The sequence below is a fragment of the Sminthopsis crassicaudata genome, chromosome 1 (assembly GCF_048593235.1).
Source record: "Sminthopsis crassicaudata isolate SCR6 chromosome 1, ASM4859323v1, whole genome shotgun sequence".
Taxonomy (NCBI): Eukaryota; Metazoa; Chordata; class Mammalia; order Dasyuromorphia; family Dasyuridae; genus Sminthopsis; species Sminthopsis crassicaudata.
The window spans coordinates 150,427,431-150,499,519 of NC_133617.1; the positions used below are offsets into that span (position 1 = coordinate 150,427,431).

The following is a 72,089-nucleotide window of genomic DNA, read 5'->3' on the forward strand; positions in this document are numbered from 1 at the left end:
TTCTCAGCAAGATATGTAAAAATGTGAAATTTTGTTGTATCTACTTTTTATACACATAATATAATTGGTATAACATAGAATAGTATAATGTAATGTGTAAATATGTAAAACATAGAATAAAGCCCAGTTCTAAAAAGCTCTCTTCTAATAAGTTATCTCCTACACATATGGTAACATCATACAAGTTCTGTGATGAATGTGACTAGAGAAAGATTTGTATAATATTATACTAAATATAGACATACAACAAGATCTAAAACTATAAGACATAGTTTTCCCTATAGGTGTAATGTTCAAATCATAGTACCACCAAATTGTGTATTATCACCACATATTGAGTCCAACTCCTTTTGTTCTATATGTTTCTAATACTTTTGTGAGGAAAAACATCACTATTCATCATTAGTTATGTCATTCATCTTTTAGTTGCCCATTGGATCAGATGGAGTTTTGAGACTATTGTTTTCATGCAATTAGACTAAAATTTATTTTTTAGTCCTAGATGTAACTATAGAGCATTGAAAATAAATTATAATAAGTCAGATAAATCCACAGAGTTGATTAGCTATTCTCATTTAAAAAGCAAAGTAGATGAAAAAATATGCTTTGCCCATATATATTCAGCTCATCCAGATAATATATTGTCAGATGTGTGACCTATTAAACTAATTTGCTACTAGTTGTGTTGTTTGTTCTTCCTCCTAATCAGGGAGTTGATACCATGACATGCAAGTGAATTTAAGTGAGGGAGAGCTGTGCAAGACCATTTGCCTCACTTTCTCCTCCAGAGCCATCTGGGTCCAGTAGTCAGATATAGATCATGATGACTGGAGATGGCCTTGGATGCAGTGGAAGATTGCTAAGTTCTTCAATAGTTTTCATTTTGACAGAGGTTATATCTATTAAGTGATTAAGGCTAGATAGCAATTAAAGCAAAAAGTTCTTCTTCTCTCCAAAGATAGCTATAGTTAGTTTTATCTTGGATAGTCTCCACAAGTGTACAATGAACTAAGTCTAGAATGTAGTTCTAGAAGGATTAGACTAATGAATTTGAAAAATTAGTCTTTTAACAATCCCAAACTACCCTCTGTTTCAAAAACAACAAAAGCTTTCTTTTATTTTTGATGTTATTCTATTTATATACAGAACTTGAAACAACATTCTCAGCAAGCTCAAGATTTCACATAATGCAAATGGGCAACTGAAATATATATGACACACTTCAGTATGCAAAAACATTTTAGTAAAAATTATTTAGCTCACAGAAATAGCATAATATACTCTCTCTATGACTAATGTATAAAAATTATATATAACTAATAGTTATAAAGGATAGTAAAAGTTGGACTGATTATATATGAGACACAATAGCTCATGTATCACATTCATACTCCCAACATATTAAAAAAAAATTAGAGGAAACTATGGCAATCATAATAACTAGCACTTGTGTGATGTTTTAAAGAAAGCACTTTATCTCTTTTTATTCTTGCAATAATTCAGGATGTAGGTGTTATTATTCTCATTATATGACAGATGAGGAAACTGAAGCTGAGTTTAAGAAATTTGTTGAGGGTTGTTACTAGCTAGTAAGCATCTGAAGAGGTCTTAACTCCAGGTTCAGAGTTCTATCCATTTTGCTACCTAGCTGTCTCATGTGAATGACTTGCTAACTTAAAGAGATAAGAACTGCACAAAGACATGGAAGATTACAGTCTGTAGTGGTGGAAAGAATACTTTTTATATTAATGAAATTAAAGTTCCATTGAATTGAACTAGAACTTATTTTTTAGTCCTGGATAAGAAAATTGGGGTCCTGAAAATAAGTGAGTTGAGTTACTAAGTATGATCTTAAGAGGAAAAAAAAGTACCTGCTCATAGGCTAAAACAGACAGTGGAAGTTGAACCTCCACACATATGAAAATAGAATCTTAGAGAGGTTAAGTGATTGGGCCACTGGTAGAAAGTGGCAAAGCCAGAATTCCAAACCAGACTACTAAATCTAGTAGTCTATGTAATTTTGGTTCCGTCACTTTTCTGTAGATTTTTTTTAACCTTTCATATGTATATCTAGTGTTTGTGTAAAAACATGTATGTATTTTCAATATGGTACCTATAATCTTACTAATTGTAACTTTGGTAAGTTATGAAATATTTTTTGTCTCTGAGTTTAGCAGTAGAAAGTATGATGTTAACACTATTAATTCAATAAACTATGTAGCTATGGGAATAAAGCATAACACTCTAAAGATGATATTCAAGGAATATATACTAAGCACAGACTAGAATTATATGATTTAAAGCAGAAAAGAATATTAAAGATCATACGGTCCAAGCTCCTCCTGTTATACAAACAAGGAAATTGAGGGACCACTTGGTTAATTGAGTTATCCATGGTCATAAGACCAGAAAGCTGCAAAGTCAGATTATAAATTGATATACTCAAATGAAAGAACATTTATACACAGAAGGATCTGTGCTAGTTTCTAGAAAAATAAAGATTGTGGGAAAAGATACAGCCACTATTATATCAAGATTGCATTAATGGTAGGATATGTCATAGACAAGGCTAATTTGTGACCAAATAATGCCATTTGGAGCCATCCATGACTATATTTGCCTTTGAAATATTGCTATTTGAAAAGGATTAAATAAAGGCAAGATAGAAGCCTGGATTCATTGCCAATAACCTCCTCACCTTATCCCGCTCCAGCTCCCCTTTAGGAGGCAAAAAAAAAAAAAAAAAATAGTTATTTCATCTTTACTACATTTATAATCATGGGGGAAAGATAGACAGGAGGTCTCAAGTACATCTCTCTCTCTCTCTCTCTCTCTCTCTCTCTCCTGTTTTCTGTTTTTGTCTGTCTCTGTCTCTGACATGTTAAATACACACACTGTACACTGTACTTTTATCTCATCCTGCAAATTCTCAGTATGTGACATTCAAACATTTAAAACATGGATATTTCAGGAGGAGGACTATTCATATTAATTGCATTCTTTATTGCTGGTTTTTTCCCTGGGGTTAAAGCTGGGAAAAAGAAAAAGGAACATTCATAATTCCAGGAGTCTGAACTGTGCAACATATTTTGACTAAGGTAGATACTTTCCTAGGGATTCAGGGTGGAGTGGGGTGGGGAGGATAAGTCCATTTGAATAAACATCTTTCAGAACTACATCTGGGCTAATCTGGTTATCTTCACAATGTTCATAATTGTCATTGCCTTGGCTTAGAGGCAAAGGAATTATTCACAAATAACAGTAAAACAAGTTGGAATATTTTTGTGTTCACAAGAGGTCAAATAGATTCTCACGAGAGAGATTCAGTGCCTTGTATATACTAAGTATAAAAGTGCTTCTCACAGATACTGTGTGTGCATGCTCTTGCTGCATTTTAAAGAGGGAATAGAATCTTGGGGTGAGTGACAGTTTAACTGTCAGCTGGAGCCTGTTAATTGCCATGGCTGAAGAGAGACTAGGTGAGGTACAGAGAGAAAGGATTAAGAGAACTTCTTTCCTGGGGGACTAAAGGAGTTAATGATCATCTTTAAGAAAGGCTGAAAAAATATTTCCTGAGAGGTGATTTTAACTCTTAAAGTGTGGTGAAGGTGTCCTGAGGAGAATTGTTAGGAGTCATCTTGAGAGAACTGAATGACTGGACTCCAGTAGCAGAGCTGAGGAGAAGTTGCAATTAATGATTAGAGATGACTTGGCTTATGATCTTACTATAATACATTGTTGAAATATTTAAATATGCCCTTGTAGCATTTATTACACTTAATAATCATATAGCTAGTAATATTGTCTATTTTCATCTATGAGATTAGGGAATTGGGGATAGAGACAAATACAATTTATGGGGAAATTTTTTTTTTTTTAATTTTTGCCAGTTTATTGTATAAACTAAGTTAATGAGTCAGAGCTAATCAATTAAATGTTAAGAAAGATCACACATATCTATTAATTATGAGGTTAGATGAGAGAGTATGCTTCTTGATTGCCTTGTAATCCATGATGAAAATTAATAATAAAATGAGCCAGTTGCAGTTAAAAAAAAAAAAAAAAAAAAAAAAGGTGATTACCCCAGCTACATGTGAGTAGTCTACTCTAAAAATCTGCTACAATTGGTTCCAAAATGGTTGTTGAATTGAAATTAATTAAGAGTGGGAGGAATGTCAATCATTTCCAGATGGAAGAATAAAAGGAAGCTTCACAAATGAAGGACCTAAGCTAGGCCTTGAAAAAAAAAAAAAAATAGAAATATTTTATTCGACAGAGCTGTATAGTAAAAATTCTACAAAAATTGTTTTTATATGGATTACTTGTGCCAGAACACCTTTCAGAAGGTAGGCGATAATAAATAATTTTTGAGTACTTAATCCATCTGCTATTATATGGAAAAGGGGTCTTTCCCCTCCCATTAGTATTCTTTCTAGCAAATCGAAATTGATCTCATCAAGCAACAATTAAAAGAAATATAGAAACATACATACATACATACATACATATATGTATGTATGTATGCATTTATAGATATATGTGTGCATAATATACACATATACATATATATATACATCTATATAAAACCATTTGAGATGAAAACTTAAAATTATATTCTGATCTGATTATTTATTATGGGCATATGGTCACATAATGAACATTATTATACTGTACTTTAGAACAGTGATTCTCTAAAGGCTATTATAATGTTCCCAGCAGTACAGTCCCTTTACTAAATGGCCACTAACTGATATCCTTTTAGTACTTTCTTCTGCATCTGCTTTTAATAAGTTTTCTTGTCTCCTCCATTACTGTAATTTCTTTCTTCTCTGAGTGCCTATCTTTATTAGTATGGCTTTGCCCCATTATACATATATAAGTATATGGACACACATGTTATATACATGTGACTATGTTATAATTACTTCTATTTTGTTTTATACTGGAAAATACTGTTAAGTGAGCTTGTTAGAATCCCATCTTTCAGAAGAACAAAGGCTCCAATTGAAAGTCTTAGAGATTCTACTATAACATGGATTTGAATTATGAAATTTGTGTTATTTGTCATGATTGCTCAAGGACTTCTTTTGTTCAATTCCTCAAACCTTGACAAATTCAAGGTGTTTGAAAATGTAAATGACTTTTGATAATTGAAGTGCTATTGGATGTGGGGGGTGGGGGTGCGGGAGAAGTTAAAAAAGCATTTATATGGCCCCTACTATGTGCCTACACTGTGCTAAATGCTTTAAAAATATTACTACATTTGATCTCAAATTATTGAACCCTTTTTTGTGATTAAAGAAACTGAGGCAAATAGAGGTTACATGATTTGTTCATAACAATACAGCTTGTAAATATTGGAGACCAGATTTGAATTTGAATTCAAGTCTTCGTGACTCCAAATCCAACCCAGGCCTCTATACATTGTGTCACTCACCTGGCTAATTCTATTATTGCATATATTACTCTCCCATCTCTCTCTTCCCTCTGTCTCTCCCTCTGTCTCCTCTCCCCTCATCCCTTTCTCCCCCTCTCTCTCTTTCTCTCCTTCTGTATCTCCTTTTCTTTCTTTCCCTCTCAATATTCTTCTCTAACTCTCTCCCTTTCTTTCTCTTTCTGTCTGTCTTTCTCATGCTCTCCTCTCTTCCCCTCTCCATCTCTGTATCTCTGTTGTCATCTCTGTCTCTGCTGTCTATATCTGTCTCCGTCTCTAACTTTCTCTCTCCCAATCTATTGACCTGCCACCTGATAGCACAACTGTCTTTCTGTCTTTAAAATCACCCTAACTAGAACCTACCATCCTCACGATTTGTTGTCCCACAATAGTATGTACTTTTCCCTTAATTAGCCAACTCTTTAAAAAAGCTTTTTCATTGACTTTACATGTCTTCTTGTAATTTTCCACTAAATATTTTGCAATCCAATTGCCATTCTCATAGAACTATATTTTTTTTCTGTTCTTAATTTTTCCCCCCCTGAGGCTGGGGTTAAGTGACTTGCCCAGGTCACACAGCTGGGAAGTATTAAGTGTCTGAGATCAGATTTGAACTTGGGTCCTCCTGAGTTCAAGGCTGGTGCTCTATCCACTGCGCCACCTAGCTGCCCCTCTGTTCTTAATTTGATCAGATGGGACTTATAGATGTATGGCAACTGCTTAGATTGTTATGAAAATGACAGATTTATCAGTGAATAATAACTTGTGTGTGTATAGATGTGTACTTACAGAGTCACACACACACACACACACACACACACACACACACACACACACCCCATGACTACTAGCTATCAAGTTGCACAAAATGAGAAATGGCCAAACAATCCAAGAACTTTTTTCTACATACAGGAGCTTTCATTGAAGGGCCTTGGGGTAAATTATTCAAGAATTTGCCTTAAAAATTGCAAAAGGGATCAGTATTTGTGTGTACCCTCTCTGGAGATTTTTTTTAGGACTCTCTTAGGGTGTTTCACATTTAGTCTTTGTCATGTTAAACCTTATTTCCTACTTATCTGTATACATATCATAGGCTCCTTTAAGGTCAAAGACTATGTCATTTTTTTATTTTCAATTAGCAAAAATTTGTCTCTTTTATACTTTCCAACTCTCTCTACCTTTAAACAATGAGATAGAAAGAAAAAAAAAAAACTTTATGATATAGAGTTGTATAGTCAAAAAAACAAACAAAAAAAATGTGCCCCCTCCCTCCCCAATGTGGCAATCTGAGTTCCTTCACCTCTGTATAGCATGAAATGATTTCTGTTTCATTAGGAATCTTCTGGAATTATGAGTGGTCATTGCATTGATCCATCTTAAATTCTTTCAAAGTAGTTTTTTTTTTTTTAAACTATTACCATTGTGTGAATCACTTTCTTCACTGTTCATTTTACTCTATTAGTTCACTAAAGTTTCTTCAAGATTTCTCTGAAATCATTTCCATCATTTCTTACAGTACAATTGTATCTTTTCACATTTATATAATAAAACTTTTAGCCAATCACCAATTTATAGACACACCCATTTTTCCCCTAAAAGAAAGCTGCTACTGCTACTACAACACTACAAAATTAAGTAATAATTTAGGACAAATCCATTCCTTAAACTACACTCCCTCTAATTTCCCCTGCTTCTTTTCTTTTTTACCTTCCTGTTTCCCAAAAAAATAGTGAAACATATATCTTGACTCAACCATGCATCTTTTCTTTTTCCCTTTTTAATCAGTTCCAAATAGAATGATGTTCAAGTATCAGCTGCTCTTTCTACCCTTTACTCTTTTGCTCTTCTTTCTTTCCTTTTTTTACCCCAATTCTCTGAAATAATTTTCCCCATTCTTCCTTTTTCTTTTCGCATCCAATATTCTTCTAAGATCACCAACACATAACAGAACTACTCACATGCTCTCTAAGGCCCTTGAAGATGACAAGGTTCTTAGGGAATATGTATCTTCTTCCTGTTTTAGTCCTACATGATTGTTAGTTCAATTTTACCTTTTTTCTCTTCTCTGCACTTCAAAGCTTCTCTGCAGCTCTAGTCTTTTCATCAACAATGCTTTCAAATGATCTAGTTCATTAAAGGTTTTTTTCCTCTCATAAGATTATAGTTTTTTTTTTTTAGTTATATCCATATATTTGTGTATTCAAAATATATAAATATACACATATATGTTTATATATACATATATATGTATATATATGTTTATATATACATATATATACATATATATGTATATATATGTTTATATATATATACATATACATATATATATATATATACATATATATATATATATATATATATATATATATATATATATATATATATATATATATATATATATATATATATATATATATATATATATATATATACATATATATACCTGGAATGTCATATTCCAAACTTTTAGATCTTTATAGTGATAGTTGCACTATATATTGTGTGTGATTCTAACTGTGAGTCTTTGGTAGTAGCACTGTTTTTCTGACTGTTTGCAGAATTTTTTTTCTTTAACTTGAAAGCTCTGGATTTTGTCTAATATGCCTGGGAGTTTATTTTTGCAAAATGACTGGTAGGTTCTTTCTTTCCCCTTAAGAGACTTGAGCAGATAAGATGAGTTTTCTTTTTTTTTTTTTAATTTTATAAATTTTTTGACAATATATATGCATGAGTAATTTTTTTTATAACATTATCCCTTGTATTCATTTTTCCAAATTATCCCCTCCCTCCCTCTACTCCCTCCCCTTGATGACAGGCAATCCCATACATTTTACATGTGTTACAATATAACCTAGATACAATATATGTGTGTAAATCTCATTTTCTTGTTGCACATTATTAGATTCCGAAGGTATAAGTAACCTAGGTAGATAGATAGCAGTGCTAACAATTTACATTCACTTCCCAGTGTTCCTTCTCTGGGTGTAGTTGTTTCTGTCCATCATTGATCAACTGGAAGTAAGTTGGATAAGATGAGTTTTCTTTTATCTTCATCTTTTTTAGGAAACTAAGTTAAACTTATGTCCAAGCTTTGTTTTTCCTTGAGGCTCTGCTTGTAGATATATTGGAGTCATCTTGAGTATCCCTATCACCAGAATAGTTTTTATGGAGAGAATATTTACTTATTCTGATTTTGAACTTTGTTAGGACCAAGCTTCGCTACCAACTTTTGGAGGGCAAGTCTCGGTTTGTCTTGTTATTTTCTTGGATCATTGAGTCTTTTCTTATTCTAGAATCTCAGAGACAGTTCATGGTGGGGATTTGCAAACATTCAGTACTTATTCTAGGAAAAAAGCATTCTTATTCTAGGAAAATCAGATTTCTGCTCTCCTTGTTTGAGTTAAGTTCCTGCCCTGGGTTTGGATCTGAACAAAAGGCTTATGGGCTAACCCTGGTTGGAGTTATAATATAATGCTATTAGATTTAGCCAGTAATAGTTGAAATACCTAGAGAGTATTCAGAGTATGAAAACTGCAGGATTGCCTTTGATCTAGGATTCCTGATTGGTATTTCCACTTCAGGTTTCAGACTAAGATAGAAACTGGAGATTGATTTAGTACCCAGTTTGAGCCTTATTGCTGCTACTTCCTTCTGAATTAGATAAGGGGCCTAAGAAATAGAGCAATAAACCCATAGTTTATTCAAAATTTTCCTTAAATTCTTAATAACTGTATGATTTTGGGCAAATCACAAAACTGATGTCTGCTTCAGTTTCTTCATCTGTAAAGTAGTAACAATACTAGAACCTAACTCCCAAGATTGTAATGAGAACAAAATGAGAAAAATGTACAGAGTATTTTGTAAGCCTATGAATACTAGATAAATGCAAATTATTCCTGCTGTTATTACTATCACTACTATTACTACCTTTTTTTTTTTTTTTTTTTTTTGGATAATCATCCACAACATCCCCACCCTGCTCCCTCAATAGGGCTTGCCCTCATTCCTGGAATATTCTTTTTCTTCCCCAGCTTAGTCTTTGGGAATCCTCTAGATATTTTTAAGGCTGCACTTTCTTCAAGGGGCCTTTACTGATTTCCTCAATGGAGAGTTTTCTTAATAGCAAACAAAACACTGAGTATTTTTGTGTATATTCTGTATTTATTTATCTGTTGTTGTATCACCCTAATAAAATGTAAGTTTCTTGAATGTGGTGACTATTTCCTTATTTTCTTTTATCACCTAAATCTGATACATAGTTGGTATTCAATAAATCATTATTGATTAGCTAATTACATGGGCAATAAAATAAAACAAAATATATGATTCCCCCAAAACAAATGTATAAACCACTGAAACAGTCTTTAAAATGATCTGAACAAAGAATGACTTCCTGACAACTACACTCAGATTATTTGTAATGCATAAACAATTCTAATCGGAAAAGTTTGTACTAATAGGAGCTGATTCCTTTGATTTTCTACCTTTGATCACAAGAGGGAGTATTTGCAAGTCATCTATCTTTTTAAAAACAAAATAGCTGCTCAACAGTACTTACTGTAGACTTGATGAATCCCCTGACTCAGTCATGTTGGCAGCATCCTTCCTGGAAAATAATGCAAAGTTTTGTTTGATTTTTAAGTTTCCGTTCTTTCTGGAATTCAATGGAAATCAATCTCCTGAGGTGCCCTGCATCCCCTTGTTAAATCAGTAGCAGCAAAAACTTGCTTTTGAAATAAGACGAGATGGAGGGATTCACAGGGCAATCTGTTCTGTTATAATCTTCTTATGGACATGGTTCTGTTGGCTTTACTTGTCAAAGACAGGGAGAGGGAGAGTTAAGTGATATTTGAGTTGTTAAAAATGTTCACTGCCAACAAGATCAGGGGAAAAAATGAGTTATTTACAAAATTTTTTAAAAACTTGATGTCAAAAAATGTAGAAAAAATACTCTTTCCCTAATCAAAATATCTCTGCCAATTTTACACAAACTAAATTAAATTCTTCAAACATTAATTTATCATCTTCTAAATAGAAGGCACTGAAATACAAAGCTAAACAAGACAAGGGTCAATACACTTAAGGAGCTTAGAATTAGTAGCCATTCAAAGTCAGTGTTGAACTTAACTTCTGTGCCCTATCTCATACTATTTCCCCTCCCATCCTTTGGATTCCAGTCAACCTGGATTAGGAAACCTCTCTCCTTGACCTGCCTTTCCAGTCTTCATGCCTGTGCTCTGGCTGAATACGTGGCCCGAATTCCTTATTCTTGACTCCCTCCAGCCCTACTTCTATCATTTAAAGCTAAACTCAAGGGCTGCCTCTTCCATGAAACTTTAGGATCACAGGCTTACAGATTTAGAGCTGAAAGGCCATGTAACCCAAGCTTTATTTTACAGATAAAGAAATGGAACCTAATAGAAATGAAGTTGTTCGTTCAAGGTCACATAAGTACTAAGTGGCAGAGCCAGTGTTTGAGCCCAGGACCTCTAACCCAGATCCAGGGCTTTCTGGGCTGTCTTATGCCACTTTGAAATATCTGTTCCATATTCACATTTTTTGCTTTTGTTAAATTTCTCCTATCACTCTTTTGGACTCTCCTTTCAATTTTTTACATGTCTTCATAGAATCACAACTTTAGTGTTATTAGGGCCTCAGATACAACTCTGTTTCATTTTATAAATTGGGAGGCTGATATCTAGAAAGATTAAGTGATTTGACTAAAGTTATACAAGTTGTAGAACTGGGATTTGAACCAAACCAATATTCTTTTGTATTATATAATGACAGAGCACATTTGCTTTCTCTACCAATCTTTTGATTATAGTATTGTTGAAGATGGAGATTATGTTGTATCATATTTTTTCCTCCCAAAACAATGTTTCATATATAGTACCATAGAAACAAAAGTCAAGAAGTGGAGCCAATAATTATTTATAATATCTACTGTATGTTAGGTACTATCTAATTACTGGGGTTACAAAGAAAAAGATAATCTCCTGACTTCAAGTAGCTAACAACCTAATGGGGAAAAACAAATTAATAGCCATGCACAAATATGATACAGGTAAGACAAATTGGAATTATTCTTATAGGGAAGGCATTAGACTTTAACTGAGAATTTAAGGAAAAAAATCAGAGATGAGGAGGGATAGAGCTTTCAGGTATGCTGGGCAGACAGCCATCAAACATGTCCAGAGTTAGTAAATTCTGTGTATCATCTGAAGAACATCAAGAAAGCCAGTATCACCTAAAAAAAAAAATATATATATATATATACACACATATATATATATATACATATATATATGTATATATATATATACATATATATATGTATATCTGAATCTCATTTTCTCATCTGAAAAATAGTAGTAATAATTGTAATACCCTTTTACAGTATTGTTGTGAGAAGCAAATAAGGTTATATACAAAAGTATTTATTGTACAACTCTTAAAATAGTATTGGCATATAAGTTATATCAGCTTGATAAAGGTTTGTTCAATTGATTTACATTTAATTAGTTGAGAAATAGCAAATAACTATAACAGCTGTGTATTGTAGTGAGTAGAGATATGACCTCAAAATTAGGAAGACTTGACTTTCTGGTCTGCCTCTGACATACATTGATCATGTGATTCTAAGCAAGTTACTTAACTTCTCAAAACTCCATTGAAATCTTCAGGACTATGCATTGCAGAAAAAGTGTTCAGTTGGGTTGCCAGCAGGCATTCCTCTCTAAGCATTCCCTAAACTGATAAAATCATTGTTCTAGTCCTTTTACCAATGCCCAAATGCCTTATAAATACATATGCAAAATACAAAGGAGCTTATTTAATTGCATTTTGTAATTTTACTTAATTAAAAAGAATGAGTTTGATTTACTAAAATATATTTTTTGAAGTTTATTTCCTTTCCTTAAACTCTTTATAATGAGATAATTAAGAAGAAATGTCTTCATGTATTTAATATGTTCATTTCTAAAAGTACTTTTCTAGCTATTATTTTATAATTATAATCATCCAGTAAGTTAGGTAGGGATAGATATGGCAGATGAGGTCTTCAAGGCCCAGGTGAAGGTCTAACTTGTTCAAGGTCACAAAAGTAGTTAAAGTAAATGTTTCTAGGACCTTGGTGTTTTTGCTAATTTCAACTCTAGTTTTCATTTTATTAATTTGCATATTACTAAACTTCATGCATATTTTGATTTATAATGATTATAAATTGATTCCCTTTTCAAGAAGCCACATAAATAGATTGTAGAAGTTTTTGGACATTACATGAGTCTTCCCCAAAAAGAAACAGAATAACTTTTGAAAGCTAATAATTTGCTTATTATAAAACTTTTAGTTCATAATTGATGCTATATTTAGGATATAGTCCTCATGTCTTTTATTTATACTTTGATTTAGTAGAATGTAACCATTTTGAGGGCAGAGAATGTTTTCCTTTTTGTTCTTACATATGCAATAGGTAACACAAATACTTTGAAGATACATAATAGGTGTTTAATAAATAGTATTTAATAACAGGTATTTAATAAATATTTTTTCATCGACTATTGGACTGGATTCAACAAATATTGGTTGTGAGTACAGAGTAGAGAGCACCATACTCGGCATTTGAGGAACTACTGAATTTAGGTAAAACATAATCCCTACCTTCACAGAGATTATAGTCAATTAGGATGATAATATACAAGCATAGATAATTATACTATCAAATACTACATAGGAATTTCTGTAAAGATAACACAGAATACATTATTATGAAAGGATCTGAGAAGGCTGGTTTTAACTTACAGGGCATAGCAGACTGTCTTGAGGAGGATGGATCTGAGTTTTACTTTAAAGATGAACAGAAATTCAAGAGGCAAAGAGTTGGGATCCAAAATATCATAAGCATAGCAAACTGCAATAAAGATGCAAAGGACAAAGACATAAGTACATTGTGGAAATAGAAAACAGCCTAGACCTGTTCCCTAACAGAGTGCATGAAAATAATTCAGATGAGATAAGGCTCTGTTAACAGAGTGACACCAGATTGTAAAATGCCTTTCCACCCAGAGGTTTTATAGTAGAGCTTTCTACATAAATCAAAATAATATTTTGGATGAGGGGCAGTTCTTTTATTCCTCTCTATTTGACTGCCTATCTCACTCTTCACAAAAGGTATTCTAAACCTCCTCTCTCTTCCCTCTACATGTCTCCCTACACCTCATCTCTCCTCTTACTTCACTGAAAAAATTAAGGCCATTTGTCATGAATTTGTTTTTTCCCCATTCTCCATCTCAAAAACACTCTTCTCCTTTTCTTCCAGTTTCTTCATTTTTTTTTTTTTTTTTTACCTCCTTGCACTCTCCTCCTCTCTCAATGTACCCATGACTTTGATACTAATCCTCATTCACCTCTTGCCTGATTGCTCCTTCTCAGTCATCTGGTACAGGTAAGGTGAGGAGGCACTCTAGCCTCCAGAGATTTCTCCAGAATTATATATTTCTGGACAAACTTTTAGATACTATGGGAGACAATGTTCTGCACATCTTTATTTGCTTGTTTATTATTACCTTATTTTCCACCTCAGATACTTTTTGGTTTGTGATCTAATGGAAATATTCAGTTCTGGATCTTAGTTTTCTCATCAGTAAAATGAGAAGGTGAAAACTGATGACCTTTAAAGTCACTTCTAGTTCTAAATATATAATCCTTTACTTAGACAAGAGCCTTTAAACAGTCAACAAGCTCATAAGTCATTGCTAATAGTATTCTGGGTGCTACTAATACTGATCATGTGTCTTTTTGATATCAACAGTTCTTTGTGCATCACTTGGCCAATTTCTTTTGTCAACAGAGCTCATTGGAGAGGCCCTGTAATGTGCCAAAATTCATTGTTAGCTGGTGTCTCAGAGGATGTTCAGAGCTTATCCAAGTGACAGATTCTCAAGGATGTCAAAAGTCCTCCTCTAGAAGCTCATGTTTGTGGACAAACAGCCATAGGAACTTATACCCAGAATAGGCCCAGAATATTCTGCCTGCGCCAGTCCAGGGGGAGAGGTCAATGGTCCTGCTTTGAGAAAGGCATATTAACGTGCAAAGAAAGGGACATTTCCCCTCATTTGGAGGATGCACAGATATTCATTAAATCAAATCCTCTGCTTGGGCAGCAAAATATTTGACTGTTTAATCCTGGTGTAATGTTTCATTATGTGAATTTTGAGTATATAGTCCTCCATTATATCCTTGTTATGACTATAATAATTAAATAGAAAATCAGTAATCATTTAAAAGGATCTTTAAGGAGATCTTGTCTTCTGAATTTAAAAAATATATAAACACACACACACACACACATTAGGTAATTAGCCTTAAGTGCTTGGTTGTCTGATTCCAGTGCACCTATTCAGAGTTTCAGCCCTTTACAGAAGCATGCTCAGCAGCCACAACTTGGATAAAATTGTTTTGGCAGACAGGATAAGCCAGGCTAAGAATAATCCACAGGTCTCAAACCCATTGGTGAATTAGGAGAATGTGTATCCCATGCATATGAGGAATCCTCTCCCCTTCCTGGAAGAGGCTAGCTGATAAATACACTTGATTTCAACTGTCCTGCAAGAGGCTGAAGCAGACCGCTGTGGAGTGCTTGGAGCTTGGTCAAACATGAAGATGTCATCGCCAGTAGTTGGGATTTTTGTCTTGTCACCAGACTTGGATGATGGACAAAGACAGAGCGAGGCTGACGGGCTTTTGCAACTTTGCTTCACTTACTCATAGACATGTCAAGGTATTCCCCTGGGATGTCGTTGGTTCTCTGTAAAAAAGCCAAATGGCATCTCTTATTTTCCAACTTAGCTTCCCTTGGAATGAAGAAATCAGGGAGGGCTGCTTGACTTCTTCAGAGTCTCAAAAGATCACTTTTCTTTCTCCTACATAAACATTTTGTGGGAATTAAAGCTCTTTAAATGTTCCAAAACCCCAAACTGCATCACTAACCTGAGTACATTTGAGAGTCATAGTCATAGAGAACCAAATTTGCTGATTTAGCTTCATGAAATTCAAGTCAAGACAACCTGGCAGTTCTGATGTGAGATCAGGTGGAACTTAAATGTGCAAAGATGGGCTTTTCTTAGCAGCTTCCACTTTGAGTCATATGTCTTATTTTTCACCCTTTAAAGCTGAGGTTTTTATGTTTCATTCCCTTTCTTTGAGATATTGTCAGAGGTGACTATGTATCAATAAACCAATTGCTCAATAAATATAATAATTATAATTAGCAGCATTATCATCATTATTATTTCTATGTGCTAAACACTGTCCTAGATGCTGAGATAAAATTTCTAAAGCTAAACAGTTTTTGTTCCTAGGGAGCTTATAATCAAGCAACAATGAAAAACATATACATATACATATATATGTACATGAAATAAAATATAAGGTGATTTGGGGGGAAAGACACCAACTGATGGTATTTGAACTGAGTCTTAAAGGAAACTAGGAATTCTTAAATGTTGATAGGTTATGAGAGGGTAGATTCTGGGTGAGACAGCTCACATAATTATAGGCATGGAGCCAGAGGATGGACTGTTATACAAGTAGGCTTAATAACAAATGAAGAATATTAAGAAGGATCATGATGTGTGTGTGTGTGTGTGTGTGTGTGTGTGTGTGTGTGTGTGTGTGTGTATTGAGGAAGGGGGTATATAATGTTTTGAAAAACTAAGCTAAAACTAGGTTGTAAAAGATTTTAAATGCCAGAGTAGTTTCCATGACTGAAATTTAAGGATATCTGACAAGGATGAGAAAGTATGGTGTGAAAAAATAAAAACTACAAAAAACAACTAAACCTAGACTTAGGAACCCTTCATTTGAGTTTCAGTTTTGACCACATGTAAGTTTTTTTTTTTGTTTTTTGTTTTTTTTTTTTCCTGAGGCAATTGGGATTAAGTGACTTGCCCAGGTCACACAGCTAGGAAGTGTTAAGTGTCTAAGACCAGACTTGAACTGAAGTCCTCCTGACTTCAGGGCTGGTGCTAGAGCACCACTGTGCCACTGTGTCACCTAGCTGCTCCTATGGGTAAGTTTTCTAAGCCTCAGTTTCCTCACCTGTAAATTGGGGGAAAGCACAGTTGTTCTACTCATACTTTAGAATATCGTTGTGATGAAAGTTATTTATAAACCTTTAAGTGCTAAATATATATGAATTATGATGAATGTGGTCAGAAAATAATCACTTCTTAACACTTCAACACTGGTGACTAGTTAGTGTTCATCTTCCAGTACTAAGTTGTGTTAAGCTCATATCATCTAAAACTTCAGTTCCAGCATTTTTACTGTGAATGTATATGGTATTAATTTTTTTCATATTTCTTATTTCCCTTTTGATTTTCTCTTTTCTCTATTTTTTGACCCTTTCTCTCCTTGGGTATAATAATTCTCACCTCTGATAAAATTTTTGACTTAAAAAAATGTACTTGACTGTCCAACATCTGAGCCTGGACTCTTGGCTGGATTTTTTGTTGGAAAGGTTTGCCATAGCAGGTGTTACAGTATTAAGTTTCCTTTCTTTTTTGTTGCCAGGGAAAAAATAGGGCTGGATTTGGAGCAATTTCTGTTGCTGAGTGAAGAAGAGATTACAAGTAGGGTTCCAAAGGCGTTTGAATGGTATCCAAATCCTTTGAATGTTAAGTAGTTATTCTATAAAGGCTGGATATATGTTCAATCATTGTGATTTCCATTTCATGGATAGATTTCTTTTGGAGGGTTGTGTGTTTTGAATTGTGATGAAGCTATAGCATGCAACCTTCTTCCTCTGATTTTTACAATTCACTGTTTTTACTCCCTAGTATGTTAAAGGTTTTAGAATTAATTCTTTTCCTAGTTTAAGTTGTTAACATTTATCAGGTAAATTAGCATGTTGAAATGAGTGTGTGATAAATATTGCACAGCAATTACCCAGATCTCTTCCCCAAATGATTCTGCCTCATAGCTCCAGATCTATATCTTGCCAGATGGTATTGGGATCACGAATCCAGCAATCAGGAGTTCCCATATATGTAGAAATATCACAGACAGAGTGGAGTGTTAACAGAGTGTAAATAGTACCTTTTATAGTTGAGATTTTTAGGATGTTTGGTGCAGAACACTTCTGATAGCACAGAATTAATCGTTCCTTTAAACAAACGCCACTACACATCTGCCCAAACACCCTAATTGTATTCGAAGGATGAGAGGCTGACATAAAAATTGCATCTAAATGACATCAAAAGCAATTTGCTGAAAAATTTAAAAACTTATTCAATAGTTAGCCTACATTGAAGTGGCTCCTTTCTTACTGAAATATTGATATTATTTATTAATGTTGACCAGTCATTTAGGAAAAATTAACTAGTACAGAGTTGATAATAAAATAAAATTCAACAAATATTTTTAAGCAATTGTCACGTGTAACAATACAATGTGCTATGCTTTGAGATTACACAGGTGAAAATAATACAGGCACTTCCTTCAAGGAACTTACATTAGATTCTACTGTGAGGAGTGGGGGGGGAGGAACTAAAACATATCATTTACATTTGTACCATAATAAGCTTTTGTACATTTCTAGACCTAGACAAAAGCAGATAAATTTGTTTTTTCTTCTACAGATAAAATCAAGGTCAGTGCTACTTTTGTTCTATAATAGGGATATAAGCAAAGAACTTTTGAAGTCAACTGGAAATTCAATTCCTTAGTAAGTTTATTGTACAGAAAGTGAGAAGGGAAGGAGGTGCAAACTTCCTTAATGTAGTCCTATGACTTGTAACATCCATAACAGGTTCATTGTCAAAGCATTAAAATTCAGTCTCTGAATTTTAGAGAGAAACAAATGGCACATTATGCAAGAGTTTCCATAGAGATGTCCCATCCAGCTAAGTATAAGAGGATTTCTTTCTCAAAGAGTTTGGAAGTTTAGAAATGACACATGCTTAGATTCTATTTATTAGGCTCCATTCAACTTGAGTGAGTACACTGCATGTCCTATCCCTTTCCACCAAGATTTCCGATGCTTTCCTCCATGATGAGAGAACTGAGGTTTTATGCCATTGCTGCCATGCCTATTTAGCCTTTACTTAAGAGTATCGGTGTGAATGTGAGAAAATGAAGCCGCCATCCTCTCCAGTGACTTTGATCTCCACTAAGTTAGGAGACATGGGGGTGAGGAGGGGGTGAATTCCCTCGTGGTGCCCACCTCGTAGTCACTCTTTAATTGCCTTGCCTTGCAGCTCAAGTCAAGGGTCTTAATAAGCCGTGAACGAAGACTTAAAGGACCTTAACAAGCAGGGCCCCCAAGGAAAGACAAACTTTTCCACCAGCCTTTCCATTGTGAATTAGGAGCTAGTGCTCCATCCTTCCATTCTTAAAACTCGCAGGGAGGTACAAGCAGCGATGCTGACAGTGTGTATTTGCAGATGCCACCATATGGGTCTGGAAAAACTAGTTGCACTGATGATTCCCTGCACATGTAGGAGACAGTTTGCATTGTTGGCATCGTCCCTGCACAGAAACAAGCACAGCTTAGCAAAGTGGAGCAGATGGCACCAGATCTGGTGCCAGGGAAGCAGTGAATTAAAGGTTATACCCACCAGGTTTGATGCAGTGCCAGTTTGAATTGGTACAGAAGCTTCGGCCCACCTGCTTATTGGCCTCGTGACATCTGGCATCTTTTTATTTTTATTTTTTTTTTATTTTTGGACTGAACTGAATGCAGCAAGGGGGAAAAAATCCTGTCATTTTAAAAGCTGGTTACAAGTCAGCGGCTTTAAAAATTCCAACAAAAAAGAACCCCGGGCCAGCCACGTTAATGTTTTCGATTAATGATTCTATGGCAACTTTGGGGGCCGGGGATTAGAGCGGAGTGCACAGAGTTGGATCCCCATTTATAGGAACACTTACTGGAGGGAGTGGGCTTTTGAAAAGAAACAAGAGGAATTGGTAAATATCCACTATTATCAGCTCTGTCCTGGGTGGTGTCTTGTTTGTAGCAACCTTAACGGCTTTTCTCGCAGTAATTCTTAAAAAAAACCACTTTGGAGCTCAGTGCACCCTGGAGGCACCCTCTCTAGACAGCTCCGAGCCAGCCTCGTCAAGCTTCCCTTCGTAGGACTGAGTGAGCCGCAATTCGTATTTCAGATCTGGGCCCCTCTCCTTCTGTACACATTTCCAAACCACATACACAAATAAACATCATATCCAGCCCCATGGTAGCAGTGTGTGCAGATGACAGAAACCTGTTTACATGCATCCTCCATTTGGGATTTGAGTCCCCCTTCCCTTGGTGTGAAATGAAAGCATTCAGCTAAATTACACTCCTGAGATGATTAGCTCCCTACTAAGCCATCCCCTGATTCAAAGTAGGTAGGGCCTAGCTCAAAATCAACAATTTATTGATTTTAACTTCTTTCTGCATTTTACATTTATATTTATAAAATTTAGACAGCATACCAAGTAACCATAAATTTAGAAGGAGATAATTAAAGGCAGATTAATCAAATATAAAATACAGATAAGACTTGCAATTTAATATCCTTTATAGTTTGGAATTGTGAAATTGATTTTTTTTTTGTCTTTTTCTTCTTTCAATAGAAACTATATTAAATACTTTCAGCAAAAAGACTCTATGGTACAAGATAGTTTGCTCTGTTTAGAGTAAGAAAGTGAGTTGAGAAGGTAGTTTAAGAAAGTAGATATGAGTGAGTTCTAATTGAGTTAAATGGTAGGAGAGAGTAGTGGGAGTAGAAAAGGTTCCTTTTCCATTTGGCTTTATCACTAGAAGAAATCTGATTTTTTAAGAAGACAGTAAAGACCTTGTAGAGGAAGTCTTTATTGTAGAGACAGTTTAGTATAATGGAAACTGAGCTGAAGGTCCATTCAGATGATCTGAGTTTATGACCCCTACTAACTGTGTGACCCTGGATGTCAGTTGAATGTCTCGGTCTCATTTTATTCATTTATTAAAAGAGGAGATTAAACTATATGTCCTCTGTGGGCCTTCCCAACTCTAAATCTGTGATGATATTCTAATCTACCCCATTTCTTCCTCTCTATGGAGAGACTGAAGGAGCCAAGAAATGGTGGGATGTTTCTAACTTCAGAAATAAATCAGATCTGGCAAATCTAGACTGTGTCCATTTTGTGAATTTAGGAATATCTCAGAGACAAATAACATAATTAGCACTCTCTATGAAGTAAGAACAATCAATATTTAGTCTACCACAAGCACAATTACTACCTATTCAGTTTTAGCTTTTTTCCTGAATATTTTAATGATTCACAATACATTAAAACTTCTCTATTGTCATACTAGAAAAATATTCATTCTTCAACTTCAACATACTAAGGTGCTACAGGTGGAGTAATTCTCTTTATCAAGAGAGGTTGACACTTTCTCTGCAGTTTATTATGTTTCTTTAACTTTAACCTAAAGTTAAGGACTAGGGTCAGCAGTATCCAGCCAGGATGTGTCAGAAGTCAGACATTAGGCCAGGTATTCAGAACTCTTTGCTGTGCTTCTCTTCGGTTATTACTATTATCATTGCTAAAATGTTAACTAAGGTCTCATCATGATGATCAGATAAATTACCACCACACTTTTCTCTCTCCAAGAACAAATGTCAATACCCTCTGTCCTAGTCCTCAAGGAAAATGAGAAAAAGAGAGATTCAGAGAAAGAGAAGGAGGGAGAAAGAGAAAGGGAAGGAAGGAGGGAGGGGGAGAGACAGAGGAAGAGAGGAGAAAAGAGAGTAGAGGAGAAAAAAATATCTGAATCACAAGATTAAAAAATATTTTAATGTATATTTCTGCTAGATTGATAGAGGCCCATATGTTGATAATCCAGTTCCTTAAATTTATCTTTATTTAAAAAAAAAAAAAAAAAAAAAAAAAAAACCTCAAACCCCCACATTGCCTAATTTAAATCCATATAGTGTGTATCATATGTTTTCACAAAGAAAATAAAGAATGCCAAATTACATCCACACCAATGAGCTTCACTACTCACCCACTATATTTAATACTCTTCCATAAGCCTACAAGCCTAGAATTCTTTTCAAAAGCTTCTAAGGTCTCCCTCTCTAAGAATGGTCCTTCATTACTGTAATAAGAATTTTTAACTCTGACAACATTAAAGGCATTTTAGTGTTTTCAGAGTTAAAGGTTATATATTATTCAGGGTTTTCATAATTCTTTTCTTCAATCTGGTATTAAATTGTTGCCTTGACTTTCATTGTGGTGGTGAAGATTAGTTTCAAAACAATCTATTTTCCCTGGTGAACTAAGTCTACAAAAATGCCCCCAAACAAGAGAATGAAATTCTCTTTCCTACAGGGGGTGGTTGGAAGAGGAAGTCTCACACCCAATAACTGACTCTTTGGAAAAGGCAATAGAATGCAAAAATCCTATATCTAAGAACTGAAAGGAAGCTCAAGATCGATCCAGTCCAACACCCTCTTGTTACTAATGAGGAAATAGAGGACGAAAAGAGTATTAGAATGATACACCGTTTCCAAGCACACAAATAGTAACTTTGAGAGGTAGGATTTTATTCTGTTTTAAGAATCCATTGCCATACTGTTTCTATTATTACACAGTTGGACTAATAGCAAATAAATAGAAAGAAATTTCAGATTAATATAGGGGACATTAGAAAGAAATAAGATTTGCTATTTGAGTAACAACATGGCATTAAATGTTATGCCAAACATAATGTGATGTAATCCCTTTCCAATATATTGATGAATAAATTTATATTGACAGATTGACTGAGCAGAAATATTGGTAAAAGATGGGCAAGATCCATGAATGCAAAGTATCTCTGAGAACTTGGCCACTGTTAAAGTGCTACATAAGTTTTGAATGTTTTACCTCAATTCTGAAGTATTTTTAACAGTTATTCTTAAAAGAATAAAGCTGGACATGAGCTATAGCACAGAACACAAATGTTTAACTGTTTATCCTAGCTAAAATAGCTATATGATATGTGATTATGTTTGAAGATGAGGGTAAACATGCTGACACCGATTCTGGCCCAAATTTGTGTTTTAATTTTTCTTAAGAGTGGGATCTCTGAAATTGGTAAAGTTACTCAAGCTCATGAAAGACTACTCATGACTTTTTCTTTGTAAATCATAGGATCTCCCCCAGAGAATCTCCTAATTCAAACAATCTGCTAAATTGAAGGTTTTTTCCAAAAGTAGATGTTATTTAATCTACTAATTCCTTCCCCCTTCCATTACAACTATACTTATCCTTTCTATTTCTCCTAGGTTGCAAACATAGGGGCTATTCAAGGCCACTTCCATTTTTATGGACATTTTACCTATTATATTTTCAGATCTGGTACAGTACTGGTTCACCTCTCTCTATACAACTTGGTATATGCCTTTGCCCCACTTTCCAGAGGGCTCACCATATTATTTAGTACACCATATTAATTAATTAGTACATATTAATGTACTACTCAGTACACCCATTGGCACTGTCCACTATTGCTTAGAACTCCAAAACTCAAGATATCTGATGATTAGGCCATTATCACTTTATTGATCTTCAACAACAACAAACAATTTCAAAAAATGTTTATTAAGTATCTATTATTTGCTAAGCTCTGGGGATACAAAATCAAAATTGAAATAGTTTCTGCTCTCTATGAAACTTCCAGTATATTCTACTTGGGAGTTATAACATCAGATCATAGACTGAGAGCTGGAAGAGACTTTTGGGGCATATAGTCCAACATACTAATTTTACTGATTAGGACATGAAGCTCAGAGTGATTAAGTGACATACCTAGGTAATACAGATAGTAACAAAGCTGTAATTGATGTTCACAATTTGAATTTATGTCTGGGGAAAAAAGGGAAGAAGTCTTTTCCTGTAGTGATTCCCAGTTGAATTTTGAATGCATAAAATAATTTTGTCAAGTAGAGTTAAAGAGATACAATGAATTTGTTTTTGAAAATATATGGAGATAGTATAGAATATCCAGGATTGGGAATGGAATTTAGCAGAAATGTAGAATTTGTCCCAGAAATTCAGACTTCAATAGTAACTGAAGATGAATTAGGGAAGGCCTTAAATGACTATTCTGACTGGTTTTCAGTTTGGCATTCTCTTCAGATAGAGATGGTAATACATTTTAGTTATTAATAGTTTATATTGATTTTGTGTGTTTATGCCCAAAGGTCTACTATGGGTGCTTTTAAATATAAATCTAGAAAAATCAATAATTCTTCTTTCAAGTGTCAAGGCATAATCCTCAAAGTCTTAATTTGCATGGATTTTTGATTGACAAGGATGATACTGATGCACTTGTGGATTAAGTTTGGTCAATGAAAGAATATCCTTCTTTTCCTCTCCACTTAGTGTCATCATCTAATGATGTTTATTTGGTTTGTAGAATGTCACCATTGCACAGTGGAGTATAATATATATATATATATATATATATATATATATATATATATATATATATATATATATATATATATATATATATATACCCACATACATCTTGTGTGTGTGTGTGTGTGTGTGTGCAATCTCTCATTTTAAAAATAAGGAAACAGATCTATAGAAATCAACACTCCCTTGAGTTGCAATGTAAAATCAATAATAGTACCAGATGTTCTAATATCTAGCTTTTTCCTGTGTCTACAATGTAGCCTTAAACCAATAGTTCTAATCCATTCATTTCTGGCTTAAATAAAAGCATTATAGAAGGGAAATTCTGGGAAGTATTTTATTGAAATGTGATGCTAAAGATTTCTATGAAGCAGTACCTCCCTTTTCTTTTCCCACAAATTTTATTTCGCATTATGAATTTGAAGATTAAAGGTAAATAGTAAAGTGGCAAAAGGTTTTAAAAGTAGATGGTACCTTAGATATCATCTATTTCAACATCCTATTTTATAGACTGACGCCTATGGGATGAAGTGACTTCTCCATGGCTTCACAATCAGGAAATAACAGACCTGGGCTTTGAATCCAGGTTTGCTGACTCTAAATTGAGAGTGATTTCCCTTATGTCACATTAGAGAAGATCTGTATCAAGTCAGGGGCGTCTTTTCTTGAGTATCCTCTGTAACCTTTTCTACTTTTCAACAATCAATCTTTCTCCTTCACTAGATGCTTCCCTACTCTCTGATTCTTCCCAGCTCTCTCATTAAAACAGGGAAGAAGCTTCTCTCAGATTTCTCTCTTTATTGTTGTTGAGCTGACTTTACTGTGAATGAATTTCAGCCATGAGAACTTCAGACATAAGTCCAACCCACTAGTTTTACAAATGATATAACTGAGGCCAAGACAGGGTAAGGGACTTAAGATATTTAGTGGCTGAGCAAGGATTTGAATTGAGATCACCCGGTTCCCAGCATTCTTTGCTTATGCCCTGTTTCTTCTAGACTGATGTGCCGCAACTGAATTTTTGCATTTTGAGTTTTTTTCTTCTAATTTCAGAAAGAAAGACTTTATAGTCTGTAAAAACAATTTGAGGCATCAGTAAACAGATGGGAAGATTTTTCTGTGACCTGCCTGAGGGCTTTAAAAAAAAAAGTCTTATTGATGCCTCCTGTTTTTACATCACATTACTTTCCCAATTTGTCACCCTTCTCCATAGAGAACCTTTCCTCATAACATGGGGGGAACAACATAGTTAAACATAATCTACCAATATTTAATCCACATCTGACAACATTTGCAATGTTTTCCATCTGCAGCCCCATATCTCTTTAACTTAGAAGAGAGAATGATCTTTTACCATCTATTTGCTGGGTCATGATTGTCATCAATCTTGATATTTTTGGTATAAATTAAAACAGAAAAATAAAGTAGTAGAGAAGTAGAAGGATTTATCATAGAAAACAAATGAATTGGTGAAATGTGTTTGTTATACATTCAAAGACAATAAATATTATTTCATAAAATATTTTGTCATTGCATATTTTAATACTACTCTAAGTATTTGCAAAAAAGATTACCATCAAAATCATTTCAACTTATGTGCAAATGTCAGTTGCTAAGGATGAATTGATTGAAAATTTTTTAAAAAGATATGATATAATACAGACTTCAACTTCCATATATATGGAACCTTCCCTATTTCTTGATATTAACTAAACAATACTCCACACTGGCATGAGTTGATGAAAGCTTGAGAGAGAAGAAAAACATTAATTTTCTGGCTTCAACTTTCTTTTTTTTAAATTAAATTTATAATTATACATTTTTGACAGTATATATGCATGAGTAATTTTTTATAACATTATCCCTTGTATTCATTTTTCCAGATTTCCCCTCCCTTCCTCTACTCCCTCCCCTAGATGACAGGCAATCCCATACATTTTACATATGTTACAATATAACCTAGATATAATATATGTATGTAAATACCATTTTCTTGTTGCACATTAAGTATTAGATTCCGAAGGTATAAGCAACCTAGGTAGATAGACAGCAGTGCTAACAATTTACATTCACTTCCCAGTGTTCCTTCTCTGGGTGTAGTTGTTTCTGTCCATCATTGATCAACTGGAAGTGAGTTGGATCTTCTTTATTTTGAAGATATCCACTTCCATCAGAATATATCTTCATACAGTACTTGTTGTTGAAGTGTATAGTGATCTTCTGGTTCTGCTCATTTCACTCAGCATCAGTTCATGCAAGTCTCTCCATGGCTTCATCTTTCAAGAGAAAAGACATATACTTTCATATTGTTCAGTCCCTGAAGGGAAAGGAAGATTTAAGGTAGAAAACATTTTTTAAAGTTGTAGATAAACACATTTATCAACATCTTTTAAAAGATTAGAATTTTTTTATAGAAACAAAATGAGAGTACCAGAAAGGAAAAAAAAATCTTGGAAAAGAAATGAAAGCTAATGAAGAAAAAATTGAAAAGAGAATTAACAGCTTGAAAAGAAGAAATATAAAATCTTGCTCAAGCAACAAACTCCCTGAAAATTAGAATGAACCAGATAGAAAGAAATGACTCTATGCATAAGAGGAAATAATAAAACAAAGTCAAGAGAGTGAAAAATGTGAACTCTTCAATTTGGAAATTTGCTTTGCTTGCTTATATATGTTTGTAGCTACTTTTCTTTCTTTCTCAATTAGAGTACTGTGCTTGTGAAGTAAGAGCAGACTTTTTTTTTACTGTTTGGAAATAATAAAATTTGAAAAGAAAAAAAGAGAGAGATGATTTCCAAAGGAGACACTGGATTAAATATAGATTCATTGTTAAAATCTGAAGAAGATGGATGAGGCACAGTTATGAATAGTAGTACCTCATAAAGCAAAGTGAAGAAGTAGAATAAAAGCTAATTTAAAGTAAGCTTGGAAAGGTACTTAATTAAGAAAATCCTTCAAGTAGTATTCAGATATGAAAATGGAAGGACTACAAATAAAGGAAATTGACAAGAGTTTGTAAAAATCACTCTATGTATATGTTTTTCTATCAAGGACAAGGACACTGGAACCATCACGTTTCAGCCTTAACACTATGGTCTCATATATATGTATATTATAGAAATGTTACTTCAGAGAACAAGGATGAATAAAGCAGCCTTATTCTAAATGTACATGGAGGAGATTTGTGCCAGAAGTGATACAATTGTGTCAGCATTGAAGAACTTGAAGGGAGAAGGGAAGCAAATTTCAAAGATTTACAAAAAAATCATGGACCTTCTTAGACATTGTGATAGAGAAAAATATCAAGAGAGGAGGATTCTGGAAAGATGTCAGAGTAGGTTGGTAAATTTCAAGCTCTCTAGATTTCCCCCACAAACAGAACAAATTTACATCTCAGGGCAAACATAGACTGATGAAAAAATCAAGAAGCCTTGGGGCAGAACAAGAGCCCTCATGGCACAACCCAAAAAGACCTAAATAAAAATCCCAGGCTGAGGATTAACTTGTGTGACATGCACACACTTTCAGGCTAACTCCACAGAAACAAGTAAGAATCCCTAGGGCTAGCTGGGTTTGGCTGGAGCTTCAGCAGGAACCACAAAAACTTTCACCTCTTGCATTGTCTGTGGAGTCCAGCGTCTGAGTCCCAAAAAATTGAGGAAACTTCAACTAATTAGGAAAGCCAGGCCCTGCTGTGCTGCAGGTGAGAAGAAACCAGCACACCTGTGATTGCAGAAGCAGCTGGGCAGGAAAATTTTGAAAATTTTTGAAAATCTTTGAAAATTAGAATTGGACAAGATGAAACAGTGAAGATATAAGAAAGCAAAACATGAAAAAAATAGAACAGAATGTGAAACATCTTAAGAAAAATGACAGATTTGGAGACTAAAGAAGAGAAAATATAAGAATAATTGGACTACCTGAATTTTGTGACCAAAAACAAAATCTTAACATAATAATGCAAGAAATAGTGCAAGAAAATTGTCCTAGATTAATAGAACAGAAGAGACAAGTGAAAAATCCAGTGATTGCCCCCTTAAAGAGATCCTTTGTGGAAAACACATAGGCACATTATTGCCAAATTTTTAAACCCCAAGATTAAAGAGAAAATTTTGCAAGAAAGAAGAAAAAAACCCACAAATACACTGCAGTCACAATTAGAAATTGTACAGAATTTAGTAGTAGTTACTGTAAAAGACTGCAGGTCCTGGAATTATACATAGCAGCAATTTAAGAAAACTAGTGTGGTAACCAAAAATATCATATCCAGCAAAATTATCCACAATATCAAACAAAAAAAGTGGAGATTCTGTGAATTTGAAGACTTCCTGGACTTATTTTCAATCAAACCCAAACTCAATAGAAAACTTAGCATATAAGAGTGGATATCAAAGATCAATTTCAAGAAACTTAATATGGACAAATTGTTAGTATTTTTTTTTTTTTTTTACATGGGAATGTATACCATGTTTAAGATTGAAATTGGTAATTGGGTAGGTCAAGATTGGGGCAGAATTAAGGTAAAAATAGTAATTATGTTAAACAAATGAAGTGCAGAGAAAGAATAGATAGAGGCATTTGAGGAAGGGAAGAGGGCTTGTCTTCAAAATCAGGAATGGATTAAATAGGCAAAGCTACATATATAACATTCAGGTATAGCACCTCCCAAAATCTATAAAGAAATTAGCTGGAGGGAGGGGTGGAGAAGGAAGCAAAGGGTTGGAAAAAACCCTGGGGGGGGGGGGGGAGGTTAAGGAGACAAATTAAGGAGCATAATTAAAATAAAAGTTATCAGAGAAAAAAAAAGTGTGTACAATATATGTGTATTGTGTGTATCTCTGTGTTTATGTATATAGCTATGTATACATAAATATATCCTTAACTACAGCCTTGGGAGGAGGTGGAAGAGATGAGAGAAAAATAAAAATATGCATTGCAGAGAACAAAAGAACAACCCACAAGGAAATAAAGATGAAGACTCATGAATATGATTTCTTCTACTATTATATATCTTTTTTTTTTAATTGATAATTTATTATTATATATTTTGAATCCTCCCTGAAGTTCTGCTGGACACATGGCAATGTTTTGGTTTGGTTTGTCTTCCTTTTCTGTTTTTTTCATCTTTTAAAAAAAATAAAATAAGTACAATTAAAAAAAAAAATCAACAGCAAATAAACCAATAAGTATTAAGCACCAACTATGTGGCAGGCACTGTGCTAGGAATTGCAGACAAATCTGCAAAGAATAAAAGAATCCCAACTCCTAAGGAACTAATAATATTCTGAAGGGAAAGTCAGAAAGTACATATAAAATATATATAACAGAAATAGTGTTAATAAATGCAAAGATACAAATTATCTGTATGTCTACTTCCCATGGGAATAAAAGCTTTGACAGTTATCTATCCACATATCAATGGTATTTTTTTTTCCCCCCCTGAGGCTGGGGTTAAGTGACTTGCCCAGGATCACACAGCAAGGAAGTATTAAGTGTCTGAGAACAGATTTGAACTCAGGTCCTCCTGACTTCAGGGCTGGTGCTCTATCTACTATACCACCTCGCTGTCACAATGATATTCTTTTAATTATTTTATTCATTAAATATTTGTCAATTACATGTAAAATTTAATTTTAAAAAATTTTTGAGGGCCAAATGCAATTCCTCTCTTTTATCCCTCCCCTCTTTTTCGGAAGACAAGCAATTTGACCTTGATTATGCATCTATAATCATGAAAAACATTTTGATATGTTGTGAAAGAACAAAACTAAAAAGTTTTAAAAAGTATTCTTCACTCTGCATTCATTGTTAATCAGTTCTCTGTCTAGAGGTAGAGAGTTTCTTTCATCAGGTAATCTTGAATTATCTTGGATCGTTGTTTTAAACATAGTAACTAAATCTTTCAAAGCTGATCATCCTTATAAATTGCTGTTACTGTGTATGATGTTCTCCTGGTGTATTTACTTCATTTTGTGAAGTTCATATAAATCTTCCCAAATATTTCTGAAAGCATCCTGCCTATCATTTCTTATTTCATAATAGTTTTCCATCACACTCATAAATCACAACTTGTTTAGCCACTTCTTAATTGATAAGCATCCCCTGATATCAATTCTTCAATATCACAGAAAGAGCTGCTATAAATTTTTTTTGGTAAAAATAGATTCTTTACCCTTTTCTTTGATATTTTTGGGATATCGACCAAGGTCAAACACAATTTCTTCTCCTGAATGATTAAACTAATTCACAACTTTACCAATAATGCATCAGTATCCCAATTTTCCCATACCCCTTTGACATTTATCATTTTCTTCCAGATGAATTTGATTATTATTTTTTTCTAGCTCTATAAATAATTCTTTGATAGTTTCAGTGGTATGGCTCAATGGATCAGTAAATCAACTTAGGTAGAATTGCCTATAAGTAATAAGCAAGTTATAAGTAACCAACATTTTCCCAATTGTTTAGATCTGATTTTATTTGTGTGAAAAGTGTTTTGTAATTGTGTTCAAACAATCCTTGGGTTTGTCTTGGCAAGTAGATTAACAAATATTTTAATTTTCTTCGGTTATTTTAACTCTTGATATTGTTTCATTTTATATAAGTTTTATTATTTAAGTTTTATTTATTTTGTTTTATATAAAAATGCCAATGACTTATGTGGGTGTCCAACTTTGCTAGTTATTTTTTCAACTAGCATTTTGGTTGATTCTCTAGAATTTTCTAACTGTACTATCATATCATCTGCAAGGAGTAATAGTTTCATTTCTTATTGCCCATGTGTAATCTTTCAATTTATTTTCATGTATTACTATAACTAGCATTTGTAATACAATATCACTTCACTACTGATCTTGTTGGAAAGGCTTCAAATTTATTCTCATTATAAATCATACTTGCTTTTAGTTTTAGACAGATACAACTTAGCCTTTTAAGAAATTATTCATCAGTTACTCTGCTTTCTAGCAATTAAAAAATAGGAATTGGTATTACATTTCATTAAATTTTTTTCTGCATTTATTGATATGATCATAAGATTTTTGTTGTTGTTATAGCCAGTTATACTGAATAGTTTTATTCATATTGAACCAGCTCTGCATTCCTAATATAAATCTCACCTGGTCATAGTATGATCTTTCAGATATATTGCTTTGATCTTTTTACTAATATTTTAGTTAAAATTTTTACATTGATATTTATTAAAGAAATTGATCAATAGTTTTCTTTCTCTGTTTTTGCTCTACTTGGTATCAAAACTATATTTTTGTCATAAAAGGAATTTAATAGAAATTCTTCTTTGTCTATTTTCCAAATAGTTTATATAGTATTGGGATTGATTATTCCTTAATTCTTTGGTAGAATTACTTGTGAATCCATTTGATATTTTCTTGATGAAGCTGCTTGTTCAAAATTTTTTAATAATTTTTGTTTTTATGGATATTTTATAGTTTTTAAAATACTCATCTATTTCTCTTAGATCATTGATTTTACTGTCATATAATTGGGCAAGATAAAATATCTCCTATTAATTACTTCTTTTGGTAGTAAATTGACCTGTTGTTGTTGTTGTTTGTTGTTGTTGTTGTTGTTTTGTTGTTGTTGTTGATAGCAATAAGTTGTCTTTTTTCTTTCTTTCTTTCTTTCTTTTTTAAATCAAAGTAACTAAGGCTTGATTAATCATTCTTTCAGATACTATGATGCACAGCTGTGGAGGCTCTCAGAGAATTGACCTGTCCCTTAACAATTTTCTAGGTCAGTTGTTTTTCAATGAGAATTTTCACATTTTCTTCTATTTTATTTTATTTTATCATGATGTTTCATAGAGTTATTGGTTTCTACTTGTTCAATTCTAATTTTTAAGGAATTGCTTTTTTCAGTAAGCTTTTATACTTCCTTTTGGGCAATTTTATTTGGGGAGGAATTTTTTTTCCTTGGTTAATTTTTGTGTATCTTTTTCCATGCTATTGGCTCTTTTTTTCCATTATTTTCCTGATTACTCTGATTTTTTCTTTCAATTTTTCTTTTATTTCTCTAATTTACTTTTTAAAATTCTTTTTAAGCTCTTCCAGGAATTCTTTTTGGCCTGAGGACAAATTTCATTTTTATTTCAGGCTTCATATGTAGCCATTTTGATAACTTTGGTGTCCTCAGTTTATGCTTTGATCCTTCTCATTACCAAATTAGCTTTCTGTAGTCAAACTCTTTCTTCTTCTTCTTCTTGTTCTTTGCTCATTTCCCCCCCTGCATTTTAGTAACTTGTTTTTTGTAAGACTTGATTTCTGATCCTACACAGTCCCAAACTTTTTGTGCTAGAGCTCTGGTTCTTACTAGTGATTTTCACTGGGTTTCAGGACTTAGCTGTTTGCTTTCCCTGGAAGTAGGCCTGGCTGGTAGTTTATGCTGAGGGTGGGATTATTGGGGTGAAACCTGGGTGTGTTGCATAGCAGCTGATTTGCCATGGAGCCCATAGGTTTGCAGGAGATGACATCTCACTGATGGATTGCCTCAGGCTCAGAGCCCTGCTGCAGTCTCCCATCCCTCCCCACCCTTTGACTTAGGTTGCTCTTGGTTCTTCATTCCCTTCTACCCCAGCAAGACAGATCTTTACTTCTGAGCTGCTAAGCTGCTTCCCTGCTCCTAGACCAATTCTTATATAATTTTCTAGCTGTTTGTAGGGAAATTTGGGAGGGCTTGTAAGAATTTATTCCTTACTTCACCATCTTGCACAAGAAGTTCCAGAATAATATTGTTAAATGATTGAAACATATAATTTACAATTAATTAACAAACCCATTATAGTAGTTTAAGAACCTCAATTATAAAGAATTTTGGATATTTTTTATCTTTTAATAATTATGTATATGTGCATGTGTGTGCGTGTGCATGTGTGTATGTGTGTGTGTTTGTGACAGAAACCGAGAGGCAGAGATAAAGAGAGACAGAAATTGAGGATTAAATTATGAACATTTATTAGGGAAACTTGAAACTGGCACTGAATCCAAATACCGAAGAACAAAGTGAGAAAAAAAAATAAACACTTAGTTTTGCTGTAGAAAATATAAGGATTTGCCATCATTCATATGGACCATTTTCCACGGATGCCTAATTACCATGCAACACAATAACAATTGTGCATGTTATTAAATGTGTCAGATTAACTTGGGTAAATTGTGTTTGATTGCCATACTCAACTCTGCTCATGTGTGCTCAATCTTCATAATGTGTTGCTCTTGCAGCAACAGATTGTCTACTCAAAATCCAAAACAACCAAAAAGGAAACATGGACAACATTTATTTTAGCCTTTTGATTTATACCTCAGAGATATGGAAATATAAGAAAAATGCATAAACTTAAAATAAACTTTAAATTAAACTTCAGTGTTGAAGAATTTGAAGAAAAATATGGTCAGATGAATCAGTTACCACGTTCATGAAAGAAAAATTCTTTAATTTGCTAGCATCCTGAATTTCCATTCAGTACAAAATGACATGTGCTACATTTTATTTTTTTTTATTGCTCAGAAAATAACTTCAGATAACAAATTTTATTTATTATCACAGTTTGTCCCAATATTGAAGCACATTTACCTCATCTAATGAGGGTCACAGACAGATCTATTTTTAAACAAAAGCTATTCTGTCACTTCTTTGATGGGTTGAATTTAATATCCCCAGTTACAGAGTGCAACTCTTTTATAGACTTTCTTTGCAATTGGAATACCAGACAAATAAAAGGAGACATAAAAAGAGGTCATTTGTTTTTGAAAGTTTTACTACTTCAGTTGCAGAGAGCACACAGAGGGATGAAAGTACTGGAGCTCACATTAGCTCTGCTGTAGATTTCTCTCTGACTCTGGAAGAGAAGTGAAAGTGACAGGCTAGAAAGATAAATTATCAATCCATTTTTTCTATACCTCATATTCTAGAACCTGAGAAAATTGTACATGTATAGAGTAATGGATCAGCTCTGTCTGGACACATGTGAACCCCTGTTGTGTCTTACCTAGGCTCCTGTTAGGCTAGAATGTCCACTTTCAATTTCTGTCAAGTTGTGCCTATTCTTGTGTCAAAATCATCTGTGGAATGTGAAAAAATGATGTATTTGTGAGTTTTTAATTTTGTAATTCCTACATTATTGCAAAGGTAGAAATAGTCCTTGTGTTAGGCACAAAAATAAGCTCTGTATAAATTCTGTCCCTGGAAATCTCTCATTAATGTGGCCCTGAGCAAGTTTTTTTGTTTTTGTTTTTGTTTTTTTGGTTTTTTTCTGGGTCTTAGGCAACTGCTCTGGATGTTTCAGCCACCATAGATGAATCACTGTATTTCTGAAAGTTCTCCACATGTTTAGAAGCAGAAATTACCATGTGAAACAATAATTATTTTGTGAATTATAATCAATCAACAATATTCATCAAGCATCTATAGTATGCCAAGTACAGAGATAGGTGATAAAAATATAAAGAGAAAAAAAAATTAAATCTTCCCTATTCTCAAATCATTTACTTTTTTAGTGAATCACATATGTGTGTGCTTGTGCATGTGTGTATGTATACAGACACATCTGTATTCATCTATCTATGAAAAAAGTACAAAATGAAGAGGCAGCATGACAGAGTAAACACAGAGCTAGTCTCAGTGTCAAGAAGAGCTCCATTCATACCGCATCTTTGCCACTTACTTGATGGGGGAACCCTGAAACTGTCCTTCTTGAGTTTTGGGGTAAACTCTGAAACTCTCCTCTGACAGGGACCCTTCCTTGGGGCAGTTAAGTAGTTTTATTAAGATTGGCCCAGGACCACTGCCTACTTAGGTCAAACTTAAGTGGTCTCATTTGGTTGGAGTCTGGACCTAATATTTCTATTGAGTAACTGTACTCTCTATTGGGCTAAAAATTAGTTCAGAACCTTTTCTTACTTAGCTAGAACTTAAGTGATCTCATTCAATTGAAAATCTAGATCTGGGGACAGTGACAACACAGAAGGAAACTTCAGTCTCTGATTTCCTATTAAAGGGCAATTTGGGGCTCATTTCTTTGCAGAGGCTTAAAAACAGGAATATGCCATGCCAAGGGACCTCTTTTTGGCATAGCTGCCTGCCAAGACCTCTACTGTGAAGACATTCTCTTCTCAGTGTTAACCCCTCTTTATCTCTCTGCCAGAATTTCTCTGCTAGGACCTTTATCTCTCTGTCAGGACCTTACCACTAAAGAAGTCAGTCTCCTAGCAAAAGCTCAGTGCCAATAAAGTTCCTTTTGTCAGTCTAACATTTCAGGTTCATGAATTCTTTCATGTTGGACCTGCACCGACCAAAGAGGGGTTCCCACAACCCTTTGCACTGCTACTAACCTCATCATTTGGTTCCCTGACCGGGAATGACCTCATCATACTGACAGTTGATATTAGGGAAGTCACTTAATATTTCAAATTGAGGCTATGCACTATGAATTCCCTTTTCTCATCTTTTTTTCATCTCCTATCATCCAGATGCTTTCTGCCATTCTTTCCTCCTTCATCCCATCTCACATAACAAAGTGGCCTTCTTACCAAGACTAACCTCTCTTCTTGTTCAAGTGACCCCATTCCATTCTGTCTCCTCCCACAGATTATTCCCTGCCATCTTCATTCTGTCACTTGTTTTCAATTTCTGCCTCTCTATTGGCTCAATTCCTACTGTCTATAAACTTTCTCACTTCTCACCTGTCCTGAAAAAATTCTCACTTGAGCCTTCATTCCAGTTAACTATTGTCCTATTTCTTTTCTCAAACTTTTTTTTTCCTATCTCTATCACAAAATTCTTCCAAAAAACCTATTTATAATAAGTACCTTCACTTTCTTTCCTTTTACTGTTTTCTTAAGCCCTCACAGTTTTATTCCACTGAAACTATTTTCTCCAAAGAGAGTAGTTACTAACACTAGTGACTTTTATTTCGGTCCTTGCTATCCTTGAACCCTTGGTAGCCTTTAACACTTGATCACTCTCTCCTTGATACGTCCATCTCTCTGGGTTTTCAGGATACTCATCTCTTCTGGTTTTTCTCCTATCTGATTCCTCCTTCTCTATCTTTTTTGCTGAGACCTCCTTCAGAGCACTCCCTGTAATAGTAGGTGATATGGCTGATGTAGTGCTAAATGATGGTGGTTTATAGGCATCAGATGGTTATAGGTACCAAATGTTGGGATTCAATCATGTGAAGAATTCACAATGGCAAATCTCTTTGGCAAAATGGTTTATTTAAGAGAAGAGGCTACAGACAAAATATAATGCAATAGATACCAGGAATGGTGAACATGAAATAGAATGGGAGAGCACATAGCAAGGAAAGAATTTTGATAATTAATAATGATAAAGACAAGTTCCCTAGTGAAACTTGTAATTAGCTAAGAGAAAGGAAATATCCATGAGGTTGGAGTGTGCCTTTAGTTGGCAGTCTAAGTCCTAACATGGATTTAGCATCCTAAAAGAGTTATTTAGCTACAAGAAGAAGAAGTGGGGTCTGAGAGGAGAGATATCCTGAGGCACAATAAGATTAGGAGAGATACCACATGGCATGGGGAAGGGACAAGAGGTAAGACACCAAGTGAGTGAGGTGATCCAAAGGAATACTAGCAAAGATGGCATGGGCCGTAAGTAAATGTAGAGAGGAAATTTAGCCTGAGGGGTTGACTAGAATTTTTGACAGGACATGGCTAGGCTGTCCACAACTCCTACAGAGGGTGGACCTAAGGGGGTTGGCATAACTTAAATATTTTGGGGTGGGGGAACCTCCACAGTGGGTGGGACCACTAAACTAAGTTGATCAAAGTCTTTTCTCTGTCTGCCCCAGCGAATAATTCCAGTAATGGTTTAGTTTCTCTCTGCCCACCCCATCCAGCTATTGGGAAGGGACTTAAAAGGTTGGGGATCACAGACAGGTGAGATATTTCTCAAAAGAATTTTCAAGTTTGAACCCATATCCAAGTTAAGGGGCAAAGTTTATCGTAAATGTAGGCCCATTAAAATGGACAAAATCCCAACGAATTTAGCAAAGAATCTGAAGCCAGGAGACACATTTATCTAGTTCTTCATGTCACTGATGTGCTAATTTTATGACCTAGAGGTAGTCGTCTCAGGGAACTGAGGAGTGGTCTCAGGAATTTGGTCATCACTGATCTGCAGACCTAGGACTATTCTAAAGCCAAAAGACTCCTTAGAACAATAGCATCCTAAAGTTAGAGAGACTCAAGATCACTAATATATCTGCCCTAAAATTTAAGGGAAGAAATATTATCATTATATTCCTAGGCCAGAAGACTTTTACGATCATCAACAGAACAATAGCATTCTTAGATCAAAGGGCCTCAGGATCAGATTCCAAAGCTAGAAGATTTAGAATCAATGACAGATTGTTAGAACAAAAGCCCTCTAAAGTCAGGGGATCTTAAAATGATTGCTGTCTCTCCTAGAAGGTATATTCCATTACAGCTATTCAAGACCTCATCATAGGTGCCTCTCAGAGTTCCCTTTTGGCTCCTCCTCCATGGTAAACTAATCATTTTCCATGGAATTTACTTACCATCTCAATGCCAATGATTCTCAAATTTACCTAGGTTGTCCTAATCTCTTTGCTGACCTGCAATCTCCCATCTCCAATTGCCTTTTAGATGTCTCAAAATGGATATCCAATAGATATCTTGACCTCAATATATCCCAAATAGAACTCATTACATTTCCCCAAAACTTTCCCTATCCTACTGTTAGATTGTAAGTTCCTTGAGGTAGGAATTGTCTTTTGCATCTTTTTGTATCCTCAGTTCTTAGTACTGGATACTTAATAATTATTTATTGAATAGAACTGAATTGAAAGACTGGAAGAGCATGGTATTCTTACCAGAAATGGAGATGTTTAGATATAGAGTTAGATTTGTGGGGAAAGATGATGATTTTTATTTTGGACGTATTTTCTTTGAGACTTCTCCAGGACATCTGTTTGAAATGTCTAGGACAAAGTTGGTGATGTGGGAAGTGAGCTCAGAAGGGAGATTGGTGTTAAATAAATATATAAATATGTGAGTCATTTACAGGTGATAATTAAATCCATTTGATATTGAGATCATTGAGAGAGTATGTAATGACAGATGAGGACCCAACACAGAGCCTTACAGAACACCCACTGTTAAGGACTGAGCCAACAAAGGAAATTGAGAAGCAGTGGTCAAAAAGAGAGGAGGGAAACTGGCAAAGAGCAGTGTTGTGAATCAGAGAGTAGAAGATTTGAAAGGAGAAGGTAGCTACTTGTCAAATGTTGCAGAGAGGTCAAGAAAGATGAGAATTGAGAAAAGAGCATCAGATTTGACAATGATTATATCATCATTACCTTTGGAAGAAGCAATTCAATCTTGTTGTGAGGTCATAAGCCAAATTTTAAAGAATTAATAAATGAACAAAAGTAAAGTAGCAAATGAATGTATGCAAAATTTTATATTAAGATTTTCTGAGAAGTGTACAAATATATAGTATAAGAGCTTAAGGAAATAAGGAGTTGTAATAGAGGCAGCTTTTATTTGATGAGGGTTTTTTTATATTTAAAGAATTAGTCATATTTGAAAATAGCTGGGAGGGAAATAGTATACAGGGAGCTACTAAAGCTTAAAGTTAGATATCTTAGTAAAGGCAGAAGGGGATAGAATTGAAGGCACCCATAGAGGGATTGTGGTAAGGAGAAGAACCATTTCATAATCAGAGAGAGCACAGAAGAAATAATGCATCACAGGGAGGAATGTGTCAGTGGAGATTTCAGATCAGGAGAGAAAGGGGAGTTCTGATACTGTTGATATTGTATTTGGTCTTTCCAACTAAATGCCAAATGTAATTATAATTACTGAATTATTTTAAAACCTATAACATTAATTGTTCCAGTATTCTATTTGTTAATAATACTTATGGTATTATCCCAGTATCTTAATGTCACTTTCCAGAAAATATTAAAATCATTTTGTTATATTACTTAATTATAAAAATTGTACTGTACTTTGTAGTTATGCAAACAAAGATGCCAACTGAAATGTTCCCATGCTGGATCTGACCCCTAGAAATTTAATTCAGAAAACAAAACAAAGCAAAACAAAAACCTTACTGCCTTTGGAAGAAAGGGAGTAATAATGAATAGTTTCAAAGAAGATGATGTTGGTTGTGCTCTGAAATCACTGCCACAGGAAGGAGTACAAAAAAATAGGATGAAAATTCAGATTAGCATACCTATTGCAATAATCATACTTCAAGGCAACATTGGGGGTTGGGGTGAGAATAGGTAGGTGATAGCAAAAATGAAATCATATATCACTCATTCCTTTAGAAATGAAATGTCACCTTTATGGGCAATTGTCATTAAGCATAAAAGCTTGACTGTTTTTCAGATGATTGTATAGTCTAATTTATTACTTCCATTTTCAGCCCCTGAAACCTGAGTAATCTCTTAATGGTCAATCCACTGTCCTTTAATCTATAACTACATTGTCCCAGGTATACCTACAAGAATTTGCATTAATAAAAATATGAAATATTAATGAACTGAAAATCACTCAATCTGATTCAATAAATATTTATTAAGTATCTACTGAATACAAAGTATCCAGTTAGTGGCAGCAGTTAGAAGAAGCTGGCAGTACAGTGGATAGAGCATTTGAGATCTGAAGTGAAAACCTGAATTCAAAACGTACCATGGTCACCTACTACTACAAAGATAAGTCATTGACCTCTGTTGGTCTCATTTCCCCCAACTGTAAAATGAGGAAAATAATAGCACCTATACCCCAGAGTTCTTGTGAGGATCAAATGAGGTAATATTTGTAAAGTACTTAGAAGAGTATTTGGTATATTATAGGTATTTAATAAATGATTATTTCATTTTTTTCCCTCACCCTCTTTAGTACTGGGAAGAGAAGATAAAAAATGATACCTGTTTTCAAGTTTATAGCCATTTAATTGAGGCAGAGGATAGAGCATTAGATCTGGAATCAAAAGACCTGAGTTCAAATTTGACCTCAGAAATTTATGAACTGTATGACTTTAATCAATTTCTATTTGCCTCAGTTTCATCTGTAAGATGAGGATAACAATAGCACATACTTTTCAGGGTTGTTGTGAGGATAAAATTGAGTAATAATTTAAAGTGCTTTGTAAACCTTAAAGTAATATATAAATGCTCCTTAGGGGGACAATTGGAAATATTCTCAAATCAGTAGAATATCATGTAGAATTTGGTAGAGGGCTCAGCACTGTAAGAAATTTTAAGGTAGGAAAGAAAGGGGGTTAGCCTTAGAATTAGGGGAACTGAACTAAAGTTTCAGCTCTGACATTTATTGCATATATGACTTTGGGGAAAACACTTCATTACTCAGTTCTTCAGTTTCCTCCAATGTAAAATGAGGCAGCAAGGTAGCCAAAATGGATAGAGTTCCAGCCCTGGAGTCAGGAGAACTTCAGTTCAAATCCAGCTTCAGATACTTACTCTGTGACTGTGAGACTTTGGACAAGTCACTTAACCCTGTTTGCCTCAGTTCCTTATCTCTAAAATAAATTGGGGAAGGAGATGGTAAACCACTCCAGTATCTTTGCCAAGAAAAACCCAGAAGATAAAGATTTGGACATGACTTAAAATACAAGAACAAAGTGATGGAGTTGGACTGCATGTGCTCTTAGACCCAATCCTGCTCTAAATTTTTAATCCTGAAATTCTTCATAGTTGATGAGTTTAATAGAGAATGGAGCTACACCTAGAAAAAAGAAAGGGACTTCAAAAGGCAAAGATAAAGGACAGAAATTAGGATAAACATTAAGAAGTGGAAGATGATAGGCTAAGATGTGAAAGCAATATATATATATATATATATATATATATATATATATATATATATATATATATATATATATATATATATATATATATGTATACTAGTTTAACTTGAAAATAGAGTTTATGAAGAGGAATTCCTAGTTCATTGCTTTGTACAAGGAAGGCGCTTGATAAAAATTTATTGAATTTAACTGAACAGTAATATGGCGTAGGGCTAGAGAGATAGGTTGACTTCCCATTCTGGATAGCTTCAAGTACTAAAGAATTTGTGTTTGATCCTAGAGTAATGAGTTAGCATTTATACTGCACTTTAAGGTTTGCAAAGCAAAAGGGACTTTCTAATAAAGAGGTACATAGTTTCTGACTTAGGCATTAGGAAAATGGCAACTGCATGAAGAATAGTGTTCTGGTTTGCACTTGACTGGGGCAAATCCCCTTGCAGTTTATTTTGTTCAATATTGGAAGGAAATGTGAGCTCATTCAATAGTTAGAAAAGAAGATCTATTAAGCCATATCAGGAAACAGATTTTCAACAAGGACAATTTAAATTAAATCAACTGAGTGAAGCTTTCTAGCTTTGTTTGCCAGTTAAGTATCAGAGAGTGCCTAGAGTTCTTTGTAGTTGTTATATACTCACATAACCAGAAAATTCTATAAATGGGCTAAGTTAAGTAGGCCTTTAGTCCCTTGAGCCAAACAAGTCTCAAAGATATCATCGACTTTTAAGGAAAAACTAGCCTGATGTGCAGAGGGACAGGGGTTAAGCTATTGATCCCACCCCAGATAGTTTGGGGTGTAGAGTAACAAGGGGATCTATATTCAAACTCCACGCTCAGTGATGTATTTCCAAATAGTGGCTACACTCCTGTCTCCAAATTATGTGACATTTGTAAAAGATCATGCTCTTGTTATTCATTTTCTCACTAAATTAAGTGAGACTAATTTTCAAATGATCTCTTTAGAGAAGAGACTGCAAGTGACAAGCATATAGTCAACCCAAAATGATGTTTTGGTCAATTTCTAGGTGGTACCACAAACAAATTGATTAGTCTCCTAGTCTCTAAAAAAGGAAAGTAATATCTGTCTTGCTCACCTTTATCATATGAGTAATGCTCATTTTTAATTCTTCAGAAATTGTAGTGTTTCTCACAGCCATAGGACAACAATGATAGAGGACTTCTGGTGCTGTATGACTGAGAGTAATGGAACATTACAGTCTCCAAAGAATTAACATATTGCTAATACAGAGAGATGAAAGTGAGTCAGAATAAATGTCATCAAAGACATTTAGTATCAAAAAAGATTAGTTAGATATGTATTTCTAATATTCTGCAAATCAAATAACTGCAATTCGTTTTCTTTCTTTTGTTGATTTGCTCTTCCATCTCCTCCATTTCTATCTTCCCCTTACGCTTCTTTGTCTTTTACATACTAGAGAACTACAAAGGTTAAGATGCTTGTCTGAAATTACAAGACTCATTGCATAATGTATGGTGACTTACTGATGCAACTTGCTCTCATATACAGAGTCTTATATGGAAGGTAGGGCTGGTGATCAATGGCCTTGTCAGTTTACACGCTCCCTGTGTTCTTTATCATTACTCAAACATTTTTATTTAATTTACAAAAAAAATTAAGTGCAGAGACACAAAGAGAGTGATTTCATTACTACTTTTTTAAAAAAAATTAGTGTCTATATGGATCATCTAAAAATACAAACTTGATATGCCAAGCTTACCATTTCATAAATAAATCTGTCCTGTTTTTCTTGGAAAGTTCATAATAAAAATTTAAAAACATATTCAAGACATTAGTTTTTATCATTTCAAAAGAAAAATGGGCAGAAAGTGAGAAAGGCCCCAGAATTTTGTGTGTAACCCCTCTGACTTAAATGACAACATGAACAAGAGCAATACAAGGATGGGTAGGCATGAATGGGTGGGGTATCTGCATCATTCATTGCCTAGACTGGAAATCAATGAACTTTCAGGTCTAATGAAGTTTTTAAGCACACTACTTCACTTCCCTGGCAAAAACTAGTATGAATATAAATAAGCTTGAGCACATGAAAGCATGTTACAAATGGAAAGAATTGCATAAATGTGGGACCCAGCATGATTTCATCAAGACATCTTTCCTTTCTTGGTCCCTAGTTAGATAGCAGAAAACAAAAAAAGGAATATTAAAAAGGTAGAACAAGGGAAAACAAATGAATGTTAATTTGTAAAAATTGCTAAAAATAGAAATTTGTCTCTAAAATATAATTTAATTATTAAACTGTTAATGTGAATATCCTAAATGAAGATGTTTGAGGAGAATGCAAGGGAGCGCATTTCTGAGACACTGCTCTCCTTATGTTATCTTACACAAAACTGACTCAGCTTTTCACTTTCTTGGCTTTAATTAAATTTTGAATTTTCCCAATTTGCCTAGTCAGTATTTCAAGGATCTATGCATTGAGCAGGAAGATAATTTCCATCTAGGCATATGAAAACCTATTTATAATTTAGGTATTTTACAAAGTTTCCTGATGCTCAAAGCAGTTAAATAACTTGCCCTTAGTCATTCAGATAGTAAAAGTGAGAGGCAGGAATTCTACCAAATCAAGTCCAATATTCAATTCATTTTGTAGCTCTACCACTCATTCCTATGTAAATCTTAAATGTGTCTGTTTTTCTCTAGCCTCATGAAACATGAACTTATGCACTGGTTTATCTCAGTCTGATAAAAGGCTTTTTCATATATGTACATTCAAATGGTTTTGCTTATTATTTACTCTGGATTTAAATAATTATTCATACTTCTTCTCTTTTTATGGGATTACTCATGTTTGTATCAGTCATCATTTGGGATGAATAGAGCTTCTCCTGTCCTTTTGTTGAATGATCCCTCAGCTGCCACCACAGGTAAGTCCTCAGCTCTAGGAGTACAATCCATTTCCTGAAGGATCTCTCTTCCTTTGTGAGTGAGCACACAAAACAGGTGGAAAGCTCAGACTGTACTGGGAAGGCAGTTTCTTCAGAGCAACACTAAGAGAGAAATATTTCATGAAAGCAAGTAATGGACCTCCAGGAAGAGCTCATGTTACATCCTTCCCATAATTTTAGAAAACCAATGGTCCAGGCTCCATGATGTGAAAGCACAGCCCTTGCTAAGATGGCAACCTGGGGAGCCATTCCCACAACAGATTGTTGTTTACAATCCTATATTCTGGCTTCCAAGTATACTTTTCAACTGCGTGGCCCTGCCTGTGCATGATGAGCAGAAGCAGATCTTCAGGGTTTGATTAGTCGTTTTATGAGCACAGCAAAGTTCACAGCAAAGAGTAGCAATAAGCTACCTTGGGAGGAATAGGTAAGTCATGCTGTTGGTAAATGGAACATAGTTCTGATGCGGTTCTGATGACCTACAGTTGTTTCTCCTGTCCTAGTTTTCCTGGCAGATTTTGAATTGAGTTAAACTAGTGATAGTGGATTTCACTGATTAACTCTTCCTTCCTTCCTTCCTTCCTTCCTTCCTTCCTTCCTTCCTTCCTTCCTTCCTTCCTTCCTTCCTTCCTTCCTTCCTTCCTTCCTTCCTTCCTTCCTTCCTTCCTCCCTCCCTCTCTACCTCCCTCTCCTTTTTTGTCTATATTTATCTCTCTCCTCCATTTCTATTTCTGTCTGTGTGTCTCTGTGTTTGTCTCTGTTTGTCTCTTGCTCACTGTCTGTCTCAGAGTCTCTGTGTGCCTTTGTCTCTCTTGTGTCTGTCTTCTGTCTGCCTATCTGTCTGTTCCTTCTTCCCTCTTTTCAATAAAGAAACAAACAAACAAACAAATAAAAAAGGAACATAGATTTAGAACTAAAAGGGCCCTCAGATGTCATCAGGTCCAAATCCCTCCCCCATTTTAAGAATAGGGAAACAGGGAAATAGCAAAGGAGAAATTAAGGGATTTACCCAAGATCAGGCTAAGCAGTGAGCAGTAAGACCAAACTTATAATAGATTTAGGGAAGAGTTCTTAGAGATAATCAAGTTCTACGCTTTTGTTTTACAGTTGAGGAAAAAAAGGCATAGAGACTGACTGACTTCCTTAAGGTCTCTTAACTAGTAGGTATCAGATAGGTTTTGAACTCAAATCTTTCTGTGTCCATAGTCAATTCCCTATCTATTACTCCATGTTCCCTTTCAAAGGAATAGGGGAGGGGAAGCATATCATTTGTATGACCATCTATTTGGCTATATTGGTAGTTATGTCATGATTTACTCCACCCATATTCACATACATATTAATAAAACTTCTCTTTCACTATGGTACCAGATTATCACTTAGTAATTATATTTGACTTGTGAAACTAGAGTGACAGACTTCTTTGCCCTTGTTCTCCATATAGTTTCAGGAAATTTTAACATTCATTTGTTTCTAGGATTCCTATAAATGAGAAACACTTCCTTCCCCCAACTCCTCATAAATGACACTGAATGATAATGAGGTGATAAGTGTGTTCTTCTTAGAAAGACACTCTGACCTGTGAAGGCTGGAAGCTCGATATATTTTAATGATCACCATTATGAGACTATGGAAAAACTGGGACAAGAAGAATATCTATGATGTGATACTGAAAATACACACATGGCAGGAGTGGCAGAGTCCTGAAATCACTGTCATGGGAAAAGGGAATGTAACCCAAGTGCAATGTCCTTATAATTATATCTGGATTGATAGATAACTGCAGCCTTATCTTTTGGGCATTGTTTTAGCCCCCCCCCCCCAAATATTATATCTTTTTTAAATTGCAAAGAATATATGGCCAAGAAATCAATTTCACTTAGGTTTGTTGTTTGGAAGTAAGCAGGAAAGAGGATTTTTTTTTTTTTTTTTTTTTACTGTAAAATGTATCTTTAATCTGAGTGAGCTCAGAAGACATTAAATTTGGAGTATTCACAAGAAAATCCAATATATTCATTAGAGAATTCTTACTTTCAGAGCCTCACTTTGGTTTTCCCAAAGAAAAAAGATTTGGAAATTACTGTGGTAACTCTAATTCAATTTTGGGATCTTGGTATGGACATCCTTTATCATGTAATGCTCATGCCTTCATATTGACATAGTATGTCACCTAGAGGCTAAAAAGAAATAGTGATTACAATGCCCGAAATCTTAGCCAAACTATTTTTGTTATAATATACAGAAAATTATAAACCGTAATATTTTTGGCAGGGTCTCAGTTTTTAATAGGTACCAATGTATATGTAATCGCAAACTGTGAGTTTTTTAGTACTTTCTAAAGACTAACCTCTTTGGTAACCACATATTTCTTTGATTCATGATAAAGCTAGGATGAATTTTAACAAGGCTACTGAAAACTATTTTGATTGTATTTCTAAACTTATATTTGGCCCATGTATTACTCCCCCAACAAACATTAAAAGCTGTTTTGGAACATCTGGAGCTTAATGTGAATTTTGCAATAGATGCTAATTGTGAGAACATATATTGTTTACTGAATATATTTTATTTTGATAGTTTTTCTGAAAGTAGATTTTTAACCTAGAACAATAAGAATTCAGAAGGAATAGACATGGTCTGACATAAATTCTACTTGGTAGCAAGATTATTGGCCCAGAAGAATAGAATGGATTCTCAGGTCTATTATTGCAGTTCAGCTGCCACATATGTATATGTAGGTTGTCTGCTAATTCTTAAGAAAGTTTAGTAGAGTCACTAGTATAGGCAGGAGATTGACTCAGAAGTTAATCTCCATCCTTTGGTCAGAATTCCTATTCCTCTAGCCTATACCAAAATAATCAAATATATCAATCCTTGTTTTTCAGGCATTTATTGAATTCAGGTCATGGATTAAACCAGCACTTTGGGAATACTGACTTGCAGGCAGCACTCCAAGAAAGAATGGGCTTGTATCCTTCACAAAAAAGGCATTGGAACAGAAGTTTATCCCAGCTGTTATGTAGTTCTCTACATACCATTGGCATCCCTCAGTAAAAGACACCTGCAACCATTGGAAGGTCTACTTTTTCAAACTAGTGTTTCCTTAAAGAGAATAAATAGTGGAGTACAGCTCTACCAATTTATTGATGTGCAATTAATTAGTCTTGGCTCACTGCAAAAACCATTGACTTGTGGTCCAGCAGCATAATCATGTGCTGGGTTTTTGCAATAAATCATGAGAGCTTGTTGTTGCCCATGAATTAGCACACTAACATGTTACTGAGTTCCTTAAATATTATGAGATCTATACTAGTGAGTGAGAAGTCTTAAGACACCTGAAATTTTTATTACTTCTCTCCAAAGCAGAGGAAAATGTCTGAATAAATGTTACTGAGTTGCATTTTATTTTAAACACAAAGGAATATGATTGTTGTTGTCTTCAAATAATTATAAAAGTCCTACATTATGTAGCTTACAGTATGCCAGAGGTCTTGTTGTCAATGAACAAAGGTGTCCAGCACAACAGTTCAAAACAACCAGTACAGTAGTAAGTGAAGTCTTAAATAACAACACATATGTTGATGAGAGTTCTTTAAGATAACTAGTTTTTTGGGCATCTAGTTGGTACAGTGGATAGAGCACCAGCCCTGAAGTCAGGAGGACCTGAGTTCAAATCCATCCTCAGATACTTAATACTTATTAGCTGTGTGACCTTGGGCAAGTCACTTAATCCCAATTGCCTCAGGCAAAAAAAAACTTTTAATACAGTGGTTAACCTTTGAGAAGTTCTACTATAAAGCATTCAAATGAATTTCATGTTAATTCAGGGAGGATAGAAGAAGAGCACCATTCAAGAGAAGCCAGTCAATTGAGTTTTTCTTCATAATGTATGCCAACAAGTTTGGAAAATAAATTTGTCAACATACTGTATAGGTAGCCAACGTTGATATGAACTGACCAGAAGACAGAAATTGAATGTATAAAAGGCTCTATTGAACACCTCCTGAAGATAGTTGGGTGAGTGAAATGTAAAGCCAGGATTTACAAATATTACACGAGTGAACACTGTTACTGCACTCAGGCTGGAAAATCCCATTCAAATCCAATAAGTGGTTTAAGATGTGCAAATAGAGGTTTCTGCAGGGAGTCAGGCATTAGAAGCCACCTGGAGCATGTGGTAGAGATTGTATCCATCAATACAGCAGCTGGGCTGAAATTATAAAGAGAGCTACTTTTCATCACGCTTGTTTTAATGCATACATTTCTCCTGTCACTGGCACCCCAGGAAAACGACTAACTACAAAAATGAATGGTGCCCATTACCTGATATTCATACTTGTGACAACAGAGAAAAGAATCACAACACAACAGTAAGCAAAAAAACTGATATCCAAATTATTTTTAAGTTGCTGCTGTAAGAGAAAGCCTGACTCCAGAACCAATCAGGAAACATTTTAATAGAGCCTTGGGTTTTCTGAAGGATGCAAGACCATTTAATGCTGGGTCATAATTTCTTCTGTTACTGACATTCCAGAAAAGGTGCTGCCACACAATTACATGGCAAGACCAGTGATAAAAAATAACCATGCTATGATAAGATATAGAAGGAAAGGAACATTGCTGGCTGGAGTAAATGCCAGAATCTGGTTAGGAAAAAGGGAGGACTGAAAAATGTGAATAACAAGGCAACTTACCCCTTGGCTAAGAAAAGAGATCACATTTGCAGCCACTCACTTCTGCTTTGCTTGATCCACAGGGAAATGGCCATGGAACTGAAATCCTAGAAGACTCATATCCATTCCCTTCTCCCAAAACTTGTATTTATCTTCTGTATTTTGTACTGAATAACACATGGGCACCACTAGCTTACTGGATATTAGTGACAAAGTAATAAACCAAGGCAAGATAATCCTATTGCGGTGCTGCATTAGAATTTTAGATTTTCAGGTAATGGGTGACACTGGACCTGAAGTCAGGAGGACCTGAGTTTAAATGCAACCTCAGATACTCACTAACTTTGCAACTTTGAGCAAGTCACTTAAATTTTTGCCTCAGTTTCCTTATCTGTAAAATGAGGTAGAAGAGAAAATAGTAAGCCATTTTCATATCTTTACCAAGAAAATCCCAAATAGTGTCAGGAAGATCTGTACACTTCTGAAACATCTGAATAATACCAACAGCATGAGGAACATGATAGAAATCATTGCAATTGTGTCATAATTAAAAACACATCACATAGCAATTCACAAGCTTTTATTATGCGTCAGGCACTATGCTAAGCCCCAGGGGTACAAAGGACAAAAAACAAACAAGCAAACCAAAAAAAACCTTGTCTTTCAAAGGTTATATCTAGTGATACTTTTATACTGAGTGTTCCAAACATCGTACTGCTGATTGAAGTTTAATTATGAAAGAAACATCCTGTATAACCAGTTGCCTTTCCCCTTCAGTCCCTAATTTATTTGTTTAAAGTTTGTAATTTCACATTTTACTACTACTATCACACTACTAACTACTGCAGTGTCTATTAATCAGCATTTGCATAGTGGTTTTTTTTTTGTTTTTGTTTTTGTCTTTTTTTTTACTTAATTTTACTTAAATTAGCTTATTGAAGCCTCACAATCACTCTTAAGAGATAGGTGAGATTGGTGCTGTTCTTATACTCATTTTACACTGGGTGAAAATGAAACTAAGGAAGGATATCTGATTTTGCCTTAGGTCTCCCAAAAGGTTGGATTTGCACTCAGATCTTCCTAACTTCAGGATGAAAACTCAAACCATGCACCAAAATGAACTTACCTTTCATATAGACATTTTCTGGATAGAGCCAAAAGATATATTTCTACCCTCAAGGTGCTCACAATCGATGGAGGAAAAACAAGGAGGCAAATCTGTGCAAACTGTCTATATACATACATATATATACATATACATATATATATATATATATATATATATATATATATATATATATATATATATATAACTGGGAAATGAGAGAGAAGGCACAAGAATTAAGTCTTCCTGTAAAATAGGGGATTTTAACTGCTGCTTAAAGGAAGCTAACGAAATTGGTAAGTAGACATGAGGAATGAAAACATTTCTGAGCATGGGGGGCAGCCAGAGGAAATGCCCAGAGCAGAGATGGGAGGATCTTCTTCATGGTAACAGGGATGGGGCAGGATGCTCAAAGGTTATATGGAGGGGGGGCATATAAAGTATGAAATGGAAAGGTAGAAGGGATCCAGATAATGAAGGGCTTTGAACATCAGAGGGAGGATTTTGTATTGGATCTTGGAGGTGATCACTTTCATCAGTTCCCTTTTCTGGATCCTCATCTAGATCATGCTTACTAATTTTATGTCTCCCAGAACTCTGTCCTGGGTCCTATCTCTTTTCCCTCTGTATTACTTCACTTGGTGATCCATTACATTCCATTATATTTAATTATCTCTATGCTGATGTTCTCAAATCTACCTCTCAAGCAGAGAGTTTCATGCTTAAGACATAAAATTAGTAAGCATGATCTAGATGAGGATCCAGAAAAGGGAACTGACAAAAGTGATCAGACAGGAGAAGAACCAGGTGAAAGTAATGTTCTAGAAACGCAGGGAGAAGAGAATATCAAGGAGTAGATAAGTATAAGACTAAGTGTAAAAGACCACAGAGTAGTCAGAAAGAATGAGAATTGAGAAATCCCATTGACTTTGAAAATTAGGAGATTGTCAATAACTGGAGATAAAGGGCATAAGCAATGTCTCAAAGCCTCAGTTTTGTCATTTGTAAAATAAGAATAAAATTTTGCTTTGCCTCTCATAAGAATTTGTGAGAATCAAATGAGATAACATAAAACACCTTGTAAAATAATATACTTTCCATATACTTTCCAAAGTATATGATGGCAAGATATATTATTAGCAGTACTTTAAAATACAATACTTGAAATACAAGTGACATGGCAGAAAGAACATTAGGCTGGGACTCAGGAGAGATCTGGGTTCATAGCTAGACGTGAACGCTAGTTAATTAAATATAGAAAAATCATTTAAACTCTTTGAATATCAGTTTCTTTATTTGTGAAATGAGGGTAGCAATAAATGATCAATGAAAGAACATTACTTAAATGGGAGCCTATAGTTTTAATTTGTGAATGTATATATTTTATTTGAACTTATAGATGTATATCTTGTTTTCCCCAAGAGAAAGTCAACTCCTGGAGTGCAAGAATCAATTTTGGTTTTGTTTCTACATCCTCAGTACCAAACAAACTGCTTGGCACACAGTGATATTAAGTACTTATCAATTAATTGATTGGCTGATAAGTAGGAAATATTTCATTGAAAACAATTAAATGACAAAAATACAAAACTGGATTCATGATTGAATATTGTAAAAGGACTATAGCAGCCATTTTAGAAATTTGGGAGACAAGAAATTATTGCCTAAGTAATATTTTATCAGTAATAATAGTAAATAGCAACATGAATTAAAATAAAAATATCATAAATGAAAATATAATAAGATTATAGGTTTTCACTTAGATATTTTTGGTCAGGTTAGCATAATATTTTCCAGGATTAAACTGTTTATGCCATTAGCATGATTTTTGTACTGCCTGTCAGGGGGAGTCAACCCAGAAATATGGTGAATATTATTTAGACATATAAGAAAAAAATAAAGGTCTTTAGGTGAAAATAAGATGTGTACCATTTCTGGTGCCATTAGTTTTGCTCATAATGACCTGTGGGGAATACCTTGAAACCTAATGTACAAACATGACCAATCATCAGAGGTTTTTCCCAGAACTGCCTACCCTCTTAACAGTAACCAGGGCAGACTACACCCATATTAGTCTAAAGCCACATAGCCTGGGCAAATCTACTGATGAAAATTTCAGATGGCTATTTTCCCTCTCTGCTATAAATTCCAGTAATAGCATATTCACTTTTTTCATTAGAATGCTTGAAAACTTGCTGTCTCCTCCTTTACCCAGGTCTTCCCACATACTTCTTCCTCAAAAACAGACTTTTTCCCATTTAAGGGAGAAAAATACTCCTACTGTTCTGTAAGTTTTCCTTCTTAAATCATCATTATTTTTTGAAGAGGGATAATATACTTGTATTTTTTTGTTTGAATATCAAAAATTTACAGATATATTTTGTTCTAGCACATATGAGATTTTCCAGTGAAATCTTTCTCTCCTCCCTCTTAGACATCTATCCCTTAAAATAATTTTTAAAAGGAAGAAGAGAAAATAAAGATAAAACTCAATATATACACAGCACATGCTGTATAAATAGATAGATCTATGGATAGATAGATAAGATACCCATTAAAACTGACTTTATTTGCAATCTTCTACATTCATGGAACCCCAATTCTGCAAAAGGTATATAAAGATAAATCTTCCAATATCTCTTTTTTTGTGATGAAGCTTGTTCTTTTTGCTTTTGAAACATTTGATTTTAATTATTTTATGGCTGTTCTTTCCATTTACATTACTATAATCATTGTATGTGTTGTTTTCTTTCTATTTACTTTGTTTTGCATCAGTTTTCATGTTATTCATGTAACTGGTCTTTATATAGATCTTTATATAGATTATAAAAATCTCTACTGGTTGACTAAGGTTTTAGTTCAATTTACTTTATCAAACATTTAAGGTGATTTTTTGTTGAAAATACTATGTCAGATGGTAAAGAGGAAATGAAAAATACAAACTCTTCCTTCTCAAAAAATATGCTCTACTGGTACACAGAAAAGATATTCAATTCAATCCAGCACATATCTATTAAGATCCTGGTATGTATAAGGCACTCTTATAGACTCCACAGACAAACACACACACACACACACACACACACACACACACACACACACACACACACACACACTAGAACAGGGCAAACTAAGTTCTGACTCTATACAAAGTTAGTATTGGAAAAGAGGTGAAATCTTAAGAAGATGCTATATTTGTTTTCTGTTAGAAGAAATTGGCAAATGTACAAATAACTCCTTTGTAATACAAAATAATGCTTGGCAAGTGTATTAGGGCATTCCCTTAAATGGCTGAATAGAATTCATGTTTCGTAATGTAATTATTTGGTCTTTTAAAAAAATCTATCATTGCTATATGGAGAATCATTTTGTATATTTATTTTGGAATACATAAGAAACACGAGCAGATACTTGATGTTATAAGGAAGATAGCAGACTAAAATTGGAAATAATATTTGTCCATTTTTATCACTGACCCATCAATCACTCAAAAAGAAAAACTGCAATGAGTTTTATTCATTAAAGTTTTTGTTGTGCCTTGTTTCACATTATTTCTTCTTTCCCTGTTATTTTGAGCTAACAACTTATAACATGATTTTCTCCATACACTTAAATTCAGGCTAAAAACCATAGATCTTAAAAGTAATCAAGCTGTCTGAATATTAATTTGGTAAAAAAAAAAAAAGAAGAAGAAGAAGAAGAAAAATATTCTTGTGGGGAAGTGGGATATTTAATCTCTTTGACTCTCTCTTTGTTATTTCATTTTTATTTTGAGGGAATAAAGTGAATTATTTTAGTGGAAATTTGCCATTTTGTTTGTTAAAATAGTTACAATTTAAACTATTAGTTCATGAATCATTCAAAGTAGTGAGTCAGAGCTGCCTACATAGGACCCCAAATTGCTGAATTCTCCGAGGTAATGGAACTACAGATTGTTTATCTTGGAGAGGATTCTTGTCATAATTTTTACTATGCACATATATTTTACTGGAGATTTTGTCTGTTTTTGCTATTCAGAAGCATAGTTAACAAGAAAAAACTGACACTGCTCCTTAGTACTGGTAAAGTTATTAAAGGATTAGACTTCCCCCCCAGTCTGGAGGTCCAGGAACTCTTGCCTTCTGAATGAGGGATCGAGGAGATGGATGATGTGTTCCATGTGCAGGAAGGGGAGCAAAGAATTCATCATAATATTACAACCTGCCAATCTACTAGTTACATACAGCACCCCAGGCCAAGCAATGGTATTTCAGTTAACAAAAATGTCTGGACAGTGAGGAGATTCAACAACCAATGGAATAAGTTGTTCCAGATCAAAAAAAAAAAGCAAAAATTATTTCTTTGAGCTGAGTCTAAGACCAGTTTCATATTAGGTTCAGTTTAACACTGGAACAAAATGAGACATTTTTAAATTTTTTTATTAATTTTATAATTATAATTTTTGACAGTACATATGCATGGGTAATTTTTTACAACATTATACCTTGTACTCACTTCTGTTCTGAATTTTCCCCTCCTTCCCTCTATCCCCTCCCCTAAATGACAGGCAGTCCCATACATGTTAAATGTGTTATAGTATATCCTGGATACAATATATGTGTGCAGAACAGAATTTCTTATTGCATAGGAAGAATTAGATTCAGAAGGTAAAAATAACCTGGGAAGAAAGACAAAAATGCAAACAGTTTACACTCATTTCCTAGTGTTCTTTCTCTGAGTGTAGCTGATTCTGTTCATTATTGAACTGAATTAGATCTTCTCTGTGTTGAAGATATCCACTTCCATCAGAATACATCCTCATACAGTATCGTTGTTGAAGTGTATAATGATCTCCTAGTTCTGCTCATTTCACTCAGCATCAGTTCATGTAAGTCTCTCAAATCCTCTCTGTATTCATCCTACTGGTCATTTCTTACAGAACAATAATATTCCATAACATTCATACATAATAATTTACCCAACTATTCTCCAATTGATGGGCATCCATTCATATTCCAGTTTCTAGCCATTACAAAAAGGGCTGCCACAAACATTTTGGTACACACAGGTCCCTTTCCCTTCTTTAGTATTTCCTTGGGATATAAGCTCAGTAGTAGCACTGATGGATCAAAAGGTATGCATAGTTTGATAACTTTTTGGACATAATTCCAGATTGCTCTCCAGAATGATTGGATTCTTTCACAGCTCCACCTACAATGTATCAGTGTCCCAGTTTTCCCACAGCCCCTCCAACATTCATCACAAAATGAGACATTTTGAGAGAGAGACAAGAGACAGAGACAAAGAAAGGAAAGATTTGCTTAACCATAGCAGGTAAAAAATATTCAATAAAGAGAGGCATTAAGGATAATTTTTGTTGATTTAATTGAGCATTCCAATTCACCAGTCAAAAATTAAAGCAGGCCTGTAATTACACATAGCTGTTTTTTTGTTTAAGTGCTTCATTTTCAAAGAGGATCAATGATATTACTGGGTGATTTTGACTTAGATTTGAGTGAGGCAAACTTGCATAAAAGTCAGCCTTACTCTCACTTGCAGGGTCATCAAAGTCCAAGGACCAGACAAAAGTCAAGATGACTAATTCTGGTCCAGGATGCAGTGGATAATCTTGGTTTCTCTAGTATCTGACCAAGCTCTAAGCACTCTGTATTGTCTGCTTCAACCACCTTCATGGCCACTGATGGAAACAAATTGTTCTCATCCACCCATTCTTCTGGGGGAAGTCTTTACACGCTTGGGGTAAACATCCCCCAAACTCTCCAACAGGTTTGATATATATATATATGCATATATAATGTATATGCATTATGTAAATGCATACAAGTGTATATATAAACTTCTGGAATATTACATATAAACCACATGTATGTTGGAAATTCACAAGAGCACAAGCAACATGCTAGAGGCTTTATTTTCTCCTGAAAACAAAATTCTATAAGAAATTTCTCAGAGTCCTTGGACCAAAATTTTTGATTTCCCCAAATTGAAGACCATCAGTTTTGCTTTTCAATGTAATGAAAACTAGATCTTGTTATTCCTTCTGCTAGAAAAAATTAGAATAATTCTAGCAACTTTAGCATCTATTATGTGTCCTCCCTCCCATTCTGATTTGAGCACTGTACCCTGAACATATTTAGCTCTGGATAGCTGGTTAGCTTACTGTGATAAAAGGTAGCTTTATAAAAAGACTTAAAAGAGTTAGGAGACAGATTTGTTTCCTGGCTTTGTCACTTACTAGCTGTGTAAATATGAGTTAGTTACTTGGGCTCTCTGAGTCTTCATTTCATAATCTGTAAAATGGGGATAATGCTTACCTTATTATAATGCTGAAACATTTTTACTGAAGTTTGACCATTTCACATGCCACAGCTTCTTGGAGCCACAAGTAAGAGTTGGATTACAGGTAGACACTAAAAATAAATGAACAGCTCTTTTGTAGGATTTATAATCTGACTCTAAAGACCTTTTAGCTGAGTTCCAAAAATATTTTGTACCTAGGGATCAATTTTGGAATAAAATCAGTCTCCTAAGCTAACCATTCTGAAGAACAGCTTCATTGAGCAATTGAGCCTAAAGAGCTATCAACAAGTAGAACAAGTAGAAGCTACAGGAAAAGATCTAGACCAGGCTAAGGAAGAAGTATTTCGTCTACCCCATGAGGAAGAGGTGGAGTAGGAGCTGGGGATGAAACAGCCGTGGGACTAGTGGAAGCAGCCATCGTCGTAGTAAGAAAGCCAAGGCCCCTGAGCGTCCAGGAACCCAAGTCAGTGAAAGGCTTCATGGAGCCCGGCCTGAGACCCCAGTGGCAAATACTACTGTTACCCCGTTCACTGTCCCTCAGACTGTTGGAGGGCCACACTATAGTAAAAACAAAAACTATGAACAAATTCCTATGAACAGTGCATAGATCTTATTTTGAAGTGAAAAAACAAAACGGGAACAAATACAATATTTAAAATAAAGTAGTTAAATGGGAACTATGGGCCTGCTTTTGGCTAATGAGATGGTCAATGTCTGGTTCCATATTTGTCACTGCTAGTCTTAACAAGTGATGCAAGTGTGCATCTGTTAGTCTTGATTTGGTTGGAGATTTCAAATGTTTCATTCTAGAAAAAGTCTGTTCACAGACATAAGTGCTGCCAAAGATGGTTGCCAGTTTGAGTGCATGATTCCTGAGATATGTCTCAGAGGGGAGAGATGTTTAGAAATTATGAAGGCTGCTTGACTTGAATGCGTCTTTCAGAGTCAGAATTCTGCAGTTCAGCCAGGTCCATTTGGCAAATTGTATCCATATTTTCAATGTCAATAGAAAATGGATTATGGAAAAGCTGTATTTCCTGTTCATGGAGATGAAGCTCTTTAAATCTATAATGGAACTTCTTTAGCAATTTTTCAAATTAATGCACACATGTTTTATTTGGGAATGCAATCAGCAGTTTTTCTGCTAACAGATTTTGAGTTGTAGGGAGATGGCAGAAGTTTTCCTCCACTTGTTTGATGAGGAGGACTAATTTTACTTCAAATGCTTTGACATATGATTGCATATCACAGATAAGCTTCCCCTTTCCTTGAAGTTGTATATTGAAATTGTTGAGTAGCTCTGTTACATCTGTCAGAAAGGCAAGGTGCCATTTCCATTCTGCATCATTGAGCTCTGGTACTTCTTTGTTTTTTGAAAGCAGAAAAGTTGTAATCTGTGGAAGTAAGTCATAGAAACGTTTCAAAACTCTCCCTCGACTCAGCCAACAGACTTCTGTGTGATATAGAACATCTTCATACTCAACATTTAGCTCAGACAAAAATTCCTGAAATTGTCTGTGATTTATTGCATTAGCTCTAATGAAGTTAACACAAGATACCACAATTTTCATAGCAGAGTCCCACTTCAGTGATTTACTACACAGCACTTGTTGGTGGATGAGGCAGTGTATGGCTACTGGATGACAATGGTTATGTTTGTCCATCTCTTGGTTAATGCAATTACTCCTTTCTTAGACACCACCATGCTAGGGGCACCATCAGTTGCAACACTGGCTAGTTTAGCCCAGTCCAGCTCCAAATCATTCATAGTTTGGCAAACATTTTCATAGATATCTTCTTCTGTAGTTGTTCCTTTAATGCTTTGCAGTGCAGCAAGCTCTTCTATGATTTCAAAATAATCATTTGTCCCACGAATAAAAATTAGAAGTTGTGCAGTGCCAGGAACATCATTGCTTTCGTCAAGGAAAAATATGAAATTTTTTTTTTGTGGAGTTTTGCAAATGCTGATGAAGATTGTCTCCCATTTCTTCAATCCTCCATGTAATTGTAGGTCTTGAAAGACTCACTGTGCTAAATAAATCAGCCTTCTCTGGACACATCTCTTTGGCAACAGAAAGAAGGCATTCTTTAACAAATTCTCCCTCCACGAATGGTCTGCCAGTGCCTGCTATTAGCTTGGCAACTTGAAAACTTGCTCATAGTGATGAAATATTTAGCTGTTTCTGCTTCACAAAAATATTTTGCTGAATTGTCAATGTATTTTTCAGTTATAATATTTTATTTTTTCTCACTTCTCCAACCAAACAACATATTTATCTTTATGTTGAGTTACATAGTGTTGATGCAAATTATATTCTTTGAACACAGACACTACATTCTGGCATATCTGACATAGAGCTCTGTCCTTGTACTGCATGAAAAAATAATCATAAGTCCACTGTTCTTTGAATATCCTACACTCCAAGTCAATTTTTCTTTTTCTTGACATCATTATTTCTAAGGGATTCCAAATTGCTATTAGTAAAATACATACATACATACATATATATGCACATATATATGTATATGTATATACAGCGCTACAAAAACAATATACCAGCAATAATTTTGCCCACACAGAGACATACGGACTGCAATGCCCAACTTCCTCCAAGCTGACTCTGCAATGTGATGCCTCCATTTCCCACACTCTCTCTCCCGCTTCAGACCTTCACTGCACACAAGTTACCGCTCAGGGGGCCCTCCCAAATGCTCTGGCTTCCTCTGAACCCTAGGATCAATTCTCATGATCCAGTGTGTATGATCGTATGTACTGTACTTGTAATTTCTTATAATCCCAGGCAAGACTGTGCATAGATGTATATAACTGTGCAATATATTGTATGTGCAGAATGAGCTTCAGTGACAAATCGTACATTGAGGCTTCTGGGAGAGGTCATCATATGGCTTGAAGCTGCACATGTGTATGGAGACCTTAAGAATCTGGAGAGGGATAAAGCAGTACACCAGCTCTGCACCCCTCATACTCAGGATAAATGGGGGGCACTAAGGTCAGACCCCCAGTGATTATAAGGTGATGGCATATATTAGCAATATTCCATCTCTTTATGAAACTACAGAACATACACACAATGATAAAACTGATGACCACAACAACCAGACATGTGGTCACTATGGATACAGGGCCACAGCATGTTACCAGGAGCTTCACTCTGGGTGACAACAGCAGTCAGTACCACAATATGCACTAGAGAGGAAGCTGTTACATTGTCATTACAGGATAATGACAATGATAGAGTCAAGCTGGGGCTTGTAGTACTCACTGTTACTATACCCGCACACCAGACACAGCCCATATATTCCTCCTGCAGCGGCCATGATATGCACAGCATGTACTGTACATCCCTCACGCCTGTCCGTTACTTTACAAGGCCACCGGCCGTCAGTTCTCCATCTTCTGCATCTCTCTCCCTTCCCCACACCATACACCCGGATTGGGAACTCACCTCACCTCACCTCGGTATCACCTCACACTCTGTCTCTGCCACTTCAGCCCAGTGCCGGAAGTGTGCATTGCTAATGTGAGTTTAGGTTGAACATCACTTCCAGTCTGATTTTGCCATAACCCGGCAGGCCGCATAAACATCCTCAGTGGGCCACATCTGGCCCACAGGCCAGTTTGAGGACCCCTGATATAATGCATACCCTTTGATCCAGCAGTGTCTACTGGGTTTGTATCCCAAAGAAATCATTAAAAAGGGAAAAGGATCCATATGTGCAAAAAATATTTGTGGCAGCCCTTTTTGTAGTGGCAAAAAACTGGAAACTTATTGGATGCCCATCAGTTGGAAAATGTCTGAATAAATTATGGTTTATGAATTTATTATGAATAAATTATTCTTATAAGAAACAATCAACAGGGTGATTTCAAAGAGGCCTGGAGAGACTTACATCCATTAATGCTAAGTGAAGTGAGGAGAACCAGGAGATCATTGTACAGAGCAACAAGAAGATTATATGATGAGCAATTCTGATGGATGTGGATCTCTTCAACAATGAGATGATTCATCTAGTTCTAATGGTCTAATAAAAGAGAAAGCCATTGGCATCTAGAGAGAGAACTGTGGTAACTAAGTGTGGGTCACAACATAATATTTTCATTTTTTTGTTGTTTGCTTGTCTTTTGTTTTCTTTCTCATCCCCCCTCTTTTTAATCTGATTTTTCTTGTGCAGCAAGATAATTGTATAAATATGTAGAAATGAATTGACAATGTTTAACATATATTGCCATCTTAGGGAGGGGGTAGGGAGAAAGGAGGGGAAAAAATTTGGAATGCAAGATTTTGCAGGAGTGAATGTTGAAAATTATGCATATATTTTGAAAATAAAAAGTTTCTAAGAATAAAATAAAATACATAATAAGATTGAAAAAAAATCCACATCATTTTTCTGCTTGGGCTTGGATACTTGTTTTGCTTTGTACTGAGATGAGGAAGGAGTGATGTATATAGGCTGAGCCTTTAGCCATTTGAGCCAACCAAAGCATGAGAATAGTTCCCTTTTAGGGAAAAACTAATGTTCTATGGGGAGATAGGTTAGGGTAGGGGTCCTATCATGGTTATGGTTGTATATGGTTATATATATTTGCATATATATAGTTATATATGATTATAATGCCCTCCCATATTCATGTTATCTTTTCCTGTCATCTTAGGAGATCTGAGAGGTGTGTGGTGGTGTCTCTGAGTTGTCTTAATTTGCATTTCTCTGATTAAGAGTGATTGTGAACACCTTTTCATATGATTAGAAATTGTTTCAATTTCTTCATCTCAGAATTAACTGTTCATATCCTTTGACCATTTATCAATTGAAGAATGGCTTGAATTCTAATAAAGTTGAATCAATTCTCTATATATTTTGGAAATGAGGCCTTTATCAGAACCCTTGAATGTAAAAAATGTTTTCTCAATTTATTGCTTCCTTTCTAATCTTGACTCCATTATTTTTGTTTGTACCAAAATGTTTTAACTTAATCAAAATTATCTATTTGGTGTTCAATAATGAGCTCCAGTTCTTCTTTGGCCACAAATTCCTTCCTTCTTCACAGCTCTGAGAGGTAAACTATCCCATGTTCTTCTAATTTGTTTAGAATATCACTCTTTATATCTAAATCATGAACCCATTTCAACTTTATCTTGGTATAGTGTTAGGTGTGGGTTTATACCTGGTTTCGGTTTCTGCCATGCTAGTTTCCAATTTTCCTACCTGTTTTTGTCAAATAGTGAATTCTTATCCCAAAAGCTGGAGTTTGGGAGTTTGTCAAACATTAGATTACTAGAGTAATTGACTATTTTGTCCTGTGAACCTAACCTATTCCATTGATCAACCAATCTATTTCTTAGCCAGAAACAAATGTTTATGATGACCACTGCTTTGTAATATAACTTTAAGTCTGGCATAGCTTGGACACCTTAATTGGCTTTTTTCCCCCCATTAATTCCCTTGAAATTCTTGACCTTTTGTTCTACATGAACTTTGTTATTTTTTCTAGCTCTGTAAAATAATTTCTTGGGAGTTGGATTGGTATAGCACTAAATATATAGATTAGTTTAGGTAGTATTGTCATCTTTATTATATTTACTCAACCTATCCAATAGCACTTGATATTTTTTCAATTCTATAGATCTGACTTTGTGTAGAAAGTGTTTTCTACTTTTGCTTATAAAAGAGAAATTCCATTTAAAATAACTGTCAATATTATAAAATATTTGGGAATCTATCTGCTGGCAGATAGATTCCCAAATATTTTATAATATTGACAGTTATTTTAAATGGAATTTCTCTTTGTATCTCTTCCTGTTGGACTTTGTTGGTAGTATAGGAAAATGCTGATGATTTCTGTGGATTTATTTTGTATCCTGCAATTTTGCTAAAATTGTGAGTTGTTTCTAGTAGTTTTTTAGTTGATTCTCTAGGGTTCTTTAAGTATATCATCATATCATCTGCAATGAGTGATAATTTGGTTTTCTTATTACTTACTCTAATTCCTTTAATCTATTTTCTTCTCTTATTGCCAAAGCTAACATTTCTAATACAGAAATTAATACAGTATTAAATAGTAATGGTGATAGTGGGCAACCTTGTTTCACCCCTGATTTTATTGGGAATGGTTCTAGTTTGTCCCCATTATATATGAGGCTTGTTGATGGTTTTAAATAAATGTTATTGACTATTTTAAGGAAAAGTTCATTTAATTATCTATTTTGTGTTCAATAATGAGCTCCAGTTCTTCTTTGATCACAAATTCCTTCCTTCTCCACAACTCTGAGGGGTAAACTATATACTTTCTAGTGTTTTTAATAGAAATGGGTATTGAATTTTATCAACTGTTTTTTCTGCCTCTATTAAGATAATCATATGATTTTTGTTAATTTGGTTATTAATATAGTCAATTATGCTGATAGTTTTCCTAATATTGAACCAGCCCTGTATACCTACTATAAATCATATTTGGTTATGGTGTATTATTCTGGGGATGACTTTCTATAATTCCTTTGCTAATATTTTATTTAACTTTTGCATCAATATTCATTAGGAAAATTGATCTATAATTTTTTTCTTTCTGTTTTCACCCTACCTGGTTTAAGTATCAGCACCATAACTGTTTCATAAAAGGAACTTGGTAGGATTCCTTCTTTCCCTATTTTTTCAAATAGTTTACATAGTATTGGAATTAATTGTTCTTTAAATGTTTGGTAGAATTCATATGTAAATCCATCTGGTCCTGGAGATTTTTTCTTAGGGATTTCTATTTTTTGTTCTATTTCTTTTTCTAAAATGGGACTATTTCAAGGACTTATTTTCTCTTCTGTTAACCTGGGCAATCTATATTTTTCTAGTTATTCCTTCATTTCACTTAGATTATCAGATTTATTTACATAGAACAGGGCAAAATAACTCCTAATTATTGCTCTAATTTCCTCTTCAATGGTAGAAAGTTCTCCCTTTTCATTTTTGAGACTAACAATTTGATTTTCTTCTTTCCTTTCTAATCAAATTAATTAAAGGTTCATTAATTTGGTTTTGTTCATAAAACTAGTTCTTGGTTTTATTTATTAATTCAATAGTTTTCTTACTTTCAATTTTGTTAATCTCCTCTTTTATTTTCAGAATTTCAAATTTGGTATTTGAGAGTTTCTAATTTGTTCTTTTTCTAGCTTTTTCAGTTGTAAGCCCAATTAATTGATCTTCTCTTTCTCTATTTTATGCAATTAAGCATCTAGAGATAGAAAATTTTAATTAGATCTCGAATTAGGATTAGATTATTTAGTTTCCAATTAATTTTTGGTCTATTTTCCCCTGGCCTTATATTTCATGTAATTTTTATTGCATCATGAGCTGAAAAAAATGCATTTACTATTTCTGCCTTTGTGCATTTGGTTTTGAGGTCTTTATGCCCTAATATATGGTCAATTTTTGTATAGGTTCCATGAACTGCTGAGAAAAAAATTATTCCTTTCTGTCTCCATTCAGTTTTCTCCAGAAGTCTATCATACTTAACTTTTCTAAAATACTATTGATCTTCTTAACTTCTTTCTTATTTATTTTGTGGTTAGTTTTATCTATTTTTGAGAGTACAAGGCTGAAATCCCCAACTATTATAGTTTTGCTGTCTATTTCTTCTTGAAGCTCTCAACTTCTTTGGGAATTTAAATGTTCTACTATTTGGTGCATATATGTTTAGCATTGATATTGCTTCATTATCTATGTTACTCTTTAGCAAGATATAGTTTTCTTCTTTATCTCTTTTAATTAGATTTATTTTTGCTTTTGCTTGGTCTCAGATCAGGATCACTACCCCTGCTTTTTTTTTTTTACTTCTGCTCCAGCCTTTTACCTTTAATCTAAATGTATCACTCTGCTTTAAATGTGTTTCTTATAAACAATATATTGTAGTATTCTGGTTTTTAATCCAGTCTGCTATTTGCTTCCATTTTATGGATTAATTTACTTCCTTCACATTCATAGTTAAAATGACTAATTCTGAATTTACCTCCATCTTACTTATCCCAAGTTTTGCTTTTCTATTTCCTTTTCCCCTTTCCCTCCTCCCCAGTATTTTGCTTTTAACCACCAATTCCTTCAAACACCCTTCCCTCTTTACAGGCTTTCTCTCTTTCTTATACTTTCCCCCTCCCCTACTACTTCTGTTTTCCCTTCTATTAGCCTTCACCTTTCCTCTCCCACTTTCCTATAGGGTGAAATAAGCTTCTCTGTGAAACCGCATATTTCTAATACTTTTGAACCAAATTTGATGAGAGTAAGATTCACGCAATGTTCATCCCTCTCTCTTCTTTCCCTCAATTATTATAGGTTGTCTTTGCCTCTTCATGAGATGCAATTTCCCTTATTTTATCTCCATTTTCTTCTTTTTCCAGTGGGGTGCCCTTTCTACCTCTAGTTTCTTTTTTTTTATATTTTCACATTAAAATCAAATTATACCCACACTCTCTAAGTATATCATAATAGAGGTATAGTCCTCAAGAATTTTTTTCCTTTGTTTATATTTTTTATGCTTCTCTTGAGTTCTGTATTTGGAGGTCAAATTTTTTGTTCAGCTCTGGGCTTTTCATCAGAAATAAATTAAATTCTTCTGTATCGCTGAATGTTCATCTTCTTCCCTGAAACATATTGCTCAATTTAGCTGAATAGTTTATTCTTGGCTACAATCCAAGTTCCTTCGCCTTTCAGAATATCAGATTTCAGGCCCTTTGGTCCTTTAAAGTGGAAGCTGCTATGTCCTGGGTAATCCTGATTGTGACTCCTTGGTATTTGAATTATTTCTTTTTGGCTGCTTGCAATATTGTTTCCTTGGTCTGATAGTTATGACATTTAGCAATGATATTCCTTGGAGTTTTCATTTTGGGGTCTCTTTCAGAAGATGATCAGTGAATTCTTTCAATAGCTCTTTTACCTTCTGTTTCTAGGATATTAGGGTAGTTTTCCTTGATGATTTCCTGAAAGATGATGTCTAGGCTCTCTTTTTCATCATGGTTTTCATGAAATCAATAATCTTTAGATTGTTTCTCCTAGATCTATTTTCCACTTCAATTATTTTTCCAAGGAGGTATTTTACATTTTCTTCTATTTTTTTTTTTTTTTTTGGTTTTGCTTGACTGATTCTTGAGGTCTCATTGACTCATTTATTTGTATTTGTTCAGTTCTAACTTTTAGTGAATTATTTTCTTCAGTTACCTTTTTTAGTTCTTTATGAATATGGCTAATTTAATTTTTAAATGACTTGTTTTGTTCTATGGATTTTATTCCATTTCACAATTCTGTTTTTTAAGGAGTTGTTTTCTTTTTCCATTTTGTCAGATCTATTTTGTAAGGAGTTTTATACTTTTCCCATTTCACTAAATCTATTTTGTAAGGAGTTTTCTTCAGATAGTTTCTGTGTTTCCCTTTCTAAACCCTCTTGCAAAGTTCTCTTTTCCTTTCCCCATTTTTCTTCTAATTCTTTAAAATCCTTTTTGAATTCTTCCAAGAAAGCCTTGTGAGATGGGGAACAATTCATATCAGCTTTTGGTGTTTCATCTAGAAATGATTTGCCTTTAGTGACCTCCAGGTTTGAAATCTCTTCTTTCTCCCTAAAAACTATCTATGGTTAGAGTTTGTTTTGCTATTATGCTCATTTTATTTAAAAGGTCTGCTTTTAGGTCAAAGGGGAGATTATCCAAGCCTCCTCTATCAGTTATAGTGGCTATACTGGGTCAGTGCTGACTAACTTCTGGTGTTGGGTGGATGGGGTCAGGTCTCCCACATTATTCGGGGGTTTAGGGGCTCACAATTTGCCATTTTTATTTGTGTTGGATGTCTTGCAGCTAATCTGCTGATCTATTGACTTATAACCAGGACAAAGTAGACAATACTGCTGTAGATTCCTCCTGATAGATTCCCTGGTATACAGAGCCCATACCACCCTTAGTGTCTCTGCTGGGGGCTGCCTCTGCTTGGCTTGCCTCCCTCTGTGCCTAATTGAAACAGACCTTTTCTAGAAATCTTCAAAATTATTTTCTGCTGGTAATTTGTTACTCTCCCAATATTCGTGGACTCTGTCACTCCAAAACCTGTTCAGAGACTGGATTTGCTGTTACTTTGAGGATTGTGGGGAGAGCTCAGAAAAAGATGTGTATCCTCTCTACCATCTTGGCTCTGCCCCTGACATTCTTCAACATACAAAGAAAGAGGATTTTTTAAAAAGAAAACTGAATTTCTAACATATATATCATTTATATGTAATATGCCAGAAGTTTATATATCTATATGTGTGTGTATGTATTGATAAATGCATGTGTGTGCATATGCATTATATATATATATATATATATATATATATATATATATATATATATATATATATATATGTTCATATATATATGGATGGTATGAAACCTGTCATTTTATTGTTTTAAGAAATGCACAAACCCACACCTTTTAATTGTTAAGTCTTTTCATGACACAAAGCAACCTTTTATCACACTAAGCTGACCAGCTATCTAGAGCTAAGTTAGTATGTTCAGGGTAACAGTGCTCAAATCAGAATCAGAGGATAAACCACAGAAAGTAAAGTTGCTAGAATTTTTCTGTTGTGCTATCAGAAATGATAACAAGGTCCAGTTTTTATTGCATTGAAAACCGAAAGCTATGGTTTTCGGTTTGTGGAAGTCAAAAATTTAGGTCAAAGGATTCTAAGTAATTTCTTATAAAATTTTGTTTTCAGAAAATAAAGAGGACCTCTAGCACACTGTCAAAGGGACAGGAGGACATGAACCAGAGTCCTGCAGGATGAATAGGTATAGATTGGTTATGATAGCACTAGAGGAGACAGTCAAATCATTGAAATCACATATCCAATTTAGTTTCTGACATTAAAATGGCACAGATTAAGAAAGAAATAGAATCATTTTATCAGGTGTAAAATTAGGAATGGAACTAGATGATCTCTAGAAATTTTCTTTTGATTTGTAGAATTCTAGGATCAAATAAGCAGGTATTGGTGAACTTGAATTTCTTAACCACATTTTAAAATCTTAGTACTTGTCTCAGAATGTTTTTTGTGGTGATTTCTCCTTTGGAGAGAGTAGACCCATTGGGTCAGAGGCCATTGATTCCAGATCCTTCATTTTAAAGATGATCACTAAGAGACATTGAGAAGGTAAGATACTTGCTCTAGGTCAAGAAGGAAGTAAGCACAAAGGCAGGATTGAATGCAGATCCTCTGACATCCAAACTAGGACACTTTCAGTTCATAATGCTGCTAACAATCCTGATCTATATCTGGCTACTTGCCTAATATTTTCTGCTTTTATTGGTTCATTTCTAAATTCCTTAGCTTAATTTCTACTTCATAATCTGGCCCTAGCCTTTTTATTCTTTGTTATTTCCCAATGATTTTGTCCTGATCTTTGCCCCAGGCTGTATAGTTTATTTCTCAGATATACTATATTCTCAGTCACATCTAAATTTCAGTCTTTTTGAACAAAGAACTACAGATAACATTATTCATTGCTACTGCAGAGACTATTACCTTTCTGGGTACATTGAAAAATTTTAGTGTATACTTGTTGATGGAGTGATAAAAGGGATACTCAGAGTTTTCCCAGGAAAGCTGAACTTTGCAAACATGTCCCAAAAATCTTTCAATTCTGAAGCAGGAAAAAAAAAAAGTTTTCTCTTGTGAAAATCATGGGAGACATCATTTTTCTCATATCATGCTGATAACCTTATCATTGCAGATTTTATTCTTTTTATATTAAAATAAAGACTAGCAAAAGATTAGCAAGTGTAGCAGTAACAGCCCTAGTAGAATATCATCAAAACTTCATATTTGTTTGGAAACTCCTGCTATATTTTTGTAGCTTGTTTCTAAAAGAGGAAAGAAATGGGAAAAAGAAAAAAAACAAAGGAAAGATCAAGGAATCTTGTGGGAAAGCCGGGGAATAGGTAGAGAATAATACATGTATCATTATGGAAGCTTCCTTTTTCTTCAGCATACTTTATCTCTCATTGATATTGGCAATTCCCTGTAAAGATGCTGATCACAATTCACCTATACTTTTTTATATACTTTTTTATCTTCTACAATTCTTTTCTATCTTTTCCTAAAGATCACCAGAGAGAATAGGCACAAAATATTGGTAAATTTAAACGAGGTCTGAGCCACAGCACAGTTGTCAAGCTGCCAATCTCTCTTGAGACGTGTCTGACCTCTCTCCTTTTTTGATTATATTTCCCCCAAATGATATTACTTATGAAACTTATTTGTCAGTTCTTGAGCTTTTTGCACTATTCCTCATTGGATCTTTGGACACTTGTAACTTGAATTCTTTGCAAACAATATCATCCTACAATTGGCAGACATCACTAGGAGACAACTGTTTTTATGTCAGGATGATGCTTGGAGTAACAACTCCACTGCAAAAATTTGATATCCTTTGAAACCACTATAGCCAGCAAATGTTTTGGTTGTCAAGTAAGAGTATTATGGTGGCCAAGAGCATCTCCAGTCTAGAATATAAACTCATTTGTAATGTGGTGGAAATTCATAAGCAATATCCTTCCCTAAAAGGAGAAGTAATGAACAGAAGAACCACTTTAAAGAAAATCAAGTGAAAGATCAAAGACTATCATTCTGTAAGTATTGAGATGATAGTGAAAGAATAGAAACAGTTGAAAATTTTAAAAACATATTTTTACAAAGATTTTCATAATTTGTATAATTGTCAATTAACAAATATTAAATTGTAGACCCTAATGAAAGAGGTGAGATGCAAATAAATAGATAAAACCAAGATATATGCAGAATAGATAAATAATCTGAAAAAGAAGGATTTGGAGGGGTGGAAGGTGGACCAACAAATTCCTTCTGCAGTAGCTTGGACTTGAGCTAAGCCAAGAAAATTATGAATATAAGTGAGGGGAAGAATATTCTAAGCATTCTAAGTGGATCAGCCAGGGGAAAGTTTAGAAAGGTGGGAAAGGAAGTGTTTTGTTTTAGGAATAAGGCAAAGTAGATGGTTTGTAGAATATATGGAGGGGAGTAAAATGTAGGAATACTAAAAGAGTAAAAAAGATCCCAGAGAGAACTTTATTTTCAACACACAGGTAATAAGGATGCACTTATTGAGAAGAGGAGTGACATGTTCATACTCATGCATTATAAAAATGAACTTGGGGAGCAGCTAGGTGGTTGAGTGGATAGAGCACCAGACCTGAAGTCAGGAAAACCTGAGTTCAAATTCAGCCTTAGACTCTTAACACTTTCTAGCTGTGTGACCCTGGGCAAGTCACTTAACCCTTATTGCTTCAAAAAAAAAATGGAAACAATGAAAGTAGATTGTAAAAGATTTTGAGGCAGGAAGAGGTAATTGGAAAAGTGATAAAGGCTTGAAAGATGGTGGCTATGTTAGTGGAGATTTAGCCAAGATTAAACAACTGAGTAGGTATCTGAATAAGAGTTAGGAATCAGTGATGACAATACAGTTGCAAACTTGTATACCAATATTAGGGAAGTTCAAAAGGGTACAATATTTGAAGGTAGGGGAGAATGACTAGTTTTGCTTTGGATATGATGAATTTGAGATGCCAGTGAGAGATTTAATTTAAGATATCAAAGAAGCACTTAAAGTTGTACCACTATGGAACCAGAGAAAAATGAACACCAGATATTTAAATCTGGGAATCATTTGCATAAAGATAATGAACACCTAGGCACTAAAGAGATAACCATATGGTTTATGGAATGAAGGAAAAAGAAAAAAGGTCCAAAGGCAGAGTTTTGGGGGAAACCCATATTTTTTTAATACCATTAACAAATTTTCATATAATAGACCATGTTATGCCCCATGAAGAATTAGAAAAGTTTCCAAGGGAAAAGTAATTAGACTAAGCCCAGGTAAACATAGAGAATATTGTGCTAGGGGAAATGAATTTTATTTGATAGAACAAAATATCTTAAAATCTCAACAAGATAAAAACTCCCATACATATTAAATACCATACAAAAATCCTTGAAAGTTATATGAGAGATTACATTGATATTTCTCTGATTAGCAATCATAAATAAATAATTCAGGGAGACTTAAGATAATTTAAAATGTTTAAATAATGTTATAGGGGATTTCCAAGGCAGAGTTCAAATTAAAGGGGACTTCCTTCAACCAATGAGCAGTTAAATGCTAGACATTATGGTAGACACCGGGGATACAAAGACAAAAATGCAGTTTTTTGTAAAAGGAGAAAGTATGTGTATATAAGTATCTATACAATGCATATACTATAAACTTAAAGCAGTGGAGGGAAGCAAAAAGACTTTATAAAAGAGAGAGAATTTATAAGGCTTTTTGAGGAAAGAGGCAGAGATGAAGAGGAAGCATATTTTAGGTAGGAGGAAAATCTGTGCAAAAATGGAGGTGGGAGATTTGGTATCATGTAGAAGAAGAGAAAGATTAGCTTGGCTAAAACAGTTGGTTAAAGGGAGGGATAATACAAGGCTGGGAAAAGTATGTTGGAATCACAAGGTGATAATTAAACTGCCAAACCAAGGAGTTTGTATTTGATCCCAGACATAATAGGGAAGTCACTGAAGTTTATCAAGTCAGAGAGGAACATGGTCAAACTTACGTTTTCAGAATATTGTTTTGGCAGCTGTGCAGAGGATGCATTAGATGATGGTAATTCTCTATATTCTAACATTCTCTATAGATGATAATATCCTCCAGATGTTCTTATTTGCATATGTCATTGTGCTGATTGCATCAAGAACTGCAACACTGTAGAGCCTTCTAATGAGTTTCATCATCACTGAAAAGATCATGGCCTAACTTACCACATTAAGAAAAAAATAAGTGGATGAAGATTGCCTATTGTCCAGTCTGGGATATGTAGTTGGATGGACAATTTATAGAAATAGAAGCTGGGCCATCAACATATACATAAAATCATAGAGAAAGAGCTGAAAAGTATTTTAAAGGTCATCCAGTCCAACCTCTCTTTTTACAGCTGAGGAAACTGAGGCTCATAAATGTTAAATGGCTTATTCCAGATTACAAAGGTAGTGGGGGAGGCAGGGTTTGAACCGCACGTTATTCGACTCAAAAATATCATGTTCAAAGAATTAAAGGTCAGTGGTGAGGTGCAAGTTGGGAGTGAGAAAAGTACAATACCAAACCAGTTAGGAATTTAACAAGAAAAGGACAAAAGCTCTCATCAGAGAGGTGTATGAAGAAAAAAGATGACTATGTGGTAAGAGTAAGGGATAAATAATGGGCAACCTGTCTGCCCCTTTAGTATTTCCATGATTTAAAAAAACTAGAGGATTTGCTATCTAAGACCTAGATTACAGATACAAGTGATGTAATGGCATGGAGAGTTTGTAATCCTTTTCTTTGGAGGGAGCACACACACTAATGAGAAATTTTTAGCAAGAAGATTAAAAGTAAATAAGGAGGAGGAGTAAAAGAATGGGAAAGAGGAAGAGGAGACAGCTGTTTGCACATGGACACATCAATGAATCTAGAATCAGAAACCTGAATTCAAATATGGCCTCAAATACTAACTGTGTGACACTGGGCAAAGTCATTTATTTTATCTGCCTCATTTTCTTCAGCTGAAATATGGACAAAATAGCACTCATCAAATACTCTCTTGGTTATACTCTCAGGAATATAAGGTAAATGCCAAGTAAAATGCCTTCCCTTCCAAAAAAATAAAACAAAGAATAAACATAGTAGAATCTTGTGTTTTTATTTCTTAGTTGGTTGTGTTATTTTATCACTTCATAATTAGAATATATGGTCACTAGAAACCACAGCAAATTTTTACTAATTGAATAGAAAAGAGGATAATTTTTCCAATAATATACATTTTATTTGCTCAGATATAGTATTAATGATTTTCTAGTAACATAAGGGAGTGATGCAACTTATTTGAAAAATTTTTGATATGTGAAGATTTTATAAATATAATACTTCTTAGCTTTAAGGTTCATAAAGTACTTTCCTCATAACACCTCCATGAGATGGATGCAAAAAAGTTGTCTCAACTTTTCTGATAAAGAAACTAAGCTTTAGAGATGTTAAACCCTGATCTGAATTCTCTTCTCAACCTTCTATACTACTTTGCTTAGTAATCTCATTAATTCAGTAATAACCTATATGCAAATGATTTTTAGATATATTTATCTAACCCTAACCTCTCTCTTGACCTCCAGTCCTACATTTCCAACTGGCATTAGACATCTTAAACTGCATATTAAACTAAAGATGTTCAAAACTGACCTCATTTTTTGATCTTCAACTCTTATCCTCCTCCTAACTTCTTTGCTATTATTGAGGACACAACCTTCATTTTCCAGTCACCC

The 72,089-nt window shown here is 34.5% G+C and overlaps 1 long non-coding RNA gene across 1 annotated transcript; it reads left to right on the forward strand.

The window, feature by feature from the left end:
* The first annotated feature begins 3,436 nt into the window (after window positions 1-3,436).
* Window positions 3,437-46,766, forward strand: LOC141543942 (uncharacterized). The gene is made up of 3 exons (XR_012482521.1): window positions 3,437-3,479; window positions 43,540-43,606; window positions 46,513-46,766. It is a non-coding gene; the product is annotated as an uncharacterized LOC141543942 (long non-coding RNA).
* Window positions 46,767-72,089: the final 25,323 nt, after the last annotated feature.